The sequence below is a fragment of the Bufo gargarizans genome, chromosome 4, assembly GCF_014858855.1.
Source record: "Bufo gargarizans isolate SCDJY-AF-19 chromosome 4, ASM1485885v1, whole genome shotgun sequence".
Classification (NCBI taxonomy): domain Eukaryota; kingdom Metazoa; phylum Chordata; class Amphibia; order Anura; family Bufonidae; genus Bufo; species Bufo gargarizans.
In genome coordinates, this window is record NC_058083.1 from 189,234,328 (window position 1) to 189,300,001 (window position 65,674).

A 65,674-nucleotide genomic window follows, 5' to 3' on the forward strand; every position below is an offset into this window, starting at 1 on the left:
GTAGAAACACCCCACAAATGACCCCATTTTGGAAAGTAGACACCCTAAGGTATTCGCTGATGAGCATAGTGAGTTCATGGAAGTTTTTATTTTTTGTCAAAAGTTAGCGGAAAATGATTGTAAGAAAAAAATAAAATAAAAATAACTTGTGACAAAAAATAAAATTTTACATGAACTAACCATACCCCTCACGGAATACCTTGGGGTGTCTTCTTTCCAAAATGGGGCCACATGTGGGGTATTTATACTGCCCTGGCATTTTAGGGGCCCTAAAGCGTGAGAAGTAGTTTGGAATCCAAATGCGCAAAAATGCCCTGTGAAATCCTGAAAGTACTCATTAGAAATTGGGCCCCTTTGCGCATCTTGGCTGCAAAAAAGTGTCACACATGTGGTGTCGCCGTACTCAGAAGAAGTAGGGCAATGTGTTTTGGGGTGTCTTTTTACATATTTCCTATGCTGGGTGAGAGAAATATCTCTCTAAAGGACAACTTTTCACATTTATTTATACAAAGTTGTCATTTGACAGAGCTATTTCTCTCACCCAGCATGGGTATATGTAAAAATACACCCCAAAACACATTGCCCTACTTCTTCTGAGTACAGCGATACCACATGTGTGACACTTTTTTGCAGCCTAGGTGGGCAAAGGGGCCCAAATTCTAAAGAGCACTGTTAGTATTTCACAGGGCATTTTTTACGCATTTGGATTCCAAACTACTTCTCACGCTTAAGGGCCCCTAAAATGCCAGGGCAGTATAAATACCCCACAAGTGACCCCATTTTGGAAAGAAGACATCCCAAGGTATTCTGTGAGGGGCATGGCGACTTCCTAGAATATTTTTTTTTTGGGCACAAGTTAGCGGAAAATTATTTTTTAATCTTTTTTTTCTCACAAAGTCTCCCTTTCCGCTAACTTGGGACAAAAAGTTAAATCTTTCATGGACTCAATATGCCCCTCAGCGAATACCTTGCGGTGCCTTCTTTCCAAAATGGGGTCATTTGTGGGGTGTTTGTACTGCCCTGGCATTTGAGGGTCTCCGCAATCATTACAGGTATGGCCAGCATTAGGAGTTTCTGCTATTCTCCTTATATTGAGCATACGGGTAATGAGATTTTTATTTTCCGTTCAGCCTCCGGGCTGAAAGAAAAAATGAACGGCACAGATTTCTTCATTCGCATCGATCAATGTGGATGAAAAAATCTCTTCCAAAAAAATGTGCAAAAAAAAAAAAGGAGGGGAAAGGCGTCTGCCAGGACATAGGAGCTCCGCCCAACATCCAAACCCACTCAGCTCGTATGCCCTGGCAAACTCAATTTCTCCTTTCACATCAATCGATTTGGATGAATAAATCATTGGCGGAATTTTTTATTTTTTTTATATATACAAAGTGTTTGCCAAAGCATATGAACACCGCCCCTCAGCTCATAAGCCTCGGCAAACGTATCTTTTTTACTGCAGAGGAGAAATCTCATCTTGCAGCGCCGCATACACCGACTTTTTTGTAATCTGACAGCAGCGCAATGCTTCTGTCAGAATGCACATCAGTGCTGCAGCTGGTCGATTGGTTGGTCCACCTAGAAGGTAAAAAAACAAAACAACAAAAAAAAACATTAACATTAACTGTAGATAACATTTGAAACAGAACATTAACTTTGAAAAACTTTATTGAACTTTTGGAACATTAACTTTTTTGCTTACCTGTGATTTTTTTTTTTTTACCTTTATAGGACAAACCTCTCCTTCCCCATGGGACAATGTGCAAATCGCCCAGAGATGTGGCGAAGTACATTATGCACTTTGTCCCAGGTGAAAGGAGTGGTTTGCAACAGCTGTGAGTGAAAGGGCCCTAATAGCCCTGTGTGCCTGTCCTGTGTGATGCAATCCCTATACTAATAGTGTACCTGTGTGTGGTACTTCCGGAAACACTCCCCTAAGCATAGGGCAGGGTGGTCAGGGCAGTCAGGACAGAAATAGCGGGTGTCACGCCTTATTCCACTCCTGCTACAGGCACAACATTTTTTTCGGGGTGGCACTTGGTTTGAGGTACCAGCAACGACATTGGGGAAATGTCGCTCGTGTAGACGGCTCACTACACTGGTGGTTGGGGCCACGGAACCTCCTGGATACAGGAGGTTCTTGATGATCTCTTCCTGAAATTTGAGGAAGGATCTTGTTCTCCCAGCCTTACTGTAGAGAACAAAACTATTATACAGTGCCAACTGAATTAAATATACAGACACCTTCTTATACCAGCGTCTGATCCTGCGGGAAAGTAAATAAGGAGCCAACATCTGGTCATTAAAGTCCACCCCTCCCATGAGCGAATTATAGTTGTGGACACAGAGGGGCTTTTCAATGACTCCAGTTGCACGTTCAATTTTGATTGTCATGTCTGCGTGAATGGAGGAGAGCATGTAAACGTCACACTTGTCTCTCCATTTCACCGCAAGCAGTTCTTCGTTACACAAGGCAGCCCTCTCCCCCCTTGCAAGATGGGTGGTAACGAGCCGTTGGGGGAATCTGTTCTAAAAACAAATGCCTGAAGAGGGGCACACTTGTGTAAAAATTGTCCATATAAAGATGGTACCCCTTGCCAAATAAGGGTGACACTACTCCCCAGGTAGTCAGGGCAACTGACCGGCTCCAGGGTCTGATCTTTACCCTTATAGACTCGAAATTTGTGCTTATAGCCTGTGGCCCTTTCACAGAGCTTATACAATTTGACCCCATACCGGGCGCGTTTGCTTGGGATGTATTGTTTGAAGCCAAGGCGCCCGGTAAAAGGTATAAGGGTATAAGGGACTCGTCTATGCAGATGTTTTGCTCAGGGGTATACAAATCTAAAAAATGGTGTTAAAGTGGTCTATGAGGGGCCGAATTTTGTGGAGCCAGTCAAAAGCTGGGTGGCCTCTGGGACGAGAGGTGCTGTTGTCACTAAAGTGCAGGAAACGCAGGATGGTCTCAAATTGTGTCCTGGACATGGCAGCAGAGAACATGGGCATGTGATAAATTGGGTTCGTGGACCAATATGACCGCAATTCATGCTTTTTTGTCAGGCCCATGTTGAGGAGAAGGCCCAGAAAAGTTTTAAATTCGGAAACTTGGACGGGTTTCCACCGGAAAGACTGGGCATAAAAGCTTCCCGGGTTGTCGGCTATAAATTGAGTGGCATACCGGTTTGTTTCTGCACGACTAAGTCCAAGAGCTCCGCAGTCAAGAACAGCTAAAAAAAAAACAGTGCCGATCCGATCTGAGCTGTCTCAACTCGAACTCCAGACTGGGCGGTGAAAGGGGGAACTACTGGTGCGGCTGAAGTTGGGGGCTGCCAATCAGGGTATGCCAGCACCTCAGGGACTCTAAGGGCTCTACGGGCCTGTATGTGTGGTGGCTGCGACGGGGGAACTAATGCACATGCCACCATACCAGCTTCAACTGCCCTTCTGGTGCTCGCCACTTCACCATGTTCTACGGCAGTGCTGGTACTAGGTCCAGGATGGGCTGCGCTGCTGGTGTATGCCTCACCACGTAGTCCGACAGCACCAGCCCCACTCTGCTGCCCTTGAAGTGGATCCTGCGCAACCTGTGGTATAGGAACATGTGGCCGGGTACGCCTGGTTGTATCAGGGACCTCAACCTCATCGTCCCAACTTTGGTTCAGACTGCCACTGCTTTCTACAGGTTCGTATTCTGACCCGCTGGATTCGTTAGATGAGGGTTCCCATTCCTCATCCGACTGGGTCAGAAGCCTGTAGGCCTCTTCAGAAGAATACCTCTTACTTGCCATTTGGTCAACTAAATTTAGGGGGTATTCCCTGAGACTACCCAAGAAAAAAAGCAAGCCTGTCTTACAAATGGGAGGCTAGCGAAGTACCGGAAGCCGCTGCGATTGATAAAAAATATCAAAACTGATTTTTTTTATCGCCGCAGCGCTTGTGAAGTGATTGTGCAATGATAAAAAAAATATATATATTTTGTCACTGCAGCGGGGCGGGCGCGGGTGAACGCACGTGGGGGCGACCGATCAGGCCTGATCGGGCAAACACTGCGTTTTGGGTGGAGGGCGAGCTAAGGTGACACTAATACTATTATAGATCTGACTCTGATCAGTTCTGATCACTTACAGATACTATAAAAGTACCAATGCTAATTAGCGATACGATAATCAGCGAATCAGCGACTGCGGTGCGGTGGGCTGGGCGCTAACCGACGCTAACTACCTAACAAAGGGGCCTAAACTAACCTAAAACCTAACCGTCAATACTAGTGAAAAAAAAAAGTGACAGATTACACTGATCACTTTTTTCCCTTTCACTAATGATTGACAGGGGTGATCAAGGGGTTAATTGGGGTGATGGGGGTGATCTGGGGGCTAAGTGTAGTGTTTGGTGTACTCACAGTGATGTGTGCTCCTCTGCTGGGACCAACCGACAAAAAGGACCAGCAGAGGAGCACAGAAGCCATTTAACACCTTATATTTATAAATATAAGGTGTTAAAGGGAGTCTGTCACCTTCATATGGCCATATCCAGTGCTTACATGGCTCTGTAGCACACCTATACAGAATTGTAACGGTACCTTTGTTCTTTTCTTTAGACTTGCACCAGCAGGAAAAACGAAGTTTAATTCATATGCAAATGAGCACTCGCAAGTGCCCAGGGGCGGCGTTCAGTGTGTAGGTGCCCAGGCTGCTCTGCCTTCTCTTCACTTTACTCCTCCCCAGCCTCTTCCTTTGCCCGCCCTCCAAGTCCGGACCTATCGATGAGGCAAGAGACTTGGAGGGTGGGCAAAGGCAGAGACTGAGGAGGAGTAAAGTGAAAAGAAGGCAGAGCAGCCTGGGCACCTACACACTGAACTCCACCCCTGGGCACTTGCGAGTGCTCATTTGCATATGAATTAAACTTTGTTTTTCCTGCTGGTGCAAGTCTAAAGAAAAGAACAAAGGTACCATTACAATCCTGTATAGGTGTGCTACAGAGCCATGTAAGCACTGGATATGGCCATATGGAGGTGACAGACTCCCTTTAAATGGCTTCTGATTTGATTTTTTAAAAGTCACCAGCCTGCCAGCGATGATCATTGGCTGGCAGGCTTGTGACGAACTTCTGATGCAACGATTCCTGGCCCGCACTGCGCATGTGCGGGCCGATTCTGATCGAAATCTCGCGTCTCGCGATAGGACGCCCCGATGCGTCCAGGAGGAACAACAGGGCCGCAGCCAGGACGCAATCCTGCGTGCGGCGGTCCTGAGCTGGTTAATAGAAGAATATAAGCCCTGTATATACAGGGTGTATCTCACACGGCCTGACCCACACTAAGCCGCAATTAAAGATTTGTGCACAAAATGGCGGTATTTCAAATATCTAAATAGAACCGCTGTATTTAAAGGGTGTATCTCACAATGACATTTGCAGCAAAGGCTGCTAAATAAACTTTGCCCTAACGGGTGTTTGTTTAATAACTGAATATGACAGCAGTATATAACCCTTGAATTTCACACGTGCTGATGCTCCAAGGGCTGTAAAATAGTGTATTTTGGCCAAAAAGTGTGTTTTTAAAAACCCTGAAAATTATGGCTGTATTTCTAGCTTAAATCGCACACTGACTAATCCTGATGTTGTATATTGCCTAAGAAAAGTGTTTTTTTTTTTACTAAAAGAATATGAAAGCTGTATATATTAAACTTGAATTTCACACTTGCTGTAAAATAGTGTTTTTTGGCAAAAAAATATGTTTTTAAAAACCCAGAAAATGATGGCTGTATTTTTAGCTTAAATCGCACACTGACTAATCCAGATGTTGTATATTGCCTAAGAAAAGTGTTTTTTTTTTTTACTAACAGAATATGAAAGCTGTATATATTAAACTTGAATTTCACACTTGCTGTAAAATAGTGTTTTTCGGAAAAAAAAAAAAGTGTGTTTTTAAAAACCCAGAAAATTATGGCTGTATTTCTTGCTTAAATTGCACACTGACTAATCCAGATGTTGTATATTGCCCAAAAAGTGTTTTTTTTATTAACAGAATATGAAAGCTGTATATAATGTTTGAATTTTGCACATCCAGATGCAGCTAGGGATGTAAAATTGTGTATTTTGCACAGAAAGGGTGTTTTAAAAACCCCAGAAAATTATGCCTGCATTTCTAGCTAAAATTGCACACTGACTAATCCTGCAAATGCACCAGATGTTGTATATTGCCAAAAAAGAATGATTTTTTACAACCAGATTATTAGAAGAGATGTCGCAAACATAAAATTTTCAGTTCGCGAACGGCGAACCCGAATTTCCTCATATGTTCGCGAACGGGCGAACCGGGCAAACCGCCATAGACTTCAATAGGCAGGCGAATTTTAAAACCCACAAGGACTCTTTCTAGCCACATTAGTTATGGAAAAGTTGTTTTAAGGGGACTAACACCTGGACTGTGGCATGCCGGAGGGGGATCCATGGCAAAACTCCCATGGAAAATTACATAGTTGATGCAGAGTTGGGTTTTAATCCATAAAGGGCATAAATTACCTAACAATCCTAAATTTTTTTGAACGTGGTTTAAAACATCCAGTGTGTGTATACGATCAGGTATGATGTTGTATGGTTCAGGTAGTGTAAGGGTTACGCCCGCTTCACAGACATTGACAGACCATGAAACAGTCCATTTGCCCAACCGCAAACTCCCCATTTGCACAAGGTTGGATACAAAGTTAGCCATGTCCCGTTGATGTCATTGAAGGTTTCTTCCTCCACCCAGCCACGTACAACACCAAGGGTCCCCGAAAGGTGATTTGAATTGATTTTTCGAACGGGGAGATAGTTAAAAAAACGCTGGCTCCCTCCCCTTTGTTTTAATCCACGGTCACTGCGCCGTGCAATTTACCGTCACACCCGATATGAGTGGTATTTTCTGTAGTTCTCTTCTCATCAGTTTAATCCCTGTTACATCCCATATCAGGGATTGCCTTTTGTGAAAAAAAATTTAGGCCGGGTACCTTCGACTGCCTTCACAGTGACAGACCAAACTCTGATACACCAAACTGAATTGATTTTAGGAACCGGGAGATGGAAAAAGCAGCTTGGTCAGTCCTCTTACTCCCAAGTTGGGGCACGGCGCGTTAACGGAGAAATGTGCTGTGACACCCTATATGAGTGGTGTCTTAACTAGTACTATTCTTATCAGTTTAATCCCTGTTACGTCTCCTATCTGGGGACGTGTGTCGAATTGATTAACCATTGTCAAATTAACAAACCATTACGACATCCTGAAATAATTTAGTTCTGAGCTCTGTACTTGCTTTGTATTGGAATTGATGGGGATTTTTTAAATTGTCTGCATTATTTCTAATAAACTATTAAGAGACTTTATTATGATTTTTTTATTTTATGTATTAAAAACCCATACAACTTAAAAAAATCTATGAAAAATTATTCAGCTTTTGGCGTGACATTGCCAACACACTCATAGAGGTGATGATCGCTTCATTGTGATACTCAAGCCCCTTCACCACAACAAGGTAATGATCACGAAGGGGAATTGACACTTGTATGTGCCTTTTTTTTGTTGTTTTGTTTTTGCATCCACAGTGCAGCACCAGAGGACAGAAAAATTAGGCATGTACACATGCCTGAAAAATAATGGTATTGTTGCAGCCACTGTTGTAGCAGCGGCCAGAAAAACTTATGTTTTCCTCGCAGAAAGGTGACTAAAACTTTGCGGCTTGAACCCTAGTTGCTGGCGAAGAATTCACGAAAGTCATCCGGTATGCAGACATTAAATACAGCAGTATGGGGACCATTTTGAGGCCAAGGCATGTCATCAGGCCTATTGTTAGTCAATTGTTCTATCGCAAACTGGGATAGCTCACTGCACACCCAGTAGTCAAGGGGTTCATCGCTTCTCAGAGTGTCGATATTAAGGCGAGGTAGTCTGCTACCTGTCAGTCGAGTCGTTCTCTAAGGCTGGATCCCGAAGGGCTGTGGCAAGAGAATGCCAAGAGTGTGCAAAGCAGTAATCAAAGCAAAAGGTGGCTACTTTGAAGAACCTAGAATATGACATACTTTCAGTTGTTTCACACGTTTTTGTTATGTATATAATTCCACATGTGTTGATTCATAGATTTGATGCCTTCAGTGTGAATCTACAATTTTCATAGTCATGAAAATAAAGAAAACTCTTTGAATGAGAAGGTGTGTCCAAACTTTTGGTCTGTACTGTGTATATATATATATATATATATAAAAGAAGAAAAAGTCCAGCGGGAGCACCAACCGGGTTGCGGGTGCAAAGTCCAACAGAGGGCAACGGCCTTATATATATATATATATATAAATACATTTTAAAAAAGCAGACTGATGTACCAGCCTTAAAAAGGGCTTTTTGAGGTGCTGTCAGGACGCTGTCCTGACAGCAGATGAGTCTGTGGACACAGAACACTGCCCTAGCTATCGATTTCCCTGTTAAATCAGCAGCAGTCCGAATGAATCATGAAAAATGGATGCTGTCCAGGAGGTGGGAGTGTCTGGGAGGGAGGGTCTGCTGCTGATTGGCTGGAATGTGTCTGCTGACTGTGAGGTACAGGGTCAAAGTTTGCTGAATGATGATGTATAGGGGGCGGACCGAACATCGCATATGTTCGCCCGCCGCGGCGAACGCGAACAAGCCACGTTCGCTGTGAACTGTTCGCCGGCAAATAGTTCGGGACATCACTAATTATTAGTGCAGTTTTTCAAGCTTGGATTAGAATGTCCCAAAAGCTCAGATGGAGTGCTGGTGCACTGAGCTTGCATAAAATGGCTGCCGCCACCGCCCACCTAACTAACAAACGGATAAAAGTTTTTTTTTTTGCTCAATGGGCTTAGGGCAGGGTGAAACGATTGTGCCCTGCTCCCACACAACTATTTCTCTGTAGATCACTGAGTTAGATTCTCTCCTATTCTCTCCCTGAAATCACCAGCCGCATCCATCTCCCTACACTAAGCACAGCAGAGTGACGTGCAGCGCTACATGACTCCAGCTTATATAGAGGCTGGGTCACATGCTGCACTGGCCAATCACAGCCATGCCATTAGTAGGCATGGCTGTGATGGCTTCTAAGGTCAGACAGTTAAACACCTTTCAAAAAGTGCCGAGAAATCGCCGAACACCGAACCCGAACCCAAACTTTTACTAAAATGTTCAGGTTCGGGTCAGGGGTACAAAAATCGTAAAGTTCGGTACGAACCCGAACTTTACAGTTCGTGTTCGCTCAACCCTAGTAGTAACCCAACATTACACACAGAAATTTTGCTGCACATTCGCACAACAGTGGCAGGTCCACATGTGGATTCAAAGGGTCCAATTTCTGTGCAGCTTACCTCCCACAGTTTCTGGATGGAGACAGTGTCAAATATGTTCTGAACTGTGGTATTTGGTTCTACTGGGGCAGTATATTGTTCTGTACGGTGATATTTGGTTGTGCTGAGGCAGTATTTTGTGCATTACTATGTTATTCTGTTGGCCCCACGTACTAGTGTTGGCCACTTTTAGTTTTTTTTCAGGACCACGTAAAATTCCTAGTCTGCTTCTGGTCAAAGTTATTTTAGAAAGGGGGGGGGGGGGCAGCTGATAAGACATATTACAAAGCTTGATAAGACATATTACAAAGTTTCTTATATTTGCTTGTACTATTGATTTATGCAGAGTTGTGTGAAGTCTTATTCAGATTTTTCCTTTATGACATGCATTGAAGGTGACAAATACTGCTATTTTTTGTTTCATAAATGTTTATTGTTGCTCTTTATAACATATATAGTAGACAAATGCTGTTGGTCTAGATTATTTAAAAAGACAATCTTGAACAATTTGTGGTAATTCTACCATTGGTTCACCTGGACATGTTTTCAGTTTTGATTGTTCCCTTGGAAATTCAATGTTATCAAACTTTCTATGCTTCCCAGGCTTTTCATATTTTTGAGGTTGGTGGACAATGGTAGGATGTGGTACACAGTCTCCTACAGCATAAAAATAGTAAATCTCAACTGAACCTTTTGATCTTTTTTCAAAAGTTTTTTTATCAGAATGTTCTTCGGATGAGCTGCTATCCTTAGATGCAGTATGATTGTGGTGATCATGATGGTGAGGATGGTCATGATGGTGAGGATGGTCATGATGGTGAGGATGGTCATGATGGTGAGGATAATGATGATGGTTATGTCGGCAACGATGATGTTTATGACCCCTGTGGAGTGGGCATCGCCCATGCTCACAATTGCCAGGTGCCTCTTTGCCTTTTCCTGCCTCCCCAGCACCTTTTTGCATTTCTTCTGCTGCATCTGCGCCTGGGACTGTGTTATTTTCTTCTCCTTGTTTATTATTTGATCTATCTGGTTCATGACCACAAAGCCGATGTCTATGATCATCATAGTCTTTATCAACCTGAAAATAAAAATAATATTCAGGCTTTTGTTTATTAAAAAAAACAATAATTATTATACTAAACAAATAGATAAAATCAATTTAAAGGGATTTTCCGCGAGTTTAATATAGATGGCTTATCCTAAGGAAAGGTAATCATTATCTAATCAGTGGTGGTTCAACTCCTGGCACCCTTGCCGATCAGGACCCCCTTCAGTAATTTTCTAGTTTTAATCCATTATAGATAAATTGCTACATAATGAAAAGTCATGGGAAACAAAAATATTTTGGGGTTTTACACCGAGATGTTTTATGGTGTTTTCATTTTGCCATGGAGACAAAAGACAGAAAAAACACTATACTCAGACATGCTGCTTTTGATAAAAACATTAGTCAGCAAGAGTTTAGTTCCAAAAATAAAGCCAATAGCACTGTGAAACACTGTGAAAGTGGCCTAATGCTATATTCACATGCTATGGATTTGTTACACATATTTATGAGATTAATAGTAATTTCCATTTATTCTGGTTATTGAAGGTTATCCCCTATCCCTGGATATGACAGAATAGGGGATAGCTAACTGATTTGTAGGGTTCCAACAGCTGGGACCACCTCTGATCCCAATGGAGTGCCGCTCCATTCATTCTATGGACTTTCTGGGACTGTCAGACAGCCGAGAAGCTCCATAGAGAATGAATGGAGTGGCTGGGAGCATTTAGGTTATTTTCTAATGAATTACAAAATTTGGAAATAAAACAAAAGTATGGCACTCTCTGCTTCTAGGGAAGACACTATACTGCAGCATCCAGAAGGCTTAGGAATCCCATAATGTAAGGAATAATGCTGCCATATAACACACAACTTTACTATGTGCATTGAATCCGCCAATACCATGAGATGTCAGTTGCAATGGCTAATTTTGACTGACCCTTGTTTGAAATATCAGCAAGAGCAATCGTTTGCCCAATCACTTACCATTGAACTTAAGGCCCAGGAAGTCATTTTTTTCTTTAGAAATCAACTCTTTAGACTGGCACATTGGTGATTGGATCATTCGCATGAACAATTCCACTGACGAGTGATTGGCGGCTATGATCGCTGTCTCATGTGTATGCCAAGCGTATTTTTCTACTATTCTGAGTGAAAGGCTTCCCGAGTTAACCCCCCCCCCCCACACACACACACATGTCTAGTTCAAAATGTGACTGATTATCAATTTGAAGCATGTACACAGCTTACCCTGGGGTTGTAGATTTCACAGGACACGTAATACTTTTCTTGCCTGCCAGGTGTTTCGTAAAAACCTCCTGTGCAGAAACCAACATGCTGTGGAAAAGAATACCTCAGTTATGTCTGCTGTTTATTACTTTGGTATTTGCAGCTAACAATCTTTTTTTTATAACTCTACTATCTGACAAACATACTATGCTAAGAACTTTAGCAGACTGACCCCCATATGTTGGTGCGGTCAAATAAAAATTTTTCCCCCAGAAGCCATAAATTCAAGGTGATGTTTAAAGGGAACCTGTCATGTTGAACATGGTATCTGAGCTGAAGGCATCATGTTATAGAGCAGGAGAAGCTGAGCAGATTGACATGTAGTTTTATGGGAAAATATTCAGTATAACCTTTTAGGCTACATGCACATGACAGTGAAAAATGGCTGTGTGACGACCGTCTAAGTAACGGCCGTCACACGGCCATTTTTAGCACCAGTGATAGTCTATGGGGCTATTCACATGGCCGTTTTTAATAGCCAGTGAATAGCGTCTGTCCAAAAATAGGACATGTTCTATTTTTGGCCGTTTGTACGGCCGGATGGACCCCATTGAAATCAATGGGACCGTTTTTAACGGCCAATTGACAGGAGTGCACCCGTCTAACGGACATTAAAAACGGGTACACAGGCCATTTAGGGGTTAAAAAAACAAAACCTCACCTCATCTACTTGCTCGGGGTGCGACAGTCTCTTCTCTCTTCATTGAGCAGGACCTGCCATCTGCGTGGTGACGTAACCATGTGGGAGAGTGCAGTGACGTCATCACGCACCTTCAGCAGGTCCCGTTCTGTGAAGAGAGAAGAGACTGCTGCAGCGCGAGCAAGTGGATAAGGTGATTTTTTTATTTTATTTTTTGGGCTGCGGGACACTATGGGGGCATTATATAAACCATGGGGGACATTATAAAGCTGGGGGCCCTAAAAAAAAAAACACATTATGGGGGACATTATTTAAGATGGGGCCCTAAATTGGGGGCATTATTAAAGCAAGGGGCGGTTAAAAAAATTATATACACTGTGGGGGACATTTATTTAGCTGGAGGCCTACATGGGGGTATTATAAAAGCTAGTGACACTATAAAAAAATTATATATACTGTGGGGGACATTTATTTAGCTGGGGGCCCACATGGGGACATTATAAAAGCTAGTGACACTATAAAATATATATATATACTGTGGGGGACATTTATTTAGCTGGGGGCCTACATGGGGGCATTATAAAAGCTAGTGACACTATAAAAAATATATATATACTGTGGGGGACATTTATTTAGCTGGGGGCCTACATGGGGGCATTATAAAAGCTGGGGATACTATGAAAAAATTATAATCACTGTGGGGGACATTTATTTAACTGGGGGCCTACAGGGGGCAATATAAAAGCTGGGGCATTCAACGGACATGAAAAACTGATGCAAAACGGATGCAAAACGGACATTAAAAACGGACACACAGCCAGAAAATGGATGAACACACTGATGCAAAATGGCCATGAAAAACTGACAGTGTGTCTGTTTTTTTGTCGTGTGAATGAGGCCTAATTCAGTCATATAAATTCCGGCTCATTCTGAGCTTTGAAGTCAAGGAGGTGGTCCTATCAGTGTATCGGTATACACAGTCATAGAGAGAAGGCTGGCAAACATTTCAATACATTTCTATTCCACAAGCCCTTAAATGGGTTCTCCGTGAATTCATAAAATAAATTTATTGAAAATACTTAAATATTACTTCGTTATAAATGGTCGCCATCCTATTAGTGCACACAAAAACTGTCCTAATCACACAGGAGGACAAGTTACTTCACAACACTGAGCTAAATAACTGCCTCCGCCTCCTCTCTGCTGATAAGATCTTCAGCTGAATCTCTGCAGGAATGAAGTTCATGAGATGAGATATGAAGTACAGAGAGGATGCTATAGTGTAGTATATATTGAGGGTAGCTGCCTCTTTTAGATTGAGCACTTCCCGCTCATCTGCCTGGGGCTTCTGAGCAGAGTATATATGTAGCTGGTTCCTACACTGCCCTGAATATTGTAGGCTTAGTCAAGCCCAGGAGAGGCAGTTCTGTTAGTGTTAGGGACTAGGGATGAGCGAACTCGAACTGTATAGTTCGGGTTCGTACCGAATTTTGGGGTGTCCGTGACACGGACCCGAACCCGGACATTTTCGTAAAAGTCCGGGTTCGGGTTCGGTGTTCGTCGCTTTCTTCGCGCTTTTGTGACGCTTTCTTGGCGCTTTTTGAAAGGCTGCAAAGCAGCCAATCAACAAGCGTCATACTACTTGCCCCAAGAGGCCATCACAGCCATGCCTACTATTGGCATGGCTGTGATTGGCCAGAGCACCATGTGACCCAGCCTCTATTTAAGCTGGAGTCACATAGCGCCGCCCGTCACTCTGCTCTGATTAGCGTAGGGAGAGGTTGCGGCTGCGACAGTAGGGCGAGATTAGGCAGATTAACTCCTCCAAAGGACTTGATTAACTGATCGATCTGCAGCTGTGGATCATTGAGCTGCTGATCCTCAATTGCTCACTGTTTTTAGGCTGCACAGACCGTTTGTCAGTCTCATTTTTCTGGGGTGATCGGCGGCCATTTTGTGTCTTGTGGTGCGCCAGCACAAGCTGCGACCAAGTGCATTTAACCCTCAATGGTGTGGTTGTTTTTTGGCTAAAGCCTACATCAGGGTGAAGCTGTGACACCAAGTGCATTTAACCAGCAATAGTCTGTTCATTTTTTGGCCATATACAAAATCAGGGGCAAGCTGCGCCTGTCACCAAGTGCATTTAACCCTCAATGGTGTGGTTGTTTTTTGGCTAAAGCCTACATCAGGGTGAAGCTGTCACACCAAGTGCATTTAACCAGCAATAGTCTGTTCATTTTTTGGCCATATACAAAATCAGGGGCAAGCTGCGCCTGTCACCAAGTGCATTTAACCCTCAATGGTGTGGTTGTTTTTTGGCTAAAGCCTACATCAGGGTGAAGCTGTCACACCAAGTGCATTTAACCAGCAATAGTCTGTTCATTTTTTGGCCATATACAAAATCAGGGGCAAGCTGCGCCTGTCACCAAGTGCATTTAACCCTCAATGGTGTGGTTGTTTTTTGGCTAAAGCCTACATCAGGGTGAAGCTGTCACACCAAGTGCATTTAACCAGCAATAGTCTGTTCATTTTTTGGCCATATCCCAGTCTAATTCTGTCACTAAATCCATACCGGTCACCCAGCGCCTAAATACTAGGCCTCAAATTTATATCCAGCTAAATCTGTCCCTAGTGCTGTAGCTGGGCGAGTTATTTAGTGTCCGTTCAAGCACATTTCTTGTTCTGGGTTGAAATACAATTCCCAATTTAGCAATTTCATAATTTAGTGGTTCCTGCTATATCAGAGCTCTTTGAAATCTATCCCAAAAAGGGTATATAATATTGAAGGTGCACATAGGGTCATTCAGAGTAACTTCACACACACCCGCTACTGTGTATTTCCAAGTCTAATTCTGTCACTAAATCCATACCGGTGACCCAGCGCCTAAATACTAGGCCTCAAATTTAATTCCCTCTAAATCTCTCGTTACCCACCGCTGTACTGTTGTTGCTGGGCAAGATATTTAGTGTCCGTCAAAGCACATTTTTTGTTCTGGGTTGAAGTACAATTCCCAATTTAGCAATTTCATAATTTAGTGGTTTCTGCTATATCAGAGCTATTTGAAATCTATCCCAAAAAGGGTATATAATATTGAAGGTGCACATAGGGTCATTCAGAATAACTTCACACACACCCGCTACTGTGTATTTCCAAGTCTAATTCTGTCACTAAACCCATACCTGTCACCCAGCGCCTAAATACTAGGCCTCAAATTTAAATCCCTCTAAATCTCTCGTTACCGTTGTCCTGTTGTAGCTGGGAAAGTTATTTAGTGCCCGTCAAAGCACATTTTTTGTTCTGGGTTGAAGTACAATTCCCAATTTAGCAATTTCATAATTTAGTGGTTCCTGCTATATCAGAGCTATTTGAAATCTATCCCAAAAAGGGTATATAATATTGAAGGTGCACATAGGGTCATTCAGAATAACTTCACACACACCCGCTACTGTGTATTTCCAAGTCTAATTCTGTCACTAAATCCATACCGGTGACCCAGCGCCTAAATACTAGGCCTCAAATTTAATTCCCTCTAAATCTCTCGTTACCCACCGCTGTACTGTTGTTGCTGGGCAAGATATTTAGTGTCCGTCAAAGCACATTTTTTGTTCTGGGTTGAAGTACAATTCCCAATTTAGCAATTTCATAATTTAGTGGTTTCTGCTATATCAGAGCTATTTGAAATCTATCCCAAAAAGGGTATATAATATTGAAGGTGCACATAGGGTCATTCAGAATAACTTCACACACACCCGCTACTGTGTATTTCCAAGTCTAATTCTGTCACTAAACCCATACCTGTCACCCAGCGCCTAAATACTAGGCCTCAAATTTAAATCCCTCTAAATCTCTCGTTACCGTTGTCCTGTTGTAGCTGGGAAAGTTATTTAGTGCCCGTCAAAGCACATTTTTTGTTCTGGGTTGAAGTACAATTCCCAATTTAGCAATTTCATAATTTAGTGGTTCCTGCTATATCAGAGCTATTTGAAATCTATCCCAAAAAGGGTATATAATATTGAAGGTGCACATAGGGTCATTCAGAATAACTTCACACACACCCGCTACTGTGTATTTCCAAGTCTAATTCTGTCACTAAATCCATACCGGTGACCCAGCGCCTAAATACTAGGCCTCAAATTTAATTCCCTCTAAATCTCTCGTTACCCACCGCTGTACTGTTGTTGCTGGGCAAGATATTTAGTGTCCGTCAAAGCACATTTTTTGTTCTGGGTTGAAGTACAATTCCCAATTTAGCAATTTCATAATTTAGTGGTTTCTGCTATATCAGAGCTATTTGAAATCTATCCCTAAAAGGGTATATAATATTGAAGGTGCACATAGGGTCATTCAGAATAACTTCACACACACCCGCTACTGTGTATTTCCAAGTCTAATTCTGTCACTAAACCCATACCTGTCACCCAGCGCCTAAATACTAGGCCTCAAATTTATATCCAGCTAAATCTGTCCCTAGTGCTGTAGCTGGGCGAGTTATTTAGTGTCCGTTCAAGCACATTTCTTGTTCTGGGTTGAAATACAATTCCCAATTTAGCAATTTCATAATTTAGTGGTTCCTGCTATATCAGAGCTCTTTGAAATCTATCCCAAAAAGGGTATATAATATTGAAGGTGCACATAGGGTCATTCAGAGTAACTTCACACACACCCGCTACTGTGTATTTCCAAGTCTAATTCTGTCACTAAATCCATACCGGTGACCCAGCGCCTAAATACTAGGCCTCAAATTTAATTCCCTCTAAATCTCTCGTTACCCACCGCTGTACTGTTGTTGCTGGGCAAGATATTTAGTGTCCGTCAAAGCACATTTTTTGTTCTGGGTTGAAGTACAATTCCCAATTTAGCAATTTCATAATTTAGTGGTTTCTGCTATATCAGAGCTATTTGAAATCTATCCCAAAAAGGGTATATAATATTGAAGGTGCACATAGGGTCATTCAGAATAACTTCACACACACCCGCTACTGTGTATTTCCAAGTCTAATTCTGTCACTAAACCCATACCTGTCACCCAGCGCCTAAATACTAGGCCTCAAATTTAAATCCCTCTAAATCTCTCGTTACCGTTGTCCTGTTGTAGCTGGGAAAGTTATTTAGTGCCCGTCAAAGCACATTTTTTGTTCTGGGTTGAAGTACAATTCCCAATTTAGCAATTTCATAATTTAGTGGTTCCTGCTATATCAGAGCTATTTGAAATCTATCCCAAAAAGGGTATATAATATTGAAGGTGCACATAGGGTCATTCAGAATAACTTCACACACACCCGCTACTGTGTATTTCCAAGTCTAATTCTGTCACTAAATCCATACCGGTGACCCAGCGCCTAAATACTAGGCCTCAAATTTAATTCCCTCTAAATCTCTCGTTACCCACCGGTGTACTGTTGTTGCTGGGCAAGATATTTAGTGTCCGTCAAAGCACATTTTTTGTTCTGGGTTGAAGTACAATTCCCAATTTAGCAATTTCATAATTTAGTGGTTTCTGCTATATCAGAGCTATTTGAAATCTATCCCTAAAAGGGTATATAATATTGAAGGTGCACATAGGGTCATTCAGAATAACTTCACACACACCCGCTACTGTGTATTTCCAAGTCTAATTCTGTCACTAAACCCATACCTGTCACCCAGCGCCTAAATACTAGGCCTCAAATTTAAATCCCTCTAAATCTCTCGTTACCGTTGTCCTGTTGTAGCTGGGAAAGTTATTTAGTGCCCGTCAAAGCACATTTTTTGTTCTGGGTTGAAGTACAATTCCCAATTTAGCAATTTCATAATTTAGTGGTTCCTGCTATATCAGAGCTATTTGAAATCTATCCCAAAAAGGGTATATAATATTGAAGGTGCACATTGGGTCATTCAGAATAACTTCACACACACGCTTCTGTGCATTTCCAAGTCTAATTCTGTCACTAAATCCATACCGGTGACCCAGCGCCTAAATACTAGGCCTCAAATTTAATTCCCTCTAAATCTCTCGTTACCCACCGCTGTACTGTTGTTGCTGGGCAAGATATTTAGTGTCCGTCAAAGCACATTTTTTGTTCTGGGTTGAAGTACAATTCCCAATTTAGCAATTTCATAATTTAGTGGTTTCTGCTATATCAGAGCTATTTGAAATCTATCCCTAAAAGGGTATATAATATTGAAGGTGCACATAGGGTCATTCAGAATAACTTCACACACACCCGCTACTGTGTATTTCCAAGTCTAATTCTGTCACTAAATCCATACCGGTGACCCAGCGCCTAAATACTAGGCCTCAAATTTAATTCCCTCTAAATCTCTCGTTACCCACCGTTGTACTGTTGTTGCTGGGCAAGATATTTAGTGTCCGTCAAAGCACATTTTTTGTTCTGGGTTGAAGTACAATTCCCAATTTAGCAATTTCATAATTTAGTGGTTCCTGCTATATCAGAGCTATTTGAAATCTATCCCAAAAAGGGTATATAATATTGAAGGTGCACATTGGGTCATTCAGAATAACTTCACACACACGCTTCTGTGCATTTCCAAGTCTAATTCTGTCACTAAATCCATACCGGTGACCCAGCGCCTAAATACTAGGCCTCAAATTTAATTCCCTCTAAATCTCTCGTTACCCACCGCTGTACTGTTGTTGCTGGGCAAGATATTTAGTGTCCGTCAAAGCACATTTTTTGTTCTGGGTTGAAGTACAATTCCCAATTTAGCAATTTCATAATTTAGTGGTTTCTGCTATATCAGAGCTATTTGAAATCTATCCCTAAAAGGGTATATAATATTGAAGGTGCACATAGGGTCATTCAGAATAACTTCACACACACCCGCTACTGTGTATTTCCAAGTCTAATTCTGTCACTAAATCCATACCGGTGACCCAGCGCCTAAATACTAGGCCTCAAATTTAATTCCCTCTAAATCTCTCGTTACCCACCGTTGTACTGTTGTTGCTGGGCAAGATATTTAGTGTCCGTCAAAGCACATTTTTTGTTCTGGGTTGAAGTACAATTCCCAATTTAGCAATTTCATAATTTAGTGGTTTCTGCTATATCAGAGCTATTTGAAATCTATCCCTAAAAGGGTATATAATATTCAAGGTGCACATTGGGTCATTCAGAATAACTTCACACACACACGCTTCTGTGCATTTCCAAGTCTAATTCTGTCACTAAATCCATACCGGTCACCCAGCGCCTAAATACTAGGCCTCAAATTTATATCCCGCTGAATTTGAATACAATACATTGGGCCAAATAATATATTTGTTGTTGTGGTGAACCATAACAATGAGAAAAACATCTAGTAAGGGACGCGGACGTGGACATGGTCGTGGTGGTGTTAGTGGACCCTCTGGTGCTGGGAGAGGACGTGGCCGTTCTGCCACATCCACACGTCCTAGTGTACCAACTACTTCAGGTCCCAGTAGCCGCCAGAATTTACAGCGATATATGGTGGGGCCCAATGCCGTTCTAAGGATGGTAAGGCCTGAGCAGGTACAGGCATTAGTCAATTGGGTGGCCGACAGTGGATCCAGCACGTTCACATTATCTCCCACCCAGTCTTCTGCAGAAAGCGCACAGATGGCGCCTGAAAACCAACCCCATCAGTCTGTCACATCACCCCCATGCATACCAGGGAAACTGTCTCAGCCTCAAGTTATGCAGCAGTCTCTTATGCTGTTTGAAGACTCCGCTGGCAGGGTTTCCCAAGGGCATCCACCTAGCCCTTCCCCAGCGGTGAAAGACATAGAATGCACTGACGCACAACCACTTATGTTTCCTGATGATGAGGACATGGGAATACCACCTCAGCATGTCTCTGATGATGACGAAACACAGGTGCCAACTGCTGCGTCTTTCTGCAGTGTGCAGACTGAACAGGAGGTCAGGGATCAAGACTGGGTGGAAGACGATGCAGGGGACGATGAGGTCCTAGACCCCACATGGAATGAAGGTCGTGCCACTGACTTTCACAGTTCGGAGGAAGAGGCAGTGGTGAGACCGAGCCAACAGCGTAGCAAAAGAGGGAGCAGTGGGCAAAAGCAGAACACCCGCCGCCAAGAGACTCCGCCTGCTACTGACCGCCGCCATCTGGGACCGAGCACCCCAAAGGCAGCTTCAAGGAGTTCCCTGGCATGGCACTTCTTCAAACAATGTGCTGACGACAAGACCCGAGTGGTTTGCACGCTGTGCCATCAGAGCCTGAAGCGAGGCATTAACGTTCTGAACCTGAGCACAACCTGCATGACCAGGCACCTGCATGCAAAGCATGAACTGCAGTGGAGTAAACACCTTAAAACCAAGGAAGTCACTCAGGCTCCCCCTGCTACCTCTTCTGCTGCTGCCGCCTCGGCCTATTCTGCTGCTGCCGCCTCGGCCTCTTCCTCCGCCTCTGGAGGAACGTTGGCACCTGCCGCCCAGCAAACAGGGGATGTACCACCAACACCACCACCACCACCTCCGTCACCAAGCGTCTCAACCATGTCACACGCCAGCGTTCAGCTCTCCATCTCACAAACATTTGATAGAAAGCGTAAATTCCCACCTAGCCACCCTCGATCCCTGGCCCTGAATGCCAGCATTTCTAAACTACTGGCCTATGAAATGCTGTCATTTAGGCTGGTGGACACAGACAGCTTCAAACAGCTCATGTCGCTTGCTGTCCCACAGTATGTTGTTCCCAGCCGGCACTACTTCTCCAAGAGAGCCGTGCCTTCCCTGCACAACCAAGTATCCGATAAAATCAAGTGTGCACTGCGCAACGCCATCTGTAGCAAGGTCCACCTAACCACAGATACGTGGACCAGTAAGCACGGCCAGGGACGCTATATCTCCCTAACTGCACACTGGGTAAATGTAGTGGCAGCTGGGCCCCAGGCGGAGAGCTGTTTGGCGCACGTCCTTCCGCCGCCAAGGATCGCAGGGCAACATTCTTTGCCTCCTGTTGCCACCTCCTCCTTCTCGGCTTCCTCCTCCTCTTCTTCCACCTGCTCATCCAGTCAGCCACACACCTTCACCACCAACTTCAGCACAGCCCGGGGTAAACGTCAGCAGGCCATTCTGAAACTCATATGTTTGGGGGACAGGCCCCACACCGCACAGGAGTTGTGGCGGGGTATAGAACAACAGACCGACGAGTGGTTGCTGCCGGTGAGCCTCAAGCCCGGCCTGGTGGTGTGTGATAATGGGCGAAATCTCGTTGCAGCTCTGGGACTAGCCAATTTGACGCACATCCCTTGCTTGGCGCATGTGCTGAATTTGGTGGTGCAGAAGTTCATTCACAACTACCCCGACATGTCAGAGCTGCTGCATAAAGTGCGGGCCGTCTGTTCGCGCTTCCGGCGTTCACATCCTGCTGCTGCTCGCCTGTCTGCGCTACAGCGTAACTTCGGCCTTCCCGCTCACCGCCTCATATGCGACGTGCCCACCAGGTGGAACTCCACCTTGCACATGCTGGACAGACTGTGCGAGCAGCAGCAGGCCATAGTGGAGTTTCAGCTGCAGCACGCACGGGTCAGTCGCACTACAGAACAGCACCACTTCACCACCAATGACTGGGCCTCCATGCGAGACCTGTGTGCCCTGTTGCGCTGTTTCGAGTACTCCACCAACATGGCCAGTGGCGATGACACCGTTATCAGCGTTACAATACCACTTCTATGTCTCCTTGAGAAAACACTTAGGGCGATGATGGAACAGGAGGTGGCCCAGGAGGAGGAGGAGGAGGATGAGGAAGAGGGGTCATTTTTAGCACTTTCAGGCCAGTCTCTTCGAAGTGACTCAGAGGGAGGTTTTTTGCAACAGCAGAGGCCAGGTACAAATGTGGCCAGCCAGGGCCCACTACTGGAGGACGAGGAGGACGAGGATGAGGAGGAGGTGGAGGAGGATGAGGATGAAGCATGGTCACAGCGGGGTGGCACCCAACGCAGCTCGGGTCCATCACTGGTGCGTGGCTGGGGGGAAAGGCAGGACGATGACGATACGCCTCCCACAGAGGACAGCTTGTCCTTACCCCTGGGCAGCCTGGCACACATGAGCGACTACATGCTGCAGTGCCTGCGCAACGACAGCAGAGTTGCCCACATTTTAACCTGTGCGGACTACTGGGTTGCCACCCTGCTGGATCCACGCTACAAAGACAATGTGCCCACCTTACTTCCTGCACTGGAGCGTGATAGGAAGATGCGCGAGTACAAGCGCACGTTGGTAGACGCGCTACTGAGAGCATTCCCAAATGTCACAGGGGAACAAGTGGAAGCCCAAGGCCAAGGCAGAGGAGGAGCAAGAGGTCGCCAAGGCAGCTGTGTCACGGCCAGCTCCTCTGAGGGCAGGGTTAGCATGGCAGAGATGTGGAAAACTTTTGTCAACACGCCACAGCTAACTGCACCACCACCTGATACGCAACGTGTTAGCAGGAGGCAACATTTTACTAACATGGTGGAACAGTACGTGTGCACACCCCTCCACGTACTGACTGATGGTTCGGCCCCATTCAACTTCTGGGTCTCTAAATTGTCCACGTGGCCAGAGCTAGCCTTTTATGCCTTGGAGGTGCTGGCCTGCCCGGCAGCCAGCGTTTTGTCTGAACGTGTATTCAGCACGGCAGGGGGCGTCATTACAGACAAACGCAGCCGCCTGTCTACAGCCAATGTGGACAAGCTGACGTTCATAAAAATGAACCAGGCATGGATCCCACAGGACCTGTCCGTCCCTTGTCCAGATTAGACATTAACTACCTCCCATAACCATATATTATTGGACTCCAGGGCACTTCCTCATTCAATCCTATTTTTATTTTCATTTTACCATTATATTGCGATGCTACCCAAAGTTGAATGAACCTCTCCTCTGCCTGTGTGCTAGGCCTAAATATATGCCAATGGACTGTTGCAGTGGTGGCTGACATGAAGCCTGATTCTCTGCTATGACATGCAGACTAATTCTCTGCTGACATGAAGCCAGATTGTCTGTTACGGGACCTCTCTCCTCTGCCTGGGTGCTGGGCCTAAATTTATGACAATGGACTGTTGCAGTGGTGGCTGACGTGAAGCCTGATTCTCTGCTATGACATGCAGACTGATTCTCTGCTGTCATGAAGCCAGATTGTCTGTTACGGGACCTTTCTCCTCTACCTGGGTTCTGGGCCTAAATTTATGAAAATTGACTCTTACAGTGGTGGGTGACGTGAAGCCTGATTCTCTGCTATGATATGAAGACTGATTCTCTGCTGACATGAAGCCAGATTGTCTGTTACGGGACCTTTCTCCTCTGCCTGGGTTCTGGGCCTAAATTTATGAAAATTGACTCTTACAGTGGTGGGTGACGTGAAGCCTGATTCTCTGCTATGATATGAAGACTGATTCTCTGCTGACATGAAGCCAGATTGTCTGTTACGGGACCTTTCTCCTCTGCCTGGGTTCTGGGCCTAAATTTATGAAAATTGACTCTTACAGTGGTGGGTGACGTGAAGCCTGATTCTCTGCTATGATATGAAGACTGATTCTCTGCTGACATGAAGCCAGATTGTCTGTTACGGGACCTTTCTCCTCTGCCTGGGTTCTGGGCCTAAATTTATGAAAATTGACTCTTACAGTGGTGGGTGACGTGAAGCCTGATTCTCTGCTATGATATGAAGACTGATTCTCTGCTGACATGAAGCCAGATTGTCTGTTACGGGACCTTTCTCCTCTGCCTGGGTTCTGGGCCTAAATTTATGAAAATTGACTCTTACAGTGGTGGGTGACGTGAAGCCTGATTCTCTGCTATGATATGAAGACTGATTCTCTGCTGACATGAAGCCAGATTGTCTGTTACGGGACCTTTCTCCTCTGCCTGGGTTCTGGGCCTAAATTTATGAAAATTGACTCTTACAGTGGTGGGTGACGTGAAGCCTGATTCTCTGCTATGATATGAAGACTGATTCTCTGCTGACATGAAGCCAGATTGTCTGTTACGGGACCTCTCTCCTCTGCCTGGGTGCTGGGCCTAAATATATGCCAATGGACTGTTGCAGTGGTGGCTGACGTGAAGCCTCATTCTCTGCTATGACATGCAGACTAATTCTCTGCTGACATGAAGACAGATTCTCTGTTACGGGACCTCTCTCCTCTGCCTGGGTGCCGGGGCCTAAATATCTGAGAATGGACTGTTCCAGTGGTGGCTGACGTGAAGCCTCATTCTCTGCTATGACATGCAGACTAATTCTCTGCTGACATGAAGACAGATTCTCTGTTACGGGACCTCCCTCCTCTGCCTGGGTGCTGGGCCTAAATATATGCCAATGGACTGTTGCAGTGGTGGCTGACGTGAAGCCTCATTCTCTGCTATGACATGCAGACTAATTCTCTGCTGACATGAAGACAGATTCTCTGTTACGGGACCTCCCTCCTCTGCCTGGGTGCTGGGCCTAAATATATGCCAATGGACTGTTGCAGTGGTGGCTGACGTGAAGCCTCATTCTCTGCTATGACATGCAGACTGATTCTCTGCTGACATGAAGCCAGATTCTCTGTTACGGGACCTCTCTCCTCTGCCTGTGTGTGTGCTGGGCCTAAATATATGCCAATGGACTGTTGCAGTGGTGGCTGACGTGAAGCCTCATTCTCTGCTATGACATGCAGACTGATTCTCTGCTGACATGAAGCCAGATTCTCTGTTACGGGACCTCTCTCCTCTGCCTGTGTGTGTGCTGGGCCTAAATATATGCCAATGGACTGTTGCAGTGGTGGCTGACGTGAAGCCTCATTCTCTGCTATGACATGCAGACTAATTCTCTGCTGACATGAAGACAGATTCTCTGTTACGGGACCTCCCTCCTCTGCCTGGGTGCTGGGCCTAAATATATGCCAATGGACTGTTGCAGTGGTGGCTGACGTGAAGCCTCATTCTCTGCTATGACATGCAGACTAATTCTCTGCTGACATGAAGACAGATTCTCTGTTACGGGACCTCTCTCCTCTGCCTGGGTGCCGGGGCCTAAATATCTGAGAATGGACTGTTCCAGTGGTGGGTGACGGGAAGCCAGATTCTCTGCTATGGAACCTCTCTCCAATTGATTTTGGTTAATTTTTATTTATTTAATTTTTATTTTAATTCATTTCCCTATCCACATTTGTTTGCAGGGGATTTACCTACATGTTGCTGCCTTTTGCAGCCCTCTAGCTCTTTCCTGGGCTGTTTTACAGCCTTTTTAGTGCCGAAAAGTTCGGGTCCCCATTGACTTCAATGGGGTTCGGGTTCGGGACGAAGTTCGGATCGGGTTCGGATCCCGAACCCGAACATTTCCGGGATGTTCGGCCGAACTTCTCGAACCCGAACATCCAGGTGTTCGCTCAACTCTATTAGGGACCCATCTGATGAAGCCACCTTGACGCCTGGTAGATGAGCCCTACACACGTTTGATCAAAAATGTGCGCAAAGAGCTTGTATTTTTTTCATTAATAGTAGGTATAATACCACTATTTTCCCGTTTTATTGTTTGTACAGAGAGGATGGACAGGACAGACTGTGGTAATGTGTTTCTGTGGTAACAGAGACTGCATACAAGTGCTGCTGGTCATTAGTCACATCCCCACCCTCCTCTCTGTACTTCATGTCTCCTCATGAACTCCAGTCCTACAGAGATTTAGCTGTAGAATAGATCTCATCAGCTGTATTCAGTATTATAACAAGTAGGAGAGGAGGAGGAGGCAGCTCTTTACCTTAGTGTTGTGAAGTAACTCGTCCACCTGTGCGACAGGTTTTGTGTGCACTAATAGGACGGTGGCCATTTTATTTCCCCCGATGATTGCTCCCTAGATAAAATGAGTCATTATAACTAATGAAATGTATTTAGGAATATACTTATAATATAGTAATATTAAAGTATTTTTAATAATTTTATTTTTTAAATACCCATAGAATCCATTTCCACTTTCCTGAGTGGTGGTTAAAGGCAGCCAGAACATTCTTACCTAAGTGTTATTTGGACTTAATAATGGAATGACATTCAAATTTTGAGGCACACTTTCACTTGTGTGTGAATAATCTCTAAGGGGGTCATTCAGGAACAAATATATGCCACTTTTGGCATATATCTGTCACAGATTGCGGTGCAAAGGTTATTTGTTCTGCAATCTGCGACTTTTTCCCCTTTTTCACTGCTCACGACAGGTCTAAAAAAGGGGGCATGGCGTGGGCGAGTAAAAGGGTGGACCAGCTGGCCCCTCTCATTTATCATTTTCTAAGTCTGTTTTAATGTAGAAAATGGTCTAAATATACACCAGCAAGAGAGCTGGCTTAGATTTAGACAAGTATAAAGTCTGCCTACGTTATGAACCGCCATTGCAGAAGGGACAATGGCCCAGCATCTAAATTTCCAGTCTTCATAAACGTCTACCTAAGTTTCGCTTAACCCTGAATGGTTTTAGAGAGTCATCCTTCCCTTCAAATTGGTTGCATGTATGTAAGGATAAGCTAAACAGTCCATCTGCAGTCTGGCTCACACAGGCTACGTCTATCTGCGGCAGCCAATGGTCACATGAAAAATCAGACGATGGTTCATTTGGCCTTCATCATCAATTCCCTCATTCACCAGCTACATAAATTGCTTATAAACCAGACCAATTCAGATTGTAGTGGAGAACTTCCAAACCCAAACCAGATTCCTGCACCTTCTCTTCCTAAACAAGTTAACTGCTATGGACATCTTTTTATGATTTCATTTTACTCATTGGTCTTTATTAAAATTTGTCAGCAGTTTTAACGATACATGCGGTCAAACATCATTTGAGACTATCTTTCCTGAGTTCTGTCAGGTGATATGACAGCTCATGTAGAGGGCTTATTGTGATCTCCTGACCTCATAAACACTCTATAAGCCATATTCTTATCAGTTTGCTAAGAGTTTAACTAGAATAAGTGTTTATGAGGCCAGAACATAACAGATAAGACCTTTACATAAGCCATCAGCCCGGCGCATGCGCATAAAGCAGACGCGCGATGCGATCCCGGCCAGTGAGGGTGCCGGGCGCATGCGCTGAAGATAGACGGGGACACTAGTACAGCGCTTCAGAGTAGCCGCCCAGCTCAGTGAATATTGATGAGCTGGGCGGCGCTTCAAACGGCAGTTTATGGCGAGGCTGGCTGGGCGCAAGTTGATATGAAGCACCGCCCCTTGGGCAGATTGAACAAGAGGAAAGCAGGTTATAAAACTTCATATTATTGTATTTATGAGGTGGACAGGGGCGATACTTAGATGATTCTAATACCCTTTATAAGACCTATACTGTCATATATAACCCATAATATGCTTTTTGGGCCTGTCAGTGTCCGTTTAAAGGGTCATTGTGAGCCAAGCCTTACAGAAACCCATTATTCATAACCACCCAAAGCACCACCACCCAATATATAATTTAATCTTGTGCTGTTCTGGTATCTCGATCACGAATCCCCATGTCCGTGTTTCGGCCTAGTTATACGCTACTGCGCGTTGGTTTCTCACCCTATATAATCCCGTTAGCGGACCGGGCCTCTATCAAACGAGAAGCTGGTGGCAGTCTTCCCGGGCGGAGGAAGCACTGTTTCACTGGGGCGGTAAAAAGGGTCCCTCAGCTTGTTGCCTCTGCAACACGCCAGACCTGCAGGGTATGCCGAAGTGAGGTCACAGTTATGGGCAATCGAGGGTACTCACTATATTTGAAGAACCCTGGGCAGGCGCGTGGCAGTGAAGGAGAGGTAGACACAGTTCCTCTGGGGCACGCTCTGTAGATAGGGACCAGGCCTGATGGTAGTTGAGGTGCCCTGGATGTTACAGGTATTTTGTGTGCCTGGGGCAAGGTCCCTGTGGTAATCGTGATGCCAGTTCTTTTGGCCGGTGGCACGCCGGTTGGTGGTTGGAAAGATGAAGGTACACAAGTATGCAGTGAACCAAACATAAACTTTACTGGACAATCCAACTTTGTACAGCAGGGAGTAGTATAGTCTTCAGATTACAGTTCCACAAAAAGGGGCTTATTCACAAGTAGGGCAGGCAATAGACATGCAAGTTACACTGAGGGTAAATTCCACAAGCACTCAGCAGCAGGTTGCACTTTTACACTGTCCTTTATAGAACTCCTACTCTGGCTTGATAATTCCCAAGGCCCGGATCCCTAAAAGGGTGGCTTATATCCTTGGTTACTTCCTTCCTCAGGTATTATATTGCTTGCAATGGTTCCTAAGTTCTTCTGCCTATCAGGGGCACGTGGCTTACCCTGGGACGCCTCCTCCTATCAGGTGGATAACTGTCGGTTTCTCCCAGGAGGTTGAATCCTGCAACTGGGGTATCTCTTCAGAGCTAACTTCGGCTCTCTTGTTCTTCAGGCAGGCTGGAGCTTCTCAACAGCCTCCTGGACATCACTAGCAGCCAGGGCTATCCAGCTGCATGTCAGGAGCAGGCTTACTGGCCTCTGTCTTCTCAGACTCCTGACTCTGCACTAACTCTCCCTGTCTGGGCCTGGACATTTATACTAGGGGCTCCCTATCTCCCTCTAGTGTCTGGGATGTCTAATTACACCCAACTAGGCCTGCTGCTGCATTAGACAGGGGTACATTGCATATAACAACACATTAAAACATACATTAAATGCAGAATTAAATATGACATTTCTGTTCCTTGTGAGTAGGAGTAACGCGCACACCAATTGACCCTTGTGTAGTGCCCACCCATACCTAGTGGGACACTACACCTCTCTGTGTCCATGTGGACAGGAGGAGTCTGTGAACACTGTACCAAGCTGACCTTACCTGCTCCTCAGGGACAGCGTAACATCACGCCTTGGTAACCAGTATACCGTATCTCACTGGCTCTACGTATTTGACGTCCGGCAGCAGCGAGGTGCGGTATTCGTTACATAATGAATGTGCCCAGCCATGATGTCTGATAATTTTTGATTGAACTGGGGAATGGCCTAGACCTCCTGCAGGGAAGTTTTCCTGCAGGATCCGTGCTGTCTGAATAGAGGTGTGAAATTGTACACAAGTGGCCTGCTTGGCCAGGACCTCCTGTGGAGCTCTCTGACCTCTGCTATCTTGCTGCGCTTTGAAGCAGGGCCCCCTTGTGGAGTTTTATTTCCTCTGCCCACTCCTAGAGCATATGGCAGGAATGAAATCATACTACATATTCCTCACAGTCATCATAAAAAAATCATTTTAAAGGAGCTTCTAATGTTTTGGCATGGTACAACATCTGTAGTATAGTGCCATAGAACTAGCACTGAACTATCACTGTGTCGACAGATAGGAAACACGATGCTGCATCCTGTTCTGGCCCTTCCTAGACCACAATCGGCTCTGCAGTGGATCTGTACTGTGCCACTGCACAACCTCAACCCTAGTTACAAGAGAAATCAACATTAAAAAAATAATAAATAAAAAAAAAGTAATGTTAAATGTCCCTAAAGGTCTTGTATGACCTTATGGGGACACAAAGTGTAAAAAAAAAAATGTTTTTATAAAAATTACATTTTCAGGTGTAAAAAAGTGCCCTTTTCCCATAATCAAGTCATAAAAAAATAGAAAAAATAGACATATTTGGTATTGCAAAATTATGCTGAGCTATTTTTAGTCACCTCACTTCTCAAAAAACATATCAAACGATCAAAAAGTCATATGTACCCCAAAATGGTACCGATGAAAACGTAAAAAAAGAGCCCTCACACAAGACCATTGTAATATAAAAAAATATGGCTCTAAGAAAATGGTGTTACAAATTTTATTTTTTTTCAAAAGTACTCTTATTGTGTCTGGGGACAAAACAGCTTTTTTTGTGCCCTTGGCCTCCCAAAAACATAATATCAAGTCAGCAAAAAGTCTTATGTACCCCCAAATAGTACCAATAAAAATACAGTCTGTCCTGCAAATGGCAAGTCCTTAGACATCTATATTGGCAGAAAAATAAAAATGTTATGGATGTTAGCATATGGTGATGCAAAATACAAAATATTTTTAATAAAAAGTGATTTTATTATGCAAAATAGTAAAACATGAAAAAAACTATACCTCTTTGGCATCGCCATAATCATATCAACCTGCAGAATAAAGTTATCATATCATATGTATCACATAGTGAACCTCATAAAAAATAAAAGTAATAAATTAAAGTAAAAAACATTGACAATATTTACATTTTTGCCCACCTCACCTTCCAAAAAATGAGATAAAAAAAAAAATCAGGAAGCCAAATGTACCCCAAAATAGTGCCAATAAAAACAACAGCTTGTCCAGCCAAAATAAGCACCCACACAGCTCAGTCAACAAAAAAAATAAAAAAGGTATGGCTCTTAACCTCTTCCCGTCACACTAACGCCGATCGTCATCTCGGCGCGCTGTTTGGAAGTTATACTACAGCCTGCCAGCGATGATCATTCGCTGGCAGGCTGTAGATGCTAAAATAATCGCATCAGAAAGGTATATCAGACGCTGTTTTGTTAACAGCGTCTGCTATACCTGCTACCTGGTCCTCTGGTGGTCCCTTTTGCTTGGATCGACCACCAGAGGACACAGGCAGCTCTGTAAGTAGCACCAATCACCACACTACACTACACCCCCTGTCACTTATTAACCCCTTATTAACCCCTGATCACCCCATATAGACTCCCTGATCACCCCCTGTCATTGATCACCCCCCTGTAAGGCTCCATTCAGACCTCCGTATGCTTTTTGCGGATCCACGGATCCGCAAAACACGGACACCAGCAATGTGCTTTCCGCATTTTGCGGATCCGCACATTGCCAGAACTATATAGAAAATGCCTTTTCTTGTCCGCAATTGCGGACAAGAATAGGACATGTTCTATATTTTGACGGAACGGAAGTGCGGACCCGGAAGTGCAGATCCGCAATTCGGGATCCGAGTGGGACAAAGTCTGTCCCAATAGAAATGAATGGGCCCGCAATTCCGTTCCGCAAAAACATTGTAAAATCGCTGCGGTGCTACAAAGATCACTTTTGAGGGGCATGGCGAGTTCATAGAATATATTTTTTTTTTGCCACAAGTTAGCGGAAATATTATTATTATTTTTTTATTTTTTTATTACAAAGTCTCATATTCCACTAACTTGTGACAAAAAATAAAATCTTACATGAACTCACCATACCCCTCACGGAATCCAAATGCGTAAAAATGCCCTGTGAAATATTAAAGGTACTCATTGGAATTTGGGCCCCTTTGCGCATCTTGGCTGCAAATAAGTGTCACACGTGGTATCGCTGTACTCAGGGGAAATAGGGCAATGTGTTTTGGGGTGTATTTTTACATTTTGGAAAGAAGACACCCCAAGGTATTCTGTGAGGGGCATGGCGAGTTCATGTAAAATTTTATTTTTTGTCACAAGTTAGTGGAATATGAGACTTTGTAAGAAAAAAAAAAAACATTTTCCACTAACTTGTGCCCAAAAAAAAATAATTCTATGAACTCGCCATGCCCCTCACGGAATACCTTGGGGTGTCTTCTTTCCAAAATGGGGTCACTTGTTGGGAATTTATACTGCCCTGGCATTTTAGGGGCCCTAAAGCGTGAGAAGTAGTTTGGAATCCAAATGCGTAAAAATGCCCTGTAAAATCCTGAAAGTATTTATTGGAATTTGGGCTCCTTTTAGGCACCTAGGCTGCAAATAGGTGTCACACATGTGGTATCGCCGTACTCAGAAGAAGTAGGGCAATGTGTTTTGGGGTGTATTTTTACATATACCCATACTGTGTGTGAGAAATATCTCTGTAAATGACAACTTTTAAAATTTTGTTATACAATGTTGTCAATTTACAGAGATATTTCTCTCACCCAGCATGGGTATATGTAAAAATACACCCCAAAACACATTGCCCTACTTCTTTTGAATACGGCGATACCACATGTGTAACACTTTTTTGCAGCCTAGGTGCGTAAAGGGGCCGCAAGTCCAACGAGTACCTTTAAGCTTTAGGGTTGCTCACAATTTAGCCCCGCCCAAAATGCCAGAACAGTAAACACACCCCACAAATGACCCATTTCGGAAAGTAGACACCCCAAGGTATTCACTGAGGGGCATAGTGAGTCCGTGGAAGATTTAATTTTTTTTGCCAGAAGTTAGCAGAAATGGAAACTTTATATATTTTTTTTTCCTCAGAAAGTGTCATTTTCCACTAACTTGTGAAAAAAATTAAAGCATACATGAACTCACCATGCCCCTCCGTGAATACTTTGGGGTGTCTTCTTTCTAAAATGGGGTCATTTGGGGGATATTTATACTATCCTGGCATTCTAGCACCTCAAGAAACATGACAGGTCCTCAGAGAGTCAGAGCTGCTTCAAAATCCGGAAATTCACATTTTTGTACCATAGTTTGTAAATGCTATAACTTTTGCGCAAACCAATAAATATACAGTACAGACCAAAAGTTTGGACACACCTTCTCATTCAAAGAGTTTTCTTTATTTTCATGACTATGAAAATTGTAGATTCACACTGAAGGCATCAAAACTATGAATTAACACATGTGGAATTATATACATAACAAAAAAGTGTGAAACAACTGAAAATATGTCATATTCTAGGTTCTTCAAAGTAGCCACCTTTTGCTTTGATTACTGCTTTGCACACTCTTGGCATTCTCTTGATGAGCTTCAAGAGGTAGTCACCTGAAATGGTTTTCACTTCACAGGTGTGCCCTGTCAGGTTTAATAAGTGGGATTTCTTGCCTTATAAATGGGGTTGGGACCATCAGTTGCGTTGTGGAGAACTCAGGTGGATACACAGCTGATAGTCCTACTGAATAGACTGTTAGAATTTGTATTATGGCAAGAAAAAAGCAGCTAAGTAAAGAAAAACAAGTGGCTATCATTACTTTAAGAAATGAAGGTCAGTCAGTCCGAAAAATTGGGAAAACTTTGAAAGTGTCCCCAAGTGCAGTCACAAAAACCATCAAGCGCTACAAAGAAACTGGCTCACATGCGGACCGCCCCAGGAAAGGAAGACCAAGATTCACCTCTGCTATGGAGGATACGTTCACCCAAATCACCAGCCACAGAAATCGCAGGTTAACAGCAGCTCAGATTAGAGACCAGGTCAATCAGGCCTTCATGGTAGAATATCGGCTAGGAAACAACTGCTAAGGACAGGCAACAAGCAGAAGAGACTTGTTTGGGCTAAAGAACACAAGGAATGGACATTAGACCAGTGGAAATCTGTGCTTTGGTCTGATGAGTCCAAATTTGAGATCTTTGGTTCCAACCACCGTGTCTTTGTGCGACGCAGAAAAGGTGAACGGATGGACTCTACATGCCTGGTTCCCACCGTGAAGCATGGAGGAGGAGGTGTGATGGTTCTGGGGATGCTTTGCTGGTGACACTGTTGGGGATTTATTCAAAATTGAAGGCATACTGAACCAGCATGGCTACCACAGCATCTTGCAGCGGCATGCTATTCCATCCGGTTTGCGTTTAGTTGGACCATCATTTCTTTTTCAACAGGACAATGATCCCAAACACACCTCCAGGCTGTGTAAGGGCTATTTGACCATGAAGGAGAGTGATGGGGTGCTGCGCCAGATGACCTAGCCTCCACAGTCATCAGACCTGAACCCAATCGAGATGGTTTGGGGTGAGCTGGACCGCAGAGTGAAGGCAAAAGGGCCAACCAGTGCTAAGCATCTCTGGGAACTCCTTCAAGACTGTTGGAGGACCATTTCAGGTGACTTCCTCTTGAAGCTCATCAAGAGAATGCCAAGAGTGTGCAAAGCAGTAATCAAAGCAAAAGGTGGCTACTTTGAAGAACCTAGAATATGACATATTTTCAGTTGTTTCACACTTTTTTGTTATGTATATAATTCGACATGTGTTAATTCATAGTTTTGATGCCTTCAGTGTGAATCTACAATTTTCATAGTCATGAAAATAAAGAAAACTCTTTGAATGAGAAGGTGTGTCCAAACTTTTGGTCTGTACTGTACACTTATTGGATTTTTTTTTATCAAAGACATGTAGCACAATAAATTCTGACACAAACTTGTATAGAAATGTAATTATATTTGAACAATTTAACCAGAGAAAGTTAAAAATACACTTTTTTTGAGAAAATTGTGACCTATTTTAATTAATATCAGAAAAACAAAAAATCTCAGCAGCAATCAAATACCACCAAAAGAAAGCTGTATTTGTGAGAAGAAAAGGAGGTAAAATTCATTTGGGTGCCAAGTTGCATGACCGAGCAATAAACCGTTAAAGTTGTGAAGTGCCGATTTGTAAAAAAAAAGGGCCTGGTCACTAGGGGGGTATAAACCTGTGGTCCTTAAGTGGTTAAAAAACTTTAAGCAATTTCATTTCATGCAGCTCCTTCCCTTCTGAACCCTGGCATATCCCCAAACTGCAGTTTTAGACCACATATCGGGTGTTTCTGTATTCAGTAGAAAATGGGATGCAAATTGTGGGGTGATTTTCTCCTGTTATCTCTTGTGAAAAAGAAAGTTTGGGCCCATTTTCTTGTAAAAAAAAATGTCATTTTTTTTATTTTCACAGAGTCTTATAAATTCTATGAAGCGCTTGTTGGGTCAAAGTACTTACTACGCCCCTTAAAAATTCCTTGGGTGGTGTAGTTTCCAAAATGTGGTCACTTTTTGGGGGTTCCCACTTTATGGGTACCTCAGAGTCAACATGGTTAGGATAACATGATGCCCAAAGACCATTCGAGCATAATCTCCAGTCAAAAAACCATATGGCACTCCTTGGCTTCTGAGCACTGTTATGTGCCCATATAGCAGTTTATGACCAGATATGGAATTTTTTATATGGAATTTTTCTGTAAAATACAGAATCAGGGTAATAAATGTTGAGGTTTGTTTTGCTGTTAACCCTTGATGTGTTACAGGAATAAATGGATTATCTGCAAAAAAAGTGAAATTTAAAAATTTTGCTTTAATTCCTGTGGAGTAACAATTCTAAAATTAGTTTTGAACTACACTTGAGGGGTGTAGTTCAATTATGGGTGGTTTCTATTATGTATGCTCCTCAAAGTGACTTCAAAACTGAATAGATTTTGGAAATTTTCTTGAGAATTAAAAAAAATGCTTCTAAAATTCTAAGGCCCCTTGCAGACGAGTGTGCCGGATTCAGTCCGGATGCTTTGCGGGCGGGTTCAGGGAAACCTGCGAGAGTTTGCACGCAATTGCGTCGCGTTGTTCAGTTTTTTCTGCACGAGTGCAAAGCATTTTGCACGCGTGTGATGAAAGACTGAATGTTGGTACCCAGACCCGAACCCGGACTTCTTCACTGAAGTTCGAGTTTTGGTTCGGTGTTCTGTAGATTTTAATATTTTCCATTATAACGTGGTTATAATGGAAAATAATAGCATTCTTTAATACAGAATGGTAAGTAAAATGTCCATTGAGGGTTAAAAAATTACTCACCTCATTCAAATCACCTCCCTTTCCCCCAAATAAAAAACACCCATACTATAAAAATATTTTCCCCATATGGCAAACTGCAAAACGGAATAAAAAGTGGCCAATTCAGTTTTAGGGGTTAGAATATGATGATGAAAAAATAAAACAGATTTTTTTCCAAGGTATTTACTATTTTATCAGTATCAAAACGCAAGAAAAACACCGGATTCATTTTGACCAGCAGAATGAAAGTAACTGGTTCGTTTTAGAACACATCAAACGTTGTTAATAAAAACCCTGTAAAACTGTGGTAGAATAGCTTTTTTTTTTTTTTTACAGAGGATAGGTCATCAGTAAAAAAATTCTCAGAAAATTCTTTTAAATCTCACCGATCAAGTGCGTGTCATGATTCATTTGGAGTCTTTCATTTATTAGAGACAACAAGCAGGCCCGGTGCTGTAAAGAGCCAGACCAAGCGGCCACCTTAGGGCGCTGAGAAGGGGGGGCGGAAAAATATAACTTTTTTTTTTTTTTCATTAATCACTTGCATGCCGCCGGCCTCCTGCGGCTGTTCTCCTCTGTGTGGTGGTCCTCATATCTTCTCTCTGGGCTCCCGAGTCCTGACAAGTTGTTTGAGGACCTTTCCCACTCTGCCAATCAGTGGCCGCAGCTGTGTCACGTGTCAGGACAGCGATTTCCTGCTGAGCCAATCACTGGTCTGACACATGACACAGCTGAGAGGGAAAGGTCCACAAAGTCTTGTCGGGAGCACACAGAGAAGATACCAGGACCACACAGAGGAGAAGGGGAGCTGCTGCAGACGACCAGGGCCAGGTGAGGAGCATAATGTTTATTTTTACACAACATTAATAGAGGGGGAAAATGTGACATGGAGGGGGTTGAAATGTGCCATGGAGGGGGTTGAAATGTGCCATGGAGGGGGAGAAATGTGACATTGGGGGAAAAATGTGACACAAAGGGGTGATGTAAAAAGCAGGGGGTGATGTGACATGGAGGGGGAGAAATGTGACATGCAGGGGGAGAAATGTCACATTTCTCCCCCCTCCATGTCACATTTCTCATCCCCCTCCATGTCACATTTTTCATCCCCCTCCATGTCACATTTTTCAACCCCCTCCATGTCACAATTCTCCCCCCTCCATGTCACAATTCTCCCCCCTCCATGTCACATTTCTCCCCCCTCTATGTCACATTTCTCATTCTCATCCCCTTCCATGTCACATTTCTCATCCCCTTCCATGTCACATTTCTCATCCCCCTCCATGTCACATCACGCCCTCCTTTTTACATCACCCCACCGAGTTGTGGGGGGGGGGGGGGGGGGGCGCAAAAATGTAACTTTGCTTGTGTGTGCAAAAATCCTTGCACCGGCCCTGACAACAAGAAAAGAATGAGTGGTGATGTGGTAATTTGTACCAACCCCTTTCAGTATGTCTAATGCCCCCTCATGTGGAGAACATAGACAGCACAGAACCGTGATTCACTGACATGTGAACAAGCCCTTACAGTATTTTGTGATAGTACATTAGTAAAATATAAAGCTGCAACTATATAAAGGATCAAAAGAATATGAAATAATACAACTTACTGCATCCTTGTCTGCACGGTACACGCAATCATCAAGATTTACATCAGCTTGTGTTCTCAAACACTCAGTTTCCTTTATGATTAATTCCAAGAAATACGATGGTCCAAACACGAACTAGAAAAGAAAAAAAATGACTACATTATATAAAAAGCAGTCATAATGGAGTTGTCCTTTATTCTTTATTGTCTATTGTGTTTTTGTTTTCTTTCTATTGAGCAGTAAGCTATATGTATGTATGTATGTATTTATGCTCAACGCTGTTTCTTTCATGTATACTGTTATGGATTTACTGTATCATACTAGTAAGATAAGGTCCATTGACAGTTACTATCGTCTCTCTTTTTCTATACCAAGCTGGTAAGGAAACTAAAGATACAACCAGAGCACTCGCCATCATTTTTATAATTGGGAATGCTTCTGGTTTCAATTTAAGGCTAGTTATACATTAGCATAGCCAAATACTACAAGCACCAGTTTTTGTTGGGCAGAATGCTGGCACTAGTAACATGGTATATAAGGACGAAAAAAGACATTTGTCCATCCAGTTCAGCCTGTTATCCTGCAAGTTGATCCAGAGGAAGGCAAAAAAAATAAAACTGTGAGGTAGAAGCCAATTTTCCCCACTTAAGGGGAAAAAAATTCCTGCCCGACTCCAATCAGGCAATCAGAATAACTCCCTGGATCAACGACCCCTCTCTAGTAGCTATAACCTGTAATATTATTACACTCCAGAAATTCATCCAAGCCCCTCTTGAATTCACCATCACCACCTCCTCAGGTAGAGAGTTGGTGATGGTGGCAAAAGTTATTTTAGTCAGACATTGGGGTTCTGTTTCTCCACCCCCGATAAATGAATGGATCCTTTACCTTCAACAAATCAAAGTGTATGAGGACATGGAAAGGAAACAGAGAGCGGCACGTAAGACTGTTTAGACATAGCTACTGGTGAAACGGTGCTGGTTTTTACTGGAGCTGGTATTGACGACAGCCAATAGGGGTGGAAGGGACGGGTGCTTATAGTTATATTATTTGTAGTAAGTATGAATTTGCAGCCTTATTTATAATCTCTGTAGGACTCTGCTATTCGTTTATAGGATAGCTGTCTATTTTTGTATAGTGGCTTCTTTGTACTGGCTGTTTTTTCTATTATAATGTGTGTTGTTTTCTATTATGAAAAAAAAATAAAAATCATCCAAGCCCCTCTTGAACTCTTTTAGTGAATTTGCCATCACCACCTCCTGAGGCAGAGAGTTCCATAGTCTCACTGCTCTTACCGTAAAGAATCCTCTTCTATGTTTGTGTACAAACCTTATTTCCTCCAGACGCAGAGGATGTCCCCTCGTCACAGTCCTGGGGATAAATAGATGATGGGAGAGATCTCTGTACTGACCCCTGATATATTTATACATAGTAATTACATCTCCCCTCAGTTGTCTTTTTTCTGAAGTGAATACCCCAATGTTGATAATCTTTCAGGGTACTGTAGTCCCCCCATTCCAGTTATTACTTTAGTTACCTTCCTCTGAACCCTCTCCAGCTCTGCTATGTCCGCCTTGTGCACAGGAGACCATAACTGTACACAGTACTCCATGTGTGGTCTGACTAGTGATTTGTAAAGTGGTAGGACTATGTTCTCATCATGGGCATCTATGCCCCTTTTGATGCAATCCATTATCTTATTGGCCTTGGCAGCAGCTGCCTGACACTGGTTTTTACAGCTTAGTTTGCTGTTCACTAAAATTCCTAAGTCCCTTTCCATGTCAGTGTTACCCAGTGTTTTACTATTTAGGCTGGTTTCACACGGGCGTTGCGGGAAAAGATGCGGGTGCGTTGCGGGAACATGCACAATTTTTCCGCGCTAGTGCAAAACATTGTAATGCGTTTTGCACGCGCGTGAGAAAAATTGGAATGTTTGGTACCCAAACCCGAACTTCTTTACAGAAGTTCGGGTTTGGGTTAGGTGTTCTGTAGATTGTATTATTTTTCCTTATAACATGGTTATAAGGGAAAATAATAGCATTCTGAATACAGAATGCATAGTACAATAGGGCTGGAGGGGTTAAAAAAAAAAATAATAATAATAATTTAGCTCACCTTAATCCACTTGCACGCGCAGCCGGCATCTCTTCTGTCTTCTTCTTTGCTGTGCACAGGAATAGGACCTTTGATGACATCACTGTGCTCATCACATGGTCCAATCACATGGTTAATCACCATGGTGAGGGACCATGTGATTGGATCATGTGACGTCACCACAGGTCCTTAGCCGGCAGCTCAACATTACAGAAGAATACAGAGATCCGCAACTACGCGATCAAGTGGACTGGGTGAGTTAATTTTTTTTTTTCATTTTTAACCCCTCCATCACTATTTTACTTTGCATTCTGTATTCAGAATGCTATTATTTTCCCTTATAACCATGTTATAAGGGAAAATAATACAGATCAGGTCCCCAGCCCGATCATCACCTAGCAACCATGCGTGAAAATCGCACCGCTTCCGCACTTGCTTGCGGATGCTTGCGATTTTCACGCAGCCCCATTCACTTCTATGGGGCCTGCGTTGTGTGAAAAACACAGAATATAGAGCATGCTGCGATTTTCACGCAACGCACAAGTGATGCGTGAAAATCACAGCTTATGTGCACAGCCCCATAGAAATGAATGGGTCAGGATTCAGTGCGGGTGCAATGCGTTCAACTCACGCATTGCACCCGCGCGGAATATTCGCCTGTGTGAAAGGGGCCTTAGTATGTACGGGTGACTTGCATTATTTCTTCCCATGTGCATAACCTTACATTTGTCAGTGTTAAACCTCATCTGCCACTTCTCTGCCCAAGCCTCCAATCTATCCAGATCCCTCTGTAGTAGTATACTGTCCTCGTCCGTGTCAATTACTTTGCACAGTTTAGTGTCATCTGCAAAAATTGATATTTTACTGTGCAAGCCTTCTACATGGTCATTAATAAATATATTGAAGAGAATAGGGCCCAATACTGACCCCTGAGGTACTCCACTAGTGACAGTGATCCAATGTGAGTGTGTACCATTAATAACCACCCTCTGTTTTCTGAGTGTGTACCATTAATAATCACCCTCTGTTTTCTATCATTGAGCCAGTTACTTACCCACATACAGACATTTTCTCCCAGTCCGAGCATTCTCATTTTATATACTAACCTTTTATGCGGTACAGTGTCAAATGCTTTGGAGAAGTCCAGATATACGACATCCATTGATTCGCCGTGGTCAAGTCTAGAACTTACCTCTTCATAGAAACTGATTAAATTTGTTTGACATGACTGATCCCTAATGAAGCCATGCTGATATGGCGTTATTTTTTTATTTTCATTGAGGTTTTCGAAAATACAATTTCTTAGAAAACATTGGCTTATAGTTTCCGGGCTCTGTATTTGGACCCTTTTTGAATATTGGCGCTACATTTGCTATGCGCCAATCCTGTGGAACATTCCCTGTCACTACTGCTGGAAAATGACCGAATTCCCGTTGGGTCCCATTATAGTCTATGGGTTTTGGTGGTGCTCCAGCCTTTTCCAGCTATGCTGGATACAATTAACTGTGGCAGGCAATTCCTCTGTTGAAACAGTCTGCCGGAAGATTTGTGAAAATATCCTAAGTAGATCGAAAATTCTGTGCTGATAATTTTATATCTTAATAGGGGACCTAAGGTTTCTAATACAGACGTCCAAATCAGTAAGCTGCTCCTGAGCTGTAGAAATGTATGTTCTATAAGCAACTCCCAGTGACTGTAGGTAGACATATTTATGTCTTTAGGCAGTGTGCTATTAAAAAATGTAGACTTTTTTGTTAAACATTTTTTTTCCGAATTTTTCATGATTTTTGTTTAAAAATATCTAAACATGCAGTTTACACACTGGCCACTAGGCCTAATCTCGAAACTTCCTCCTCTTAATGCAGGTAACTTTTCAGTATCTATTGCGTTATCATCACAGGCAGGATTAGAATGACAGATCACCTTAGTATAGATAACACAGGATCCGCCATTCACAACAAGTGAGATCACAGCTTATCACATTCCTGTCACATGCCTAGAAAATTCTCCCATAGAAGTCAGTGAGAGCAGCTCTAGTCTATGTGTGTCTATGGCCCATGTGGCTGTTCTCAAACAGGAAGTCTTGACATATTTTATGCCTTGTAGCCAGTGTGAAAACTGCAGGATTATAGGAATATTTTAAAATATAGATAGGGACAGGGAAAAAATGTTATACCAAAAATTCTAAATAAATAAGTTTAACATAAAAACTTGATTTGGCCATGTAAAGGGAACCAAGGGATTTGGAGCACTGGTATACTTAGCACTAAATGAGCTCTAAATTTTGGACCTAAAAATGTCATAGAAGTCAGGGGCCTTGTAAACCCCCCCCCCCCCCCCCCCAAAGCCTGCACTTACATTAAATGCTGCTTCTGTAGTGTACGGGAGAGTAATACCCCGTCACTACAGAAGGGTCACTTGGGTGTTGTCGTTCCCCCTTTAAGGGGAGGTTGGTAAAAACATCTTGTAATGTCATGCTATGTATTTTCCTGTTACTGTGAAACGTGCTTATGCAGGCCGGCTAGGGTGTCATTCCAGCTCTGAGTCACTAGAGGGAGCTAGGGAACCCTAGGTTATATAAGGCCCAGTCAGGAAGTAGTAGCAGGGAGTGGAGAGACAGACAGTGGGAGCAGAGGTCAGAGATGATCCTGTGTCTGAGTGGAAGCCAGGCTATGGGCCTGTGAGAGCAAAGCAGGCCCCAAGCCTGCCGGCTAGGAGAGGGTAGTAAAGGCCCTGTAACCGGGTTCCGGATCCAAGGAAAAGGTTCCCCTCCTGAGTCACCATCCGTTCAGCTGAAGCAGCATAAGTGAGCCACAAGCCAAGACACAGATTACCACAGAGGCCGATCAGATAAAGCGAGAGGTACTCAAGATAACAGAGGAGGTACGAGATAAGGACAGCTTCAAGGGTACGCCAGATAAAGGGCATTAGACCTTGGAGAAATTCACATATAGCGGGACCAGACAGGAATAGTGTGCAAGCCGCCTGTACTGCATCTCCTGTAATTAACACTCTGTATAATTCATCGCTAAGACCGGCCTTTCTGTAATGTCAAGAACCATCTGTATTCGTCTGAAACCAACCGTCTTTTATGGAACTGTGCACTACCAGTGTCCGTGTATTATCCTGACTGATATTCAGTAAAAGTTCCAGTTTTTGTTGGCTATCTTGTGCTTGCTTCATTTGTCCACCATACTTTACACGGCGTGTCACCGTTTAATTGACACTGGCGTCACGAACTCTTTAACTACCTGCCTGTTCCAGTGTTTGCCCCAATTGAAGACGACAGTGGATCCCAGGTTAGTGGTCAATCTGCACTACAAAGCCCAGCCTACACTACTGACCCCCTGGGACACTGCACTTCTAGCAGAACCAGTAAGATCACAATCCCCTGCAATACAGTAGTATTGCAGTGTATTGTACAAGCAATCAGAATATGCCAACACAAAGCATTACTTTTAAAGTTTTAAAGTAGTGATATATACCAAAAACTATTGAATGTATATTATTATCACTGTTATTACTGTAAACCTACTGACCAGAAGATTAAATAGCATCTGTCTGCAGATTTGTGCCTTTCAAACTGGCTGACCTGTTCCATGTGCACTTGGCAGCTGAAGGCATCTGTGTTGGTCCCATGTCCCATATGTGCCCGCATTTCTGAGAAAAATGATGTTTCAATATATGCAAATGGGCCTCTAGGAGCAATGGGGGCATTGCCATTACACCTAGAGGCTCTGCTCTCTCTGTAACTGTCATGTCCTCTGCACTTTGATTGACAGGACCAGGCAGTGTAAACATCATCATGCCTGGCCCTGCCAATCAAAGGCCCCATTTGCATATATTTAAACATCATTTTTCTCAGGAATGTGGGCACATATGAACATGGGACCAACACAGATGCCTTCAGCTGCCAAGCGCTCATCAAGAGATCAGCCAGTGTCATAGGTACAAATCTGCTGACAGATGCCTTTTAAGGTTATCAAGTCCTTTTTACCATATAGTGAATGCTGCAGAAAAATGCTGCAATTGTGTTTTTTTTCTATTTCACCTGATTTATGAAAAAACCACAAAAAAAAACCACAATGCACTATATGGAATATTAAACCGTAAAAAATACAATTAATAAAAAAGTTAAAAGATAAAAAACATAAAGATAAAACCAATTAGGGTTTTTGGAAGGCAGGGAAAGAAAAACTTGGCTTGGTCTTTAACTTGTATTATAGTGCATATAGCAATGTGTCCCGTGCTCATATGATCTTATGACTCGTGTTTCGGAGGGCATATGGTCTCGTGCAAGGACCCTAAAGGATCTTTGCAGAGAGCAATTATTACCTTATTATTTACTGTGCAGCAATGTTGGTCCTTGCAGTGTTTGCACAGGGGTGAGCCGTGTACACTGAAGTGTGGGCACGTGCAGTGTGTTCGCCCTACGCATATCCTGCATGAATGATTGACGTTACAGTGCACACAGTACCCTCCACATGACTTACACCCTAAGGCCCCTCATATCTGTGCCTTCTAGACACTGGCTGGAGACTGGCTTGTGCAGCTTTATGTGCAGTATATAGTTTTTCTAAAAGATGGCTGGACTATTGTACCTCTAGCTCCTCATAGATTGTAAGCTCTTGTGATCGGGGCTTTCACTGCTGTTAGACTTTTTAATTAGTTGTGTCACAATGTAATGCCTGATCTGGTTTCTCAATTGATTGTGTCAGAAATAGACAAGGCTGCATGCAAGAAAGGAGCTTCCATGCATAGCTGCATCTTACCTGTGCGCTCACTCTTTCAATTTCATCCACTTTGAAATGATGCGTCTTATTGCTGTCTTCATTAAACTGCTGGATGATGCGATTAGCCTTTGCTTTTATTTCTGGGGTGATATCGGTGATTGGATTGGGGCAGTCCGGGCAAATACGATAAACTGTTCCAGAAGGAACTGATAATAAAAGGGTCATTGAACGAGCAGATTGATTTGACAGGAGCAGCCGACGTCCTACATTATACGTTGCTCTTACCTGTGCCAAGGGTGCAATTATAATTCAAGAGTCTCTGACTTCTCGATGTCTTGGATATGAAAGTGATGACTTTACAGTGACCAGATACCTGGAGCATACAAGTATAGAGCTTGTAAAGTATTCTTGTTCTATGCATATTTTTAGAGATGAGTTTAGAACAATGGAGAAGCTTAGTGATTACACAGAGAGTTGGCAAGAAAAGCTCTATGTGGCTATATGGAAGGTTATGCACCTGGACTGAGGAAACAACATGTGCAGTTTTGTATTAAAGAGGAACTTTCACCACTCCTGGCATGCCTATTTTCATAGCTATATGTATTCCCCATGTAATAACAATTCTGGAACATCTATTCTTATGGCTCTATGTTGTGCCATTCCTTTATTATTTCCACAAGAAGTTATGAATGAATAGCTAGCAGTCTGCAGTAAGGGTACAGAGGGGAGGTAACCAGTTCTGGGGGGGGGGGGGGGTGTACCTGCACAGACTCACTCTATCCAATCAGTGCTTCCATTTTCAGACTGTGCAGGTTACCTGCCCTCTGTACTCTGTAGAAATAATAAAAGAACGGCAGAACATAGAGCCATAAGAATAAATGTTCCAGAGTTGTTATTACATGGGGAATGCAAGTAGCTATTAAAACAGTGGTGACAGGTCCTCTTTAAAATTAAATAATTCTTCACTGAGTAAAACTACTAGTGAAAAAGATATTGGTGGATAGTACACGGTGACAGCTGCTGTCAAGCCAAATAAAATCATGGCAAGATAAAAAACAAAGAAATATGTCTGTTCCTATGGATAGCACCGATAAATTACCACCTAGATATCTCCAAAGACTCAAATTCCAAACATGCAATTTTTTATTGTTCCACTCACTTGAAAGTGGATAAAGGGGTTCTGCGGTGGGTTAATGCTTATGGCCTATTCTCAGGATAGGTCAATATCTGATCTGCAACGTCTGATTCCCTGTACCCTGTTGATCAGCTCCCCTAGCTTAAACCCCCTTCATGACCAGGCCACTTTTTACAATTCTGCACTACACTACTTTCACGGTTTATTGCTCGGTCATACAACTTACCACCCAAATGAATATTACCTCCTTTTCTTCTCACTAATAGAGCTTTCATTTGGTGGTTTTTCATTGCTGCTGACATTTTTACTTTTTTTGTTATTAATCGAAATTTACAGAATTTTTTGCAAAAAAAATGACATTTTTCACTTTCAGTTGTAAATTTTTTCAAATAAAACTACATTTCTATATAAATTTTTCTCTAGATGTATTGTTCTACATGTCTTTAACCACCTCCCGACCGCTGTACGCGTATATGCGTCCGGGAGGTGGTTGCTTTATTCCTCCTGGACGCATATACGCGTCTTCTCGCGAGACGCGAGATTTCCTGTGAACGCGCGCGCACAGGCGCGCGCGCTCACAGGAACGGAAGGTAAGCGAGTGGATCTCCAGCCTGCCAGCGGCGATCGCTCGCTGGCAGGCTGGAGATCCGAATTTTTTAACCCCCTAACAGGTATATTAGACGCTGTTTTCATAACAGCGTCTAATATACCTCCTACCTGGTCCTCTGGTGGTCCCTTTTATAAGGATCGACCACCAGAGGACTCAGGTAGGTCAGTACAGTCGCACCAAACACCACACTACACTACACTACACCCCCCCCGTCACTTATTAACCCCTTATAAACCCCTGATCACCCATGATCACCCCATATAAACTCCCTGATCACCCCCCTGTCATTGATCACCGCCCTGTCATTGATCACCCCCCTGTCAGGCTCCGTTCAGACGTCCGTATGATTTTTACGGATCCACGGATACATGGATCGGATCCGCAAAAAGCATACGGACGTCTGAATGGAGCCTTACAGGGGGGTGATCAATGACAGGCGGGTGATCACCCATATACACTCCCTGATCACCCCCTGTCATTGATCACCCCCCTGTAAGGCTCCATTCAGACGTCCGCATGATTTTTACGGATCCATGTATCCATGGATCCATAAAAATCATGCGGATGTCTGAATGGAGCCTTACAGGGGGGGTGATCAGTGACAGGGGGGTGATCACCCTGATCACCCCCTGTCATTGATAACCCCCCTGAAAGGCTCCATTCAGACGTCCGCATGCGTTTTGTGGATCCGATCCATGTATCCATGGATCCGTAAAAAATCATGCGGATGTCTGAATGGAGCCTTACAGGGGGGGTGATCAGTGACAGGGGGGTGATCACCCTGATCATCCCCTGTCATTGATAACCCCCCTGAAAGGCTCCATTCAGACGTCCGCATGCGTTTTGTGGATCCGATCCATGTATCCATGGATCCGTAAAAAATCATGCGGATGTCTGAATGGAGCCTTACAACGGGGGTGATCATTGACAGGGGGGTGATCACCCTGATCACCCTGATCATCCCCTGTCATTGATAACCCCCCTGTAAGGCTCCATTCAGACGTCCGCATGCATTTTGTGGATCCGATCCATGTATCCATGGATCCGTAAAAAATCATGCGGATGTCTGAATGGAGCCTTACAGGGGGGGTGATCAGTGACAGGGGGGTGATCACCCTGATAATCCCCTGTCATTGATAACCCCCCTGTAAGGCTCCATTCAGACGTCCGCATGCGTTTTGTGGATCCGATCCATGTATCCATGGATCCGTAAAAAATCATGCGGATGTCTGAATGGAGCCTTACAGGGGGGGTGATCATTGACAGGGGGGTGATCACCCTGATCATCCCCTGTCATTGATAACCCCCCTGTAAGGCTCCATTCAGATGTCCGCATGCATTTTGTGGATCCGATCCATGTATCCATGGATCCGTAAAAAATCATGCGGATGTCTGAATGGAGCCTTACAGGGGGGGTGATCATTGACAGGGGGGTGATCACCCTGATCACCCTGATCATCCCCTGTCATTGATAACCCCCCTGTAAGGCTCCATTCAGACGTCCGCATGCGTTTTGTGGATCCGATCCATGTATCCATGGATCCGTAAAAAATCATGCAGATGTCTGAATGGAGCCTTACAGGGGGGGTGATCATTGACAGGGGGGTGATCACCCTGATCACCCTGATCATCCCCTGTCATTGATAACCCCCCTGTAAGGCTCCATTCAGACGTCCGCATGCATTTTGTGGATCCGATCCATGGATCCGTAAAAAATCATGCGGATGTCTGAATGGAGCCTTACAGGGGGGGTGATCAGTGACAGGGGGGTGATCACCCTGATCACCCCCTGTCATTGATAACCCCCTGTAAAGCTCCATTCAGACGTCCGCATGCGTTTTGTGGATCCGATCCATGTATCCATGGATCCGTAAAAATCATGCGGATGTCTGAATGGAGCCTTACAGGGGGGTGATCAATGACAGGGGGGAGATCAGGGAGTCTATATGGGTGAGAAAAATATCTTGGTCAAATGCCAACTTTGTATAAAAAAATGGGAAAAGTTGTCTTTTGCCAAGATATTTCTCTCACCCAGCATGGGTATATGTAAAATGACACCCCAAATCACATTCCCCAACTTCTCCTGAGTACGGCGATACCAGATGTGTGACACTTTTTTGATGCCAAGGTGGGCAAAGGGGCACATATTCCAAAGTGCACCTTTCGGATTTCACCGGTCATTTTTTACAGATTTTGATTGCAAAGTACTTCTCACACATATGGGCCCCTAAATTGCCAGGGCAGTATAACTACGCCACAAGTGACCCCATTTTGGAAAGATGACACCCCAAGGTATTCCGTGAGGGGCATGGCGAGTTCCTAGAATTTTTTATTTTTTGTCGCAAGTTAGTGGAATATGAGACTTTGTAAGGAAAAAAGAGAAAGAAAAAAAATCATCATTTTCCGCTAACTTGTGACAAAAAATAAAAAATTCTAGGAACTCGCCGTGCCCCTCACGGAATACCTTGGGGTGTCTTCTTTCCAAAATGGGGTCACTTGTGGCGTAGTTATACTGCCCTGGCAATTTAGGGGCCCAAATGTGTGAGAAGTACCTTGCAATCAAAATGTGTAAAAAATGGCCTGCAAAATCTGAAAGGTGCACTTTGGAATATGTGCCCCTTTGCCCACCTTGGCTGCAAAAAAGTGTGACACATCTGGTATCGCCGTACTCAGGAGAAGTTGGGGAATGTGTTTTGGGGTGTCATTTTACATATACCCATGCTGGATGAGAGAAATATGTTGGCAAAAGACAACTTTTCCCATTTTTTTTATACAAAGTTGGCATTTGACCAAGATATTTTTCTCACCCAGCATGGGTATATGTAAAATGACACCCCAAAACACATTCCCCAACTTCTTCTGAGTACGGCGATACCAGATGTGTCACACTTTTTTGCTGCCAAGGTGGGCAAAGGGGCGCATATTCCAAAGTGCACCTTTTGGATTTCACCGGTCATTTTTTACACATTTTGATTGCAAAGTTCTTCTCACACATTTGGGCCCCTAAATTGCCAGGGCAGTATAACTACCCCACAAGTGACCCCATTTTGGAAAGAAGACACCCCAAGGTATTCTGTGAGGGGCATGGTGAGTTCCTAGAATTTTTTATTTTTTGTCGCAAGTTAGTGGAATATGAGACTTTGTAAGAAAAAATAAAAAAAATAAAATCATCATCATTTTCCGCTAACTTGTGACAAAAAATAAAAAGTTCTATGAACTCACTATGCCCATCAGCGAATACCTTAGGGTGTCTACTTTCCGAAATGGGGTCATTTGTGGGGTTTTTTCTACTGTTTGGGCATTGTAGAACCTCAGGAAACATGACAGGTGCTCAGAAAGTCAGAGCTGTTTCAAAAAGCGGAAATTCACATTTTTGTACCATAGTTTGTAAATGCTATAACTTTTACCCAAACCATTTTTTTTTTTTGCCCAAACATTTTTTTTTTATCAAAGACATGTAGAACAATAAATTTGGCGAAAAATGTATATATGGATGTCGTTTTTTTTGCAAAATTTTACAGCTGAAAGTGAAAAATGTCATTTTTTTGCAAAAAAATCGTTACATTTTGATTAATAACAAAAAAAGTAAAAATGCCAGCAGCAATGAAATACCACCAAATGAAAGCTCTATTAGTGAGAAGAAAAGGAGGTAAAATTCATTTGGGTGGTAAGTTGCATGACCGAGCGATAAACGGTGAAAGTAGTGTAGTGCCGAAGTGTAAAAAGTGCTCTGGTCATGAAGGGGGTTTCACCTAGCGGGGCTGAAGTGGTTAATAAAAAAAACATGCAATAAGTGTATATTTATTGGTTTGCGCAAAAGTTATAGCGTTTACAAACTATGGTGCAAAAATGTGAATTTTCGCATTTTGAAGCAGCTCTGACTTTCTGAGCAGCTATCATGTTTCCTGAGGTTCTACAATGCCCAGACAGTAGAAACACCCTGCAAGTTTTTATTTTTTGTCACAAGTTAGCGGAAAATGATGATTTTTTTTTTTTACTTACAAAGTCTCATATTCCACTAACTTGTGACAAAAAATAAAAACTTCCATGAACTCACTATGCCCATCACAAAATATCTTGGGGTGTCTTCTTTCCAAAATGAGGTCACTTGTGGGGTATTTATACTGCCCTGGCATTTTAGGGGCCCTAATGCGTGAGAAGTAGTTTGAAATCCAAATGTGTAAAAAATGCCCTGTGAAATCCTAAAGGTGGTCTTTAGAATTTGGGCCCCTTTGCCCACCTAGGCTGCAAAAAAGTGTCACACATGTGGTATCGCCGTACTCAGAAGAAGTAGGGCAATGTGTTTTGGGGTGTATTTTTACATATACCCATGCTGGGTGAGAGAAATATCTCTCTAAAAGTCAACTTTTCCCATTTTTTTTATACAAAGTTGTCATTTTAGAGAGATATTTCTCTCACCCAGCATGGGTATATGTAAAAAGACACCCCAAAACACATTGCCCAACTTCTCCTGAGTACAGCGATACCACATGTGTGACACTTTTTTGCAGCCTAGGTGCGCAAAGGGTCCCAAATTCCTTTTAGAAGGGCATTTTTAGATATTTGGATTCCAGACTTCTTCTCATGCTTTAGGGCCCCTAAAATGCCAGGGCAGTATAAATACCCCACATGTGACCCCATTTTTGAAAGACACCCCAAGGTATTCCATGAGGGGCATGGCGAGTGCATAGAAGATTTTTTTTTTTTTGCCACAAGTTAGCGGAAAATGATTTTTTTGGGTCTCCCTTTCCGCTAACTTGGGACAAAAATTTCAATCTTTCATGGACTCAATATGCCCCTCGAATACCTTGGGGTGTCTTCTTTCCAAAATGGGGTTATTTGTGGGGTGTTTGTACTGCCCTGGCATTTGAGGGTCTCCGCAATCATTACATGTATGGCCAGAATTAGGAGTTTCTGCTATTCTCCATAGGCCCCATGCACACGGCCGTGTGCGGGCCGTGGAACCGCGGCCTGGATCCCTCCTGAGAGCAGGAGCGCACGGCGTCACTGGTTGCTATGACGCCGTGCGCTCCCTGCTGCCGCCGCAATACAGTAATACACTGGTATGATCTATACCAGTGTATTACTGTACTGTGCCGGCAGCAGGGAGCGCACGGCGTCATAGCAACCAGTGACGCCGTGCGCTCCTGCTCTCAGGAGGGATCCAGGCCGCGGTTCCACGGCCCGCACACGGCCGTGAAACACGGCCGTGTGCATGGGGCCTTATATTGAGCATACGGGTAATGAGATTTTTTTTTTCCGTTCAGCCTCTGGGCTGAAAGAAAAAATGAACGGCACAGATTTCTTCATTCGCATCGATCAATGTGGATGAAAAAATCTCTGCTGAAAAAAAAGGAGGGGAAAGCCGTCTGCCAGGATATAGGAGCTCCGCCCAACATCCAAACCCACTCAGCTCGTATGCCCTGGCAAACCCGATTTCTCCATTCACATCAATCGATGTGGATGAATAATTTATTGCCGGGATTTTTTTTTGAATTTTTTTTTATATACAAAGTGTTTGCCAAAGCATATGAACACCGCCCCTCGGCAAACGTATCTTTTTTACTGCAGAGGAGAAATCTCGTCTTGCAGCGCCGCATACACCGACTTTTGTGTAATCTGACAGCAGCGCAATGCTTCTGTCAGAATGCACATCAGTGCTGCAGCTGGTTCATTGGTTGGTCCACCTAGAAGGTATAAAAAAACAAACAAGCAAAAAAATAAACAGGCCGCAACGCAATAAATTTATTAACATTAACATTTGAACAGAACATTAACTTTTATAAACTTTATAGAACTTTTGGAACAGAACATTAACTTTTTTGCTTACCGGTGATTTTTTTTTGTTTTGCTTTTTTTTTTACCATTATAGGACAAACCTCTCCTTCCCCATGGGACAATGTGCAAAGCACAAATCGCCCAGAGATGTGGCGAAGTACATTATGCACTTTGTCCCAGGTGAAAGGAGAGGTTTGCAGAAGCTGTGAGTAAAAGGGCCCTAAGAGCCCTGTGTGCCTGTCCTGTGTGACGCAATCCCTATGCTAATAGTGTACCTGTGTGTGGTACTTCCCGAAACACTCCCCTAAGCATAGGGTAGAGTGGTCAGGGCAGTCAGGACAGAAATAGCGGGGGTCACGCCTTATTCCACTTCTGCTACAGACACAACATTTTTTTGGGGGTGGCTGTTGGTTTGAGGTACCAGCAACGACATTGGGGAAATGTCGCTCATGTAGACGGCTCACTACACTCATGGTTGGGGCCACGGAACCTCCTGGATACAGGAGGTTCTCAATGATCTCTTCCTGAAATTTGAGGAAGGATCTTGTTCTCCCAGCCTTACTGTAGAGAACAAAACTATTATACAGTGCCAATTGAATTAAATATACAGACACCTTCTTATACCAGCGTCTTGTCCTGCAAGAAAGTAAATAAGGAGCCAACAGCTGGTCATTGAGCGAATTATAGTTGTGGACACAGAGGGGCTTTTCAATGACTCCAGTTGCTCGTTCAATTTCGATTGTCTGCGTGAATGGAGGAGAGCATGTAAACGTCACGCTTGTCTCTCCATTTCACCGTGAGCAGTTCTTCGTTACACAAGGCAGCCCTCTCCCCCCTTGCACGACGGGTGGTAACGAGCCGTTGGGGAAGCCCCAGTGACTAGGTCACGCGGTGCCACAGCAGCCAATCTGTTCTAAAAAACAAATGCCTGAAGAGGGGCCCACTTGTGTAAAAATTGTCCACATAAAGATGGTACCCCTTGCCAAATAAGGGTGACACAAGTCCCAGACTGTCTTCTCACTGCTCCCCAGGTAGTCAGGGCAACCGACCGGCTCCAGGGTCTGATCTTTACCCTCATAGACTCTAAATTTGTGCGCATAGCCTATGGCCCTTTCACAGAGCTTATACAATTTGACCCCATACCGGGCGCGCGTGCTCGCTTGGGATGTATTGTTTGAAGCCAAGGCGCCCGGTAAAATGTATAAGGGACTTGTCTATGCAGATGTTTTGCTCAGGGGTATACAAATCTGCAAATTTGGTGTTAAAGTGGTCTATGAGAGGCTGAATTTTGTGGAGCCAGTCAAAAGCTGGGTGGCCTCTGGGACGAGAGGTGCTGTTGTCACTAAAGTGCAGGAAACGCAGGATGGTCTCAAATCGTGTCCTGGACATGGCAGCAGAGAACATGGGCATGTGATGAATTGGGTTCATGGACCAATATGACCGCAATTCATGCTTTTTTGTCAGGCCAATGTTGAGGAGAAGGCCCAGAAAAGTTTTAAATTCAGAAACTTGGAGACTGGGCATAAAAGTCCAAGAGCTCCGCAGTCAAGAACAGCTCAAAAAACCTCAGTGCCGATCCGATCTGAGCTGTCTCAACCCGAACTCTAGACTGGGCGGTGAAAGGGGGAACTACTGGTGCGGCTGAAGTTGGGGGCTGCCAATCAGGGTTTGCCAGCACCTCAGGGACTCTAAGGGCTCTACGGGCCTGTCTGTGCGGTGGCTGCGATGGGGGAACTAATGCACGTGCCACCGTACCAGCTTCAACTGCCCTTCTGGTGCCCGCCACTTCACCATGTTCTACGGCAGTGCTGGTACTAAGTCCAGGATGGGCTGCGCTGCTGGTGTATGCCTCACCACGTAATCCGACAGCGCCAGCCGTTGAAGCGGATCCTGCGCAACCTGTGGTCTAGCAACACGGGGCCGGGTACGCCTGGTGGTATCAGGGACCTCAACCTTATCGTCCGAACTTTGGGTCAGACTGCCACTGCTTTCTAGTCTGACCCGCTGGATTCGTCAGATGAGGGTTCCCATTCCTCATCCGACTGGGTCAGAAGCCTGTAGGCCTCTTCAGAAGAATACCCCCTGTTTGACATTTGGGCAACTAAATTTAGGGGTATTCCCTGAGACTACCCAAGAAAAAAAGCAAGCCTGTCTTACAAATGGGAGGCTAGCGAAGTACCGGAAGCCGCTGCGATTGATAAAAAATACCAAAACTGATTTTTTATTTATCGCCGAAGCGCTTGTAAAGTGATTGTGCAGTGATAAAAAAAAATAAAAAATTTCACTGCGGCGGGGCGGGCGTGGGTGAACGCACGTGTGGGCGACCGATCAGGCCTGATCGGGCAAACACTGCGTTTTGGGTGGAGGGCGAACTAAGGTGACACTAATACTATTATAGATCTGACTGTGATCAGTTCTGATCACTTACAGATACTATAAAAGTACCAATGCTGATTAGCGATACGCGAATCAGTGACTGCGGTGCGGTGGGCTGGGCGCTAAACGACGCTAACTACCTAACAAAGGGGCCTAAACTAACCTAAAACCTAACCGTCAATACTAGTGAAAAAAAAAGTGACAGTTTACACTGATCACTTTTTTCCCTTTCACTAGTGATTGACAGGGGTGATCAAGGGGATTAATTGGGGTGATGGGGGGTGATCTGGGGGCTAAGTGTAGTGTTTGGTGTACTCACTGTGATGTGTGCTCCTCTGCTGGGACCAACTGACGAAAAGGACCAGCAGAGGAGCACAGAAGCCATTTAACACCTTATATTTATAAATATGTGTTAGATGGCTTCTGATTCGATTTTTTAAAAGTCACCAACCTGCCAGCGCTGATTATTCTGATGTAACGATTCCCGTCCCGCACTGCGCGTGTGCGGGCCGGCTCTGCCCGAAATCTCGCGGCTCGCGAGAAGATGCATCGGCGCGTCTAGGAGGAACAACAGGGCCGCCGCCAGGACGCAATCCTGCGTGCGGCGGTCCTGAGCTGGTTAAAGAGGTAGTGGGGCTCATGTAGGTGCTACTTCCTCCTCATAATTACCTGCACATTGTCTCGATTGATCCTTCCCATTCCAGTGAATGTATTGAAATTACAAGAGACAGGACGCACAGGTAATTTTGAAGAGAAAGTCTTTAAACAGCTGATCGGTGGTGTTGCCGGGAGTCAGATCCCCACCAATCTGATATTGATTGCCTATTCTGAGGGTAGAGCAGCAATATTAACCCACTGCTCAAGTAAAATAGATGTATTGATGGTGAATATTATAAACATAACTACAGACAATGAGCTAGTGCAGATGTCAGAATGCTGACTGTCATATTCTTCCCTAAGATTATATATGTTTCTACTAGCTAGCACATTCACCTGTTGTGTAACACACAAGACATTATAGATGTTTGCTGGTATTTGTTATTATCAGCTTATCGATAAGTGGCATGGCTCTCTGGTGGTCTCTACTTACAATTTCATGGAATGAAATGTGATTATTGCTACACTCTTTCCACGATTTCCCACTCAGGACAGAGCATTTAGTTTCAACCACATCCAGATCCATATAGTAGATGAAGCCTCCATGTTGTGTCACTGGCTGAAATTAGAAAATGATCAAATAAAAAAAAGAGAGAATAAAAAATAAAAATAAAAAAACAGCAACAACTAGAAGTCATTGTGTTGTTTTCTCTCATTCAGTTGTTTTTTCTTTCAGTGATTTTCAACTATATTTCTTATATCTGACCGCCATTATAATTGTCAGAGGGGTTGCTGTTCACCAGTATTCCCAGGACTTGGTCACAACCTCTATGGGAACTGTAATAGCAATCAATTTCCTTCAGTCACTTTTGTAGAAAAAGAAGGCATCAGAGGAGAAATGTATAATACAACACAGGTTTGGTGATGGATCCCATTGGAATCAGGGGCACCATCCAGATAATATCTAATTACAATGGCCACCCTATAAGGTTCCTTTCATACTACATTTTAGTGTGCTTGTGAGTGCATATTCTAAGGCAAATATATGTTGACTTATGACATATTTTTGTATATGTTTTATATGTTACTTTTATATACCCGTGCAAAGGACCTAGCTTTGTATGGGTATATTTCATCTATTTAATTTAATGTTTGTGTGTGTCATTAAAAGATATCGACAGTATCCCCCTTAAGAGTGACCTCTACAGCACCCTGTCCCTTAACACTGACCTCCATAGCGGACCATCCCCTTAACTGTGACCTCCACAGTTCCCTGTCCCCTTAACAGAGACCTCCACAGTGTCCGACCCCTTATCAGTGAACTCCACAGCAGCCTGCCCCTTTAACAGTGACCTCAACAGCATTCCGCCCCCTTAACAGTGACCTCCACAGCAGCCTGCCCCTTTAACAGGGACCTCCACAGCGGCCGCCCCTTCATTAGTGACCTCCACAGTACCCAATTCCCCTTAACAGTGGCCTCTACAGCAATCTTCCCCTTAACACTAACCTCCATAACAGACCGTCCCCTTAACTGTGACCTCCACAGTTCCGTGTCGCCTTAACAGAGACCTCCACAGTTCCCGCCCCCTTAGGTGGCAAGACGTCCGGTTTTAGACTGGACAGTCCGGCTTTCAGACTCCCTGTCCTCTGTCCGGCACCGGACCTGGACGGACACACAGGGATGTTCTTTTGAACAGCTCACTCTCAGACAGCAGCACTGTGCTGTCTGAGCATGAGCTGCAGGGAGAAAGTCACCCTTCCTCGATCCCCTGCAGCTGACAGAAGTTGGTTTTTACCTTAATTTTTTCAATCCCGGTTGACTGCGGAGTGGGAGGGGGTGTGGCTTAGCGGGACCTGGGGGCGTGGTTTTAAGTCCTTCTTTTGAGGGTGGCCTCAATGGCCACCCTACCTGCCCCTGAACTGTGACCTCCACACCACTCCGCTCCCTTAACAGTGTCATCCATAGCACCCTGCCCCTTTAAAGCTGACCTACAGCATTACAGCAGTGAAGAAAAATGGCTGGGTTGTTATGGAAACCTGGTGTAAAACTGTGTGTATGTGGAGACTAAGGGCCTGTGAGCTTCTATTGGCTTATATGGGTCATGTGACCAGGTTTCTATTGGCTAATATATTTTTTGGGAATATCTCACGCAGGGATGTCCTTTTGAACAGCTCGCTCTCAGACAACAGCACAGTGCTGTCTGAGCATGATCTGCAGGGAGAAAGTCACCGTCCCTCCCACCCCTGCAGCTGACAGAAGTTGATTTTTACCTTCATTTGTATTTAATCCCTGTCGGCTGCGACGTGGGAGGGGCGTGGCCTAACCAGATTTGGGCGTGGCTTAGCGGGACATGGGGGCGGGGTTTTTAAGTCCGTCTTTTGAGAGTGGCCTGAATGGCCACCCTACCTGCCCCCTGAATTGTTCACCTCCACAGCACTCTGCTCCCTTAACAGTGTCATCCACAGCTCCCTGCCCTTTTAAAGCTGACCTGCAGCAGTGAAGAAAAATGGCTGGGTTGTTATGGAAACCTGGTGTAAAACTGTATGTGGAGACTAAGGACCTACAAGCTTCTATTGGCTGATAAGGGGCATGTGACCGTGTGTATGGCAGTTGGGGTATGAAGAGAAAGACCTGCAGGCTTCTTTTGGCTAATGTAGGTCATGTGATATGCTATATTTGCATTTTTTGGGAATATCTCAGGAATGATATGTCCTAGAGAGCTGTGACCCCCTACAGGATTTCTTTCCAAGTAGCAAGGGATGTGTATACCAAGTTTCTTTGAAATCGATGGTTGCGTTTTTTGTAGTGAAAGGTCCTCCTTAATGTCCTCCTACATCAGTCATAGTGTAAAATAGCATAGAAACTTTTAATTCATTTTCTGTTTCCACTAAAACCCACAAAAAACCTACATGTTTTTGCTATTATATCCATTTATGTTGTAATTAAACAGTAATATATTACTATTCCTTATATTTAATATTAATAAAACGGACAGCAGACTTTAGTTCAATGTGATTTGCTGTGCAGGTAAACTTAATTATATAAACTAGTTATAACAAGAAAGTCAAATCCAGCTCTGTATATTTCTATAAACCTATACAAACCTACTTAAAAATTTTGATTTGTAGTTTAAACTGGATATTATAATCATTATATTTTATCAAATTTATCAAAGATGGCATGGTTTCTCACCTCTTTGGCCATGTATTTTTATGTTGATATGTTTATGTGACAAGGAAACCCAATTCAATTTGTTTTTACCATGTCATTGCTATAGGATGGTCACTTACCTCCTGCTGGACAACCGAATTAATTCGCACTGGTCTTAACACAAATCCCTCATCGCGATGTTCGTTGATAAGGTTCATTGCCACATCTGTTTCAAATAGTGTTTCATTGCAATCTAGAGCGATTATATTAGGAAATGGAGGGCTTGTGGCAGAACACAATGCCACCAATAAGGCTATTATTACAAACTGCTCCATGTTGATCAAGTCCTGCAAAACTAATGTGTGGCCTGATCAACCGTATAACTTCCAATGCCCTGTATTATATAGCCCTTAATTGTGGACACTGGCTTTTATCCCTGAACTTTTTGTTAGGGAACTACAAATAAAAGGTAAATGATTAGTCTGCTTGATTTGATAAATACTGCCACTATCTATGCAGGACTGGTGCCCATTTTATTATCTATGGTAAACTGACTTGCTCAACTGCTTTCTAGTTATCTTTAACCAACCAGTCAACAAGACAAAAAACTGAAAGCTGAACAAAAAAATGAGGTAAAGGATGTGACCACTGCAATACATGTGCAAATAAGTTATTTTCACATATATAAATTGTAACGGATCTCCTGGCACCCCGACTGGGTACCTCCGTTGATGGATGCTCCTAGTGCTTCCCGAGAACTCTAAGCACTCCACTTGACACCGTAAGCACTGCCGACCCCACGAACCGCCGCAGCTTGGTTGGTATCTCACCGTCTTCTACCCACCCTGGACCTACGACAAGGCTTCCAGGTTCTAGTGGGTACACCTCTCTTCCTTCAGAGAGTGATGCAGGGACAGGAACAGCTCTTACAAGAGCTAGGGATTATACTATGGAGAGTATAATGATTATAGCAATCTCCAGAGTGTAGTTCCAGTCCCCCAAACATAGAACAGGACACTTTAATGGGGCAACATGTCAGCCTTTTATGCAGGTCATCCAGCAAGGGACACTCCCATGGGGGACCTTGTGGAAGACTGAGACAGTTTCTTACATAATCAATCACATGCAGTTACAGGCAGAAAATTCCCACCTGTAACCAACACAATGGGATAGCAATCACTCATACTCAGAAGCTACACACTTTTCCCTTTGTAGAATAATGAGCTACTTCTTTTCTCTGGAACGCCCTCTGCCGCTGAGGAAATTGAACGATTGTCTACTCTCCCTGGAACACTGCTGGGTAGGGGTAGCGACCATCTTCACTCCCAGTGATGCTTGCTGCTGAGATGAGGGACCGACAGTTTCCTCTCTCTGAGACAGGGGCTGCCACTAGGGAGAGAGACCGGTTGTTTCTCCTCCCTTTATGACACACTGCCGCCGGGGATCTGGGCCAGCATCCCTGCAGGGCCAGTAGAGAGACCTTCAGGGCTGCTCTCCCAGTAGAGGCATTCGCAGCTCCAACCGCAACCTCTGCTCCTCACTGGGGAGACTCTCGCCCTGCCGACGCTGCGCGTCCTCCAGGGCCTCGTGCCATACGCCTTTCTGGACTGCATCCCTGTAATCCGGGTGATCCTCCTCTTCATCATGGAACGCTGTCCAAGAACTAGCTGATTCCATGCTGCTGTCGCAAGGGGCGCTGTACGAGTACTATCGTTGCCCTAATTATAAATCCACAAATGGTGTCGCCGTGCTGCTTCTCCTCGCTCTAGGACCCCATCCCACTGCTGCCACCACTGTAATGGATCTCCTGGCACCCCTACTGGGTACCTCTGTTGATGGATGCTCCTAGTGCTTCCCAAGGGCTCCAAGCACTTCGCTCGACACCGTAAGCACTGCCGACTCCACGACTGCCGTAATTTGGTTGGGATCTCGTCGTGTTGTGCATTTTCATACGTATACAATATTATCTAATGACTTTATGATCAAAATGTATGCTCATCTCATTGCCTTTATGAATAAAATCAGCCTGAACCAAAGTTCCATTATGTGGCTGAGGAAGCCAAGATGAGTTCATGGCAAGTTCAGTTTATAAAAAAAAATTATTGTGAATATAAACGGACATTGTGTTTAAAAGTTATTGCTAAAGATGTGGGACCATCTGTAAGGAGTAAGTCAACTCCCTAAAACATATATGTCTGGAGGGAACAAGGTTACATGATAAGGTTTCATGTCCTTGAGGCACACCTGCTATATGAAGTTCAATTTATATATTCATAATTATATTGTATATATCTCTGCATGGTATATTTAGTTTACAACATATGTTAATCAATAATTCATATAATGTATTATCTATGTGTAACAATGTATCAATTTATATATATATGTGTTATACCATGTATTTATCATTTAGAGGGTATTGTAGAAGGTACAGAAACAAGTAAGTTTATGTTAATTGGATTTTATGAGAAGAGAAAATGTTATTTCAAAACAATAGTTATTCATGGATGTAGATAAGTGAAACGTACAAGTTCCGATGCCAAGCATCAAACCCGCTATATGAAATTTTCATCAAGTCAAACTATATTTCAAAAAGATAGGAGAAGACAGTCAACTCCAACAAGTCCAGGATATAGGTAATTAAAAGTGTCAGGGAAAGACCTTCCTCAATGATTTATATAGAAAGGTCAACAAGGTCCTGAAAACATATTATTAGATATTTAATTTTAAATGCTTAAAAGTTGTGATGTTCATTTACAATACCGCAGTGCCATCTGGAGGCAGATGGACAATATTATATTATTTCATTATTTGTTCTTGACCATATTAGGAGTTGATATGACATCATGGTATTATTAGCATGCAAGTACACCCACCTTACCTGATTGGGAATCCCTAATCTAAAGGGGATGATTCTTAGATAAGGGGGGGAATAATTACTCGTGTGCGGGGTAGCAAGGGAGAACTAGAGAGAGAGGGAAAAAAGATCCATGTATCCATTGAGCCATTCATTCAAAAAGAAAAACTTTATCAGAAGAAACTTGGATTATTCTTTTTGGATTACTAGGAAAGTTCTTCAGAACTGGTCCCATCTGAACTCTGTCTACCTTTGACCCGGTAACGTATATTTTGTTTACTACTCATGATATTAATAAGATATTTCTCTCGGTATATAGCCAAGAGTTCCCATACTGTGGGAATATATAGTCTTAGGTGCCTCCATAATGCTGATTATTCTCTTAGCAAAGATGCATATTGTTAATGGAAGATCTGACATTATTTGAAAAGAGGACTAAACCCTTGGAAAGTTATTTTCCTTAGTCTGATTGCCGAGCTGAATATTTTATCATATTAATATCATATATTTTTGATTGGTCATAGGAAAACAGAGTCAAGGGATAACAGTTATTTTCCTGTAAATCCGTGTTTTATTGTTATAGCCTGTTTGATAACAGAAGATCCTAAGTTTCTCCTGGTATATGAGTCCGTTTGTTACAAGTATGACACTGGTTGTCATAAATCACCAAGTTATGCTGTGCTGATCAGATAGGGGTGTGTTAACACCACCGCGTGGTACATTTTGGGTGTTACTTTGTAACTTCATCATTTGTTTTGCAGTTGTATTGTTTTATGTTCTTGGTTTTTATGATAAACGATTATATATTTTTGCATATACAATTGCTCCTTTTGTTTCACTGCTTGCACAAATTAAATTAAGATACTTGATAAAAAGAACTTAGAGGCGTTTTTTATGTCCGCCTGGAGGATAATATAATTTTTATATTTTTTTTTATCCTCTCTTTTATATGAAGATTCTTTCATATAGAAGATATATGACAGTCGTCTTCTACCCACCCTGGACCTACGACAAGGTTTCCAGGTTCCAGTGGGTGACCCTATCTTCCTTCATAAAGCAATGCCGGAACAAGCTCTTACAAGAGCTAGGGATTATACTCTGGAGAGTATAATGATTATCACAATCCCCAGAGTGTAGTTCTCCCATCCCCCAAACATGAGCCTAGACTTCATGAAGGGTAGAACAGGACACTTTAATGGGGCAACATGTCAGCCTTTTATGCAGGTCTTCCAACAATGGACACTCCCCATAAGGACCTTTTGGAAGACTGAGACAGTTTTTACATAAACCAATCACATGCAGTTACAGGCAGAAAACACACACATGTGATACAATTATTCAACACAATGGGATAACGTAATCACTCACAGGCAGACAACAGCCACCTGTGATACAATTAATCAACACAATTGGATAACGTAATCACTCACAGGCAGAAACTACCCATTTTTCTCTTTGTAGAATAATGAGCCGGGGAGGGGGGGGAAGGGCCTCCATAGTTCTGGGGCCATAGTCCATAGGAAGGAGGCTAGCCCTCAGGCCTCTCCAGGAGCCCCAGTGACGGTTCAGTCCGTCAACGTCTCCATTCTCTTTAATATTTTTCTCACCCCTCTCAGATATGGTATCACAGCATTTCCAATTCCTCCTTTTCTTTGTCATCAAGGTTGGAGGCACTGAGGATACTGGGGTCCTTATCAGACTCTTCATCTTCTGGCATTCTCTCTAGAGGGTCACCCAGGATATTGTTCCCCATTCATGTAGGCTCTAGGAGAGCCATCTCACAGTAGTAGACAACATCTGCATGCTGATCGTCTGTCTCCTGGTATTTCTTCCCCAGCAGACCGCTAGCTTTTTGGAAGACATTGACGGCAAAGGGAATGTCTTTCATTACCAGGTCCTGGCTACTCACTACTACGAGTCTCTTGGATTCAGCCTCCATATCAGCCAAATTACTGGGTTCCACAGAACCATCTTCCATCTTCTCTGCCTCGGCCGGCACCACGGCACCACCATCTCCAGACCCATTCTTAACAGGCTCTGGCTTAGACTTCTTGGCATCTTTTAGAGGACTCTCCTCTTCAGGTTTCTCATTTTCCTTTGATTGAGCCAACCTGTCATCTCGAGAAGCTCTTGCCTCTAACTTTTTAAGTTTAGTCCTCATTTCTTCCACCTACTGCTCGAGAGCACACTTAGGCCTCTTTCACACGGGCATCACGGATTTGGGCCGGATAAGATGCGGGTGCATCGCGGGAAAATACGCGATTTTTCCACGCGAGTGCAAAACATTTTAATGAGTTTTGCGTGCGCGTGAGAAAAATCGGCATGTTTGGTACCCTCACAGAAGTTCGGGTTTGGGTTAGGTGTTGTGTAGATTTTATTATTTTCCCTTATAACATGGTTATAAGGGAACATAATAGCATTCTTAATTCAGAATGCTAAGTAAAATAGTTATGGAGGGGTTAAAAAATAAAAAATTTTTTTACTTGCCTTCTCTTTCTTCTTCTTTGAGGAAAAAGACCTGTGGTGACGTCACTGCGCTCATCACATGGTCCGTCACATGATCCATCACCATGGTCCCCATCCCGATCGTCTCCTAGCAACCATGGGTGAAAATGGCACCGCATCCGCACTTGCTTGCGGATGCTTGCGATTTTCACTCAGCCCCATTCACTTATATGGGGCCTGCGTTGCGTGAAAAACGCACAAAATAGAGCATGCTTCGATTTTCACGCAACGCACAAGTGATGCTCATCACAGCATTGCACCAGCGCGGAAATCTCGCCCGTGTGAAAGAGGCCTTAGGCCTCTTTCACACGGGCGTCTTATTTTTGGCCCGGATAAGAGGCAGGTGCGTTGCGGAAAAATGCGAGATTTTTCCGCGCGAGTGCAAAATATTGTAATGCGTTTTGCACTCGCGTGAGAAAAATCGCGCATGTTTGGTACCCAAACCCGAACTTCTTCACAGAAGTTCGGGCTTGGGATTGATGTTCTGAAGATTGTATTATTTTCCCTTATAACATGGTTATAAGGGAAAATAATAGCATTCTGAATACAGAATGCATAGTATAATAGGGCTGGAGGGGTTAAAAATAAATAAAAAAAGTTAACTCACCTTCTCCTCTTGATCGCGTAGTTCCCGGTCTTATTACTTCTTGAATGAGCTGTGGGCTAAATGACCTGTGGTGATGTCAGATCACATGCTCCTATCACATGGTCCATCACCGTGGTGATGGAGCATGTGATCTGATGTCACCACAGGTCATTTAGCCCACAGCTCATTCAAGAAGTAAAGAGACCGGGAACTACGCGATCAACAGGAGAAGGTGAGTTAACTTTTTTTTTTTTTTAACCCCTCCAGCCCTATTATACTATGCATTCTGTATTCAGAATGCTATTATTTTCCCTTATAACCATGTTATAAGGGAAAATAATACAGTGAATAGACTGTCACCTAGCAACCATGCGTGAAAATCGCACCGCATCCGCACTTGCTTGCGGATGCTATGCGATTTTCACGCACCCCATTCACTTCTATGGGGCCTGCGTCGCGTGAAAATCGCACAATATAGAGCATGCACAAGTGATGTGTGAAAATCAACGCTCATGTGCACAGCCCCATAGAAATTAATGGGTCAGGATTCAGTGCGGGTGCAATACATTCACCTCCCGCATCGCACCCGCACAGAAATCTCGCCCGTGTGAAAGGGGCCTTGGACTTCTCCAGCTCATAGACGTTCTTCCCAACGTCATCCTTTGAGCTCATGAGATCTTCCATCTCTGCTCTGAGTTGCCTGTTCAGCCTCTCAAATTCATCTCGCTCCTCAAGTGCTTCTTCAAGGGCTCTAGCCAAGGAGAGGGCCTTGGTCTCCTTCTCTCGAGCATCAGTCTCCACTCGGTCACATTCTTCGGCATACCGGGCCGAGATGTTTTTCTCTTCAGCCAGGGACTGATCAAACTTCTTCTATTTCCTCTTCAACTTAGACATACTTTGTCTCTGGTGGCCCTCTTTCCTGCTCAGCATGATGTCTGGATCGCTCAGAAGCTGCAAGTTCCTCTTGAAGTTGGAGAATTTCCGCTTTTATTTATGACTCTAGATCCTTTAGTTCATTCAGTTCTTTCTGAGTATTCTCCTTTGACTCTTCTGGAGCTTTCTCCAGTTGCTCTGCGAGAACAACTAGTAGGGGTGGCTAACCTGTGGCTCTTGAGCCGCATGCGGCTCTTTGCTTCTTCAAGTGCGGCTCTAGCTGTGCAGTCAGGCCGGCTCACTCTCCACCCCATGCTCATCTCTTTTCCTGATCGGGCACTGTTGCTACTTTGCAGCTCCAGCTCACTCTCCAATAAATCCTGATGCACACAGTGTGAGAATGTAGTACGTGGGGACACGCACTATGACCTGACGTTGTGCTCATCGGGTCACAGTGGAGAGCGTGTCAGACCTGCAGAGTAGCAGGTGCCCAAGCAGGAGCCCAGTGCCTGATCAGGGAAGAGATTTTTTAAAATCATAGAACTGAGCATGGGGGTCTGATCTAAGCATCAGAGGTTCTGTTCTGAGCAAGGGGGGGTCCTGGTGTGGGCAATGGGAGAGATCTTTCTTGGTTTTTGAGGTGTCTACTCCACTGCAGCTCGTGCTTAGCACTTAGATGCCTGGTCATGCAGGTTGTGCTCAGGTTGAGAACGTTTATGCCTCGTTTCAGGCTCTGATTGCACAGCGTGCAAACCACTCGTGTCTTGTCATCAGCACATTGTCTGAAGAACTGCCGCGCCAGGGAACTTGGAGCTGGCTTTGGTGTGCTCGGTCCCTTGCTGCAGTGGGCAGTAGCAGGCGTACTGTCTAGAGGACGGCCGCTCCGCTTTTGCACCCTGCTCCCTCTTCTGCTGTGCTGTTGGCTCTGTGCGACCACCTCCTCTTCCTCCGAACTACATAGGTCACTCGCATGACCTTGATTCCATGTGGGGTCGAGGTCCTCATCGTCCTCCAGATCATCTTCCACCCAGTCTTCACTAGTGATGAGCGGCAGGTGCCATATTCGATTTCGACGAAATTCGCGAATATTAGATAGAATATTTGCTTTATATTCGTC

The 65,674-nt window shown here is 43.8% G+C and overlaps 1 protein-coding gene across 2 annotated transcripts; it reads right to left on the reverse strand.

Annotated features, from left to right (window-relative positions):
• Positions 1-9,738: 9,738 nt before the first annotated feature.
• Positions 9,739-58,134, reverse strand: LOC122936229 (fetuin-B-like). Of its 2 annotated transcripts, XM_044292324.1 has the most exons (8): positions 57,877-58,134; positions 55,079-55,204; positions 44,375-44,462; positions 44,129-44,295; positions 37,284-37,397; positions 30,321-30,349; positions 11,627-11,713; positions 9,841-10,408 (listed from the first exon to the last, which is right to left on the reverse strand). In XM_044292324.1, the coding sequence occupies exons 1-8, from the start codon at positions 58,069-58,071 to the stop codon at positions 9,985-9,987; spliced, it is 1,230 nt and encodes a 409-aa protein (XP_044148259.1). In that variant the 5' UTR covers positions 58,072-58,134; the 3' UTR covers positions 9,841-9,984. The 2 variants fall into 2 exon arrangements, with proteins under 2 accessions (XP_044148258.1, XP_044148259.1); XM_044292323.1 differs by lacking the exon at positions 30,321-30,349 and having other exon boundaries at positions 9,739-10,408.
• Positions 58,135-65,674: the final 7,540 nt, after the last annotated feature.

Coding starts and splice junctions, on each gene's coding strand:
- LOC122936229 (XM_044292323.1), bottom strand. CDS start 58,071: ATGGAGCAGTTTGTAATAATAGCCTTATTGGTGGCATTGTGTTCTGCC. Junction 55,205..57,876: donor ATTCGGTTGTCCAGCAGGAG/GTAAGTGACCAT, acceptor TTCTAATTTCAG/CCAGTGACACAACATGGAGG. Junction 44,296..44,374: donor TAATTGCACCCTTGGCACAG/GTAAGAGCAACG, acceptor TTTTATTATCAG/TTCCTTCTGGAACAGTTTAT.